General features: G+C 51.9%; 1 protein-coding gene and 1 long non-coding RNA gene across 5 annotated transcripts; one reads left to right on the top strand and one right to left on the bottom strand.

The window, feature by feature from the left end:
* Positions 1 to 28,513: 28,513 nt before the first annotated feature.
* On the bottom strand, positions 28,514 to 39,826 carry LOC112129066 (uncharacterized). Its single transcript, XR_008513686.2, has 4 exons — positions 36,824 to 39,826; positions 36,082 to 36,239; positions 30,614 to 35,490; positions 28,514 to 29,907 (listed from the first exon to the last, which is right to left on the bottom strand). It is a non-coding gene; the product is annotated as an uncharacterized LOC112129066 (long non-coding RNA).
* Positions 39,827 to 51,642: 11,816 nt separating this feature from the next.
* On the top strand, positions 51,643 to 69,578 carry INSYN1 (inhibitory synaptic factor 1). 4 transcript variants are annotated; one of them, XM_024232610.3, is made up of 3 exons: positions 51,643 to 52,890; positions 53,899 to 54,021; positions 64,359 to 69,578. In XM_024232610.3, the coding sequence occupies exons 2-3, from the start codon at positions 53,950 to 53,952 to the stop codon at positions 65,082 to 65,084; spliced, it is 798 nt and encodes a 265-aa protein (XP_024088378.1). In that variant the 5' UTR covers positions 51,643 to 52,890; positions 53,899 to 53,949; the 3' UTR covers positions 65,085 to 69,578. The 4 variants fall into 4 exon arrangements, with proteins under 4 accessions (XP_024088378.1, XP_002825696.1, XP_054387632.1 ...); XM_002825650.5 differs by having other exon boundaries at positions 53,299 to 54,021; positions 64,359 to 69,576; XM_054531657.2 differs by lacking the exon at positions 51,643 to 52,890 and having other exon boundaries at positions 53,883 to 54,021; positions 64,359 to 64,433; positions 64,525 to 65,181.
* Positions 69,579 to 70,301: the final 723 nt, after the last annotated feature.

Below are 70,301 nucleotides of genomic sequence, written 5' to 3'. Positions count from 1 at the left end.
AGCCGTTTAATTTTCCCAGCGAAGCATCCTTTAGCAGATGAGCTAAGGGAACACGGCAGGCCTATTGGAGGAGGGAACCGCCAGAAAATAAACCCTGAGCCTGGCTATTATTACTTTTTGTTGTTGTTAATTTATCCCCTGCTTGGCTTCTGATAGGCTCCAAGATGACTAAATAAACCCAGGAATCAACTCCCCACCCTCCCAAACTCAATCTTCAGCAAGGGAGAGCTCAGTCTGCGGCATAAATTAGCGGAAGCCAGAGTGTAAAAATATGATTCTGTGAACAAACAAAAGCCTCCAGTCATGAGACCAGCAGCCGCTGAGCTGTTCCCACTGCCGTCAGCTCTGTTTCCAAGCAATTAGAAGGCAGAGGGAGAAGAGCCCGGCAGGCCCCCCAGTGGAGCTGGGAGGGAGGCAGGGGGACAGGGGGCAGCCCCCCAGGGCCCTGCTGCAGCCCTCCAGATGCTTGGAGCTGGTGCTGGGGCTTGCCTGGTAGGCAGGAGAACTGTCTGTCTGGCCCCAGGCTGCTGGGGGACCCCCCCCCCACCCCTAAGTACGATTTTTGCCTCTTGGCCTCAGTCTCTTCATCTTTAAAATGAGCATAATAACTCCTGGTGGCTTTTCCACCAATCTGTCATGAGGGTTAGACAAAATAAAAGGTTGGAAACGGTTTGAGGAAAAGCAGAGGGAGGTGAGGGGTGATTGCTGGAACTTGCGGCAAGTCAAGGGGCTGCCAGAAGAGGGGGTCCCACTGGAGAACTCCCTTCCTGCTTGAAATCTCCGCCCACACCCATTCTACAGATGTCAAAAGTGAGGCATAAGAAGATTGGGCTTGGCCTCAGTTGACTCTCCAGAAATGGAGCCTGCCAGACACAGCCAGTGGCTTCCCCACTCCACCTTGGAGTCAGAGTGCCTTTTGGCAAACTGGAACCAGATAACTGAGGCTAGTGTGAGCTGTGGGCTGAGCTGGTGGGCAAGTGTGTTGCTGACCTATGCCTGGTTCATCTGGGCTGAGCTTGGTGACAGATATGGGGCAGCCCACAGCCTGGCACCCGCCAGCATGGCCTAGACTAAAACTACACTCCATCAGTTCTCTGGTCGCTTATAGGAAGAAATTCTGATCCCAAGAGGGCCCATGTGAGCAAGCCCCTTGATAGGCATTGAGGACCCTGGAGTGGCAAGAGACAGTCCCTGTCCCCCAAAGGGTTTGCAGTCTGCTGCTGGGGACAGGCTCATGGGCCACCTTCAGGATTGGCCTTGGATGGACAGTGCTTCCCCTGCCTGCAATGCCAAATCGGAGATTCCAGACATGAAAGGGCACAGAGCCAACATTTACTGGGCCCTGATGTGGAGCCTCGTGCTCTTCATGCGCCATCCATCTGGTCCGCTCCATGGAGCCGCCTCTCTGTGCCAGGTATGCGTCAGGAAGCAACACACAGGCACCCCTGCCCTCTGGGAGTGAGGGCGGACAGGCACTGAACAAAACGAAGCATAGGATGTGAGATGGTGCTAAGTGATGTGGAGAAAAAGAAAACAGGAAAGAAGCTATGGTTTGAAACCCGACCATAATCCTTAAAATACCCCTGGTTTAATTCTCAAAATGCCCCTCATCTGCCAGTTGAGGAAAGCGAGACTCAGAAAGGTTAAGTAGGTTGGTTGCCCAAGGTCATACAGTAGGAACAGAGGAGCTAAAATTTGAACCTGAATGTTCTGATAGGGGAGCTCTGCATTCAAACGCCAGGCAACCATCACTCCAAATGACCCTGGAGCAGACAGAAATCAATCAGAAATCAATCTAGAGGGTCCAGCAAAGAAGCTGACAGATCAAGGAGTTCCATTTACCCTGGGCAATCAGGAAGGCTTCATGAAGGAGGCAGCAGCACTTGAGGCTGGTCTGAGAGAGCTCCCTGCCACCTCCATCAGAGGCTTCACTGGGCCTGGTGAAGTGTGCTGGTGCAGGCTGGGGCTGCCTCCTATTTCCCTGCCGGCCACCTTCTCTCAGCCAACCCCTTGCCTTCCAGAGCCAACTTGGCTCAGAAATCAAGCAGGGACAAGAAGTTCCCTTCCTGTGCCAGGCCTGCAGCCAGTCCAAGGCTTTGGCCTCTCCTGCTTGCCTACAGATGGCAGAGGAAACTCCAGCTCCGATTTCTGGGCATCAGCCTGTTGGCCCAGCAGAAAAGCTGCTGGGGGAAGTTTGGCTGAAAAAATGTAGAGTGAGAGAATTGATTTTTTTTTAATCTACACAGTTGTAAACATAAACTGGAAGATACATCTCTTCCTTTATGGGAGACAATCAAAAACACAATACAAGTTTATGGAGGGAATGTGTCTTTCTTATACAGGATATTTTCCCCAAAACACTTGGCAGCCTGAAACCACTTCATTCCAGAGACAAGTAATCAAGTGGAAAGAGAAGAGAGGGAGCGGGATCCCAGGGCTTTATGAGCCAGAGGCCCTACTCTGTTAATGACAAAAAAAAAAAATGGTGGCCTTCCTCCTCGTTTCCCCTGTCCTGGAGACCCAGGGCCTTGTGAGATGAGCCCAGAGACCCACATTCAACCTTTGGCAGCCAAGAGCCAAGGCTGGGCCATAATCCCACGCTGGATTTTCAGTGCGGCTCCTCTGGGCATCTCAGGGCTAGGCCCTGTGCTGGAGCTGAGCACAAGGATGGATAGCACTCGATTCTTGCCCTTGAGGAAACAGTCAGCCAGCAGGAAGGGGAGAGATTTACGGAACTGATGCTGACGGTATGCAAAATGAATCAGGAGTGTGTAGACATCTTTTTCTTCCCCTTCCCCTAAATCTTTACTTCTCTCTCGACCTGACTCCAGGGCTCCCAGCCAGACACCCACCAGTAACTGCTCGATAAAACTTGTCCACTGGGTCATTGAGGCAGGGCCTTCCATGGTGGCAGCAGAGCCTAAGATGTGGTTGCCCGGAACCAAATGTGCCTAACTCTCTGCCGCAGAAGACACTTCAAGCCCAGCCACACTCTGGGATAGGCAGTTCTGTGCAAGTTCAGCAACCGCTTCAAGCACTTGAGGCCAGGGATTACACTTTCTTCCTGGGGTCCAGAGGAGCCATCACCTCCCTGGAGGAGCCCCACAACCAATGGGTGATGGCAGCCAATATATAACCCGCCCCCCGGCCTTCCATCCTTTAGGCCCTTCAGTCCTGGGAGATGCCAGGGGAGTAGAGCCCTGCCCTCCACAGCGGCTTCTCTGTTAATGCTCCTTTATATCAGCTTTTCCTCCTTCCCTGTCGCACTCCCCAGCTACCCTCTTCCTGAAATCTCCCAATACACTTCCTGTACCCAAGTCCTGGCCTCAGGCTTTATGTTCAAGGGAGCCCAAACTAAGAAAACACCCCACCACTTCCATACTCCCCAACAGACAAGATCTCTGGCCTGCCTAGCACCTCTGGAATGCGCTCAAGATAGGTATATTCTCATGGCAAAGGAGAGAGCCCAGCCTCAGTTGGAGGAGACGGGGAGAGGACAGTGGGCCTTCTCCTCCTGGAAGCCATCCCTCCCTCCTTTCCAACTTGAGCACAGATGCCAGGCTCTGGAGCCCAGTGAATGAGGCAGGGCCCAGCTCCATAACCACCTATGTGACCTGGGCAAGTCACTTAATCTCTCAGAGCCCCATTTTTCTCATCTGTAAAACGAAGATGATGACTCCCATGCTGAAGAGCTGTGAGAACTGGATGAGGTCATGTCTGGGAGTGGATGCACAATCCAAACAGAAATGCATGAACCACTATTTGTATGAATTTCGTCTCCCTAGACAGACTGCCAATTCCTTGAAGGCGAGGCCCTTCTTTATTTTTTCCTGTCTCCCCCACAGCTCCAGCATGGAGCTGGGTACCTAGCTCTCATTGAAAACTCCCTGGATGGAGCGGGGATTGGCCCTGAGCCCTGGGCTCCACTCAGACTGGCAAAGCTCTGCATGGCTGGATGATGAGGGCCATTCTGAGCATGCCCTGGACTGCACGGAGCTGGTCTGGCCCTATGCCTGGTGCCAGTGAGAGGACAAGTTGCCCTCCTAAGTTGGGAATGGACGGTGGGCAGGCCAGAACCTGGGAGAAGTGGTGCTAGCTGACGCAGCCATCCTACCCTCCTGAAAAATCCAGGATGACAGCGTTGGGGGCTTTCATCAGCCCCAAGCTCTTTTTGAGTAAAGGGAAAAAATTGGCTTCCACTCCGAGCCCAACTGCATCCGACATCTGGCAGCTCAAAGTGAAGTGACTCATGCAATCCTTAGATACAAGGAAGTGGGGGGAGGAAAGAGAGAAGAAGAAGAAAATCGCACAGAAGGAGGGAGGGCAGGCAGGCGATGTGGCCCCAGACAAAAGAATTAGCCAGAGTGGAGAGCAAAGGCTGGTCGCATGCCCAGGTGGCCAATGACAACGAGTTGCCCAGCCTTTGTTTTGCTCACCCAGCTTTGGGCCTAATGATAAGACCTCTGGCACCAGGTACTGCTGACCTAAAGAGACACAGGTTTTGACCAGCCCCGGTAGGATAAGAAGTGACCCTGCGGATAGTGAGCAGCATGTCATTAGAGGCATGCAAGAGAAGCTGGATAAGCCCAGGTAGGAGTGTGGTAAAGACTCTGGCTAAATAAGTCTTGGAGAGATCAAAAGATAGAGATGTCCAGTAAGAACCTGAGGGGAAGGGTGGATAAAGTCATGGAGATTACAGAGCCCACAAGCCTGGTTGTCTGACTGCAGGGACAGAAGCCATTTCTCTGTCCATGCAGGTGACAAGGGCAGGCAGTATGAGCTGGAGGGGTCTTCTTCAGCTTCCCCTGGGACCCAGGCCTTGTCGGCCTTCTCTTCTCCAGTATGATTGCTCTGGGAGTTGCAGAGAGGACCCCAGCCTGCAGCAGGGTCACCTCTTCAGGGAGCTCAGAGCATGGCAGGGGAGGAGCAGCAGGCCTGTGGAAGGATGAGGGAAGTTTCACAGCACCCCATTTGTCTCGTCAGAGCCAGTCTCAGGTTCAGGGTCACGCAAGGGAGTGAGAGGTCAGCAGGTAGATGCGATCACGGGAGAGCTCAGCAGGTAGATGCGATCACGGGAAAGCTCAGCAGGTAGATGCAATCACGGGAGAATTCTTGGAGGAACCAGAGCCCTTGGAGCTAGTTTTAAGGGTTGGGCCCAACTATGCATAAAAGTCCAGCCAATATCAAGTGAGTGTTGGAGAGATAGAAAGATAGAAAGTGGGGGCGGTCATCCCTGCTGGGAAGAACTGCCAAGCAAAAGTGCGACAATGGGGAAGAGACTGGCCTGGGCTGGGAAGGGAGGTTGAAGCAGGAAGTCGGGCTGTGAGGTCAGCCTCTCTCTTTTCTAGGTCTTAGTTTATGCCTCTCTCAGGAATGTCTTTTTAGGGTTCCTCCTGCGTGGTTGGAAACCTCAGACAATGTTTCCTGCCTGCTCTTCCCACCCAGGGGGAGGGCCACACACCTGAGCAGGAGGTGGGGAGGGTGCAGGCAAGTCCCTCCTGCCTGGATCTCCCATTTCCCACCTGCACAAGACAGGCTGAGCTGTGCAGTCTGCCAAGGCCCTTCTAGCCCAACTCTAACCAGATTCTTAGGTCTGTGGCCAAAGTCGGGCCAAAGCAGAGGTCACCTCTTGGCCCACTTAGTGCAACATAACTGCCAGCGCCTTTGCCTCAGCCAGATGGGTCCAATTCCACAGTGGCCTGCAGGTCCTCAGCACCCCCTCCCCCACCAAGTCAGGCATTACCTCCTCAGCCTGCTCTCCAGGAAGGCCTTCAGAGTCATCCTCACCTCCAGACCTTAGCTCACTCTGCAGCCCTTCCTGCTAATATCCTTGCTCCTCCTCTCTGAGCAGAGGACACAGCCTCCAAGGGCCAGAGGAAGATCCACACGGTGTTCTTTCGTTCAGCCTTCCTGCCAGGCTGGGAGCGGGTGCCGGGCGGGGTCTGCTCAGGATCTGCCTTGAGGAGCCCCCATACCCCCTCCTGTAGGGCCCTTCGCTGAGTGTTCTGTTTACAGGGGCCTCGTCCCCTCTGAGCACCAACAGGCTGATGTACTTTTGTCCTCACCTGCTGTTAATCATGCTCTGCTGTTAGGTTTGCTTCGTAGGAGGGCACCATATGGACATTAAGAGCGTGGGATCAGCAGTCAGACCCCTGGGTTTGTGTGTGAGGTCCCACTCCCCAGCTGAATGATCATGGGCAAGTGAGAGCCCTCCCTACACCTCAGTGTCCTCGTCTGTAACATAGGGATAGTGATAGTGCCTATTCTGGGGTTACTATGAGCAGTGCATGCGACTATGTATGTAAAGTGCCAAGTGTGGCACCTGCCAGATCACATGGGTTCCATGTCACTTGGGGTCAGTGTTCACATGTTACAGTTGTTAGGACCCAGGCAGGTCCCTCTCCATGTGTCTCCAGGCTCCCCAAGGGCAGGGCTTTGGAGGGGTGTGGAGGTGCAGAATGCATGGTTGAGGGGGTTGTATCATAAATGTACTTTGGGTTATTTCATTGATCCCTTGAGTCCCATTGACTCCCAGGGGGTCTGAAGGAAGGGGTGGCAGGACAGGTGAATTTTGAAGTACGGAAGGCAGAGTTTGCAGCTTCCCAGAGGGGCTCCTGGGGAGCTGGGGTGCCTAGTAAGCCCTGGGATGGGGGCCCCTGCTGAGGATGAGGCGGCTTTGCCCACACTGGGCCTCATTCAGTGCTGGGAAGACTGAGGGAATGACATCGAGGGACAGGCAGGCGCAGGCTCCCTGATCAGGCTCCCCAGGCCCTCAGTCCCTAAGCTCATTAGTCAACAATGTTTCCAAGCATACTCCACGCTGCTCCCTTGGACCAGGTTGGAACCCCAGGACCCTGTGTCTACCTTACTGCAGACCTGGACTGGTGATGGAGAAGGTAGGGGGTCCACCAGGGAGGGGGCCAGGCCAGGAGGGGGCATGAACCACACCCCTGGAGAAACGGTGGCTGCCTGGGACTGGTATTCTGGCTTTAGCCTGTTTTCTTCCTAAGATCCCCCAGGGCCCAGAATGGGGCCTGCAGTTGGCAGCTGCTCAGTAAACCTCTGTTGAGCGAATGAATGAATGAGTGAATGAATGAATGCATAAACGAATGAGTGAGTGAAAGCCAGAGTTGTGTCACTCAGCAGAGCACACCCATGGGATGCTCCCCCAGCTCCCCAGGAAAACCCATCCTCTCCAGATCGTCCCACTCCCTCAGCCCCTGACCTGGCACAGACCCTCTCCCTGCCCCATGAGCAGCCACACTCTCTGCCCCACTCTGACCCTAGCCCTCGCTCCTGCCTGTCCTGCAGCCCTGAGTAGACTTCCAGGCAAGCCAAAGAGGGACGTCAACATGCGGGCTTTCTGTTGTCACTAGCTGGCAGGTCTCAGGTAATAGCGCCTGTGGAGAACCAGCTACCTTAGCCAAAGAATTTGCAAATGCATGCCAGGAGTGGGTGGGTGAGCAGAGGATGGCAGAACGCCTCGGATTGGCTCCTTCCATGGGCGCCCCACTCCCACAGCAGGCTGGCAGCTGGGTGAGATTTCTCCCACACTCTGAGAGCTCCTCCCGCAGGGCAGCCTGCAGAGGCGGATGATGCTGTCCATCTCTGGCCCCTTCCTGTCCTGCAACTCCCAACCACACTACAGGCTACTCCCGAGTAGCACTACCAGGCTACTCCTGAACTAGAGGAAGAGCAAAGGGAGTAACTGAGGCTCAGACCAGGGACGTGTCTTGCTCCAGATCAGATAACAACCCACCTGTGGAGCTGGTAGACAGACAAATCTACCTGTCTGTCTCCCTACCAAGGCGGGAGGTAGAGATGGCTGGGCAGAATGCACAGGCGACTAGCCCAGGAGAGAAGCTGCACCCACAGACCCTGTGGTCGCACAGACCCAATGTTGGCACCTAAGGTCAAGGAACAGCTGTGGGAGGAGGGGAGGGGCAGCTCCCCAGCCATCCAGGAGTGTCTCAGCTGCAGCTCCCCCATTCTCAGAAATAAGGGTGTCAAAGGGGCTAATTGTTTTCCAGCTAGGGTGACCAACTCATCTGTTTGTCTGGAACTTGGCTGGTTTTTGCATGTCCAGACGGGCTCCAGTAGAGGTCCTGATGGGCCACTTGGAGCTTGCCGCATTGTCCTGTCAGGACCCTCAGTGGCCATAATGAGACAGTGACAAATGGGGCGTCTCTGGTAGCCCTCCCCAGAGGACGGGCCAAAGTGCAGGCCTCTGGCCTCTGAGGGAGCAGGCCCAGGGCTGGAGGTACAACTACTCCACCGTGGCATTCCTGGGGCAATTGGCCAGCACGCCCAGCCAGGCTCAGGCTGCCCTCTGGTCCTCTCCTCGGCTGGCTCAGTGCCTGGTCCGACAGGGGCTGAGCATCTCTAACTGGGTCACCCCCACCCCCACCTTCACCATCGCGCCTCCACCAGAGATAGCGTGTCAGCTGCAATTAAGAATTTCAAGTTGCAATTAAAAATTAATTGGAAACCGTAGGTTGTTTATGTCTGTCTGACCTCCGTCACCCTTATGGGGGAAGACAGGTGAGAGGAGGAGGAGGACTTTTTAGAGTGGGTATCTGTGGGAGGAGGGGGGCCTCTGAGCTGGCATAGGTTGCAACGCAGCAGATTTCTCCTCGAGGCTAGAAGGAGTGACATCAACCAGCTGGCCTTGAATGCCACAGTCCCTGAATTCTTTGAGAGCCCCAGAGCATGGAGATCTGTGGGTGGGAGAAGAGAGAGACTAGGAGGAAGGCATAGACGAGAACTGCTGGCAGGGCGAGGCCTGGAGGCAGAGGTCAGGATAAAAGTTAGGTCTGCAGAGGGCCATAGCCAGGAGGTGTTCTGGATCTCGGGAAACAGTGGCCTGCAGGAATGAGAGAGGGCTTCCTGGAGGAGGAAGGAACACTAGACCTGGAAGGGCCAGCGGAGGGCACAAGCGTTGAGAAGAGAGGCAGAGGGGACAGTGAGGCACTGACAGCCAGCAGTGTGGGCAAGGAATTGGGACCACGTAGGGCGGCTTCCTCAGAGCCTCGTGAGCTGCACCTGGCGCAGGGTGGGAAATGTGGGGACCTCCAGCCTCCCAGTCTCTGAAATGGCCCACGTGGTCTCTGGCCCCACGTCCTGCCTGCCAGGCCCAATGTGCAAGGCTCTCCCTCATATTCTTCGGATAAAAAGACTGAGTTCACACTCCTCGGCCTCCCACCAGGCCTTGGTTATGACCACAGTGATCTCTGTGTCTCCAGGTGAAGGCATTTTGCCTGCTCAGTCCCCTATGGACACCGAGGCCAAAGTCCCCTTAGCATTGTCATCTTAGCTGCTGCCTTCAGGTGACCCCTGTCCCCTCTACATCTCTTCTCAAGGCTGACTACTCTCAGCTGGCCCTTCCAGGTCTAGTGTTCCTTCCTCCTCCAGGAAGCCCTCTCTCATTCTTGCAGGCCGCTGTTTCCTGAGATCCAGAGCACCTCCTGGTTATGGCCTTCTGCTGACCTAACTTTTATCCCATCTGTATTGGTAATAAACCAGTCCAGTGTTCCTTCCCGATCCCCACCCAGGACTTGGCAAGAGCAGGTCCTGGGTTATTTTCTACTCCATGATGCAAATACTTGATCTAACAGCAGTAAATGCAAAAGGGCTGTCAATAAAACACATTCTAAATGCCAGGTCATGGGTTTGTACCTCAAAGCCCCAGACACAGTGAGCAGCAAGGACTAAAGCCTGGGTGACAGACTAGAACAATGATTGAGTCTGCTTATTTGGAGAATGTCTATGGCTTTTTCTCCCCCACAAATTGTGTAAAAAATAGAGAAAGAGAGAGACAGAGTGTGTGTGTGTGTACACGTGTGTCCATGTCTCTTACTGTTGTATGCACCTGTGGAGTGAGGTCCCACCTTTTACCACATTCTTAAAGGGGTCAGTGAATCAGGATTTGCTTTCAGCCATTAATAACAGAAACTCAACTATAGTGGCATAAGCAAATTTGCAGTTTACTCTCTGTCAAAAAAGAAGTTTGGAGTTAAGCTGTCCAAGGTTGTATGGCAGCTCCATGATGCTCAGGAATCTACTTTCCTTCTATCTTTTGACCTACCATCCCTTACATATGGCTCTCATCCTTGAGGGCCCAAGATGGCTACTTGATCTCCATTCTTCACATCCACATTCTGGGCAAGAAGCAGAAATAAGGAGGATAGTGAAAAATAAAAGGGCAGATGTTATCTGCCTGTCTTCCCCTGAAGGGATATTCCCGCAAATCCTTCCTACAACATCTGCTTAAAAATCCACCCTACAAAATCACTGGTGACATGTAGCTGCAAGGGAGACTGGGAAATGTAGTCTTTTAGCTGGGCATCTTGCCACCTAGAGGAAAACTGAAGTGTTCTTATTACTCAGAAAAAAGGGAGAGACTAGGTACAGGGAATGCAGTCAGTAGGCTCAGTAGGCTCTGCCATAAGCAGCAACTCCGGCAAGCTGAATAAGCCTTAAGACCTTGAGCTTGACTGGCCTGGGCCAAGATTTTATCTCTTCCAGGGAGGAGAGGGGCTGCCCACAATCCCAGGACCACCCCTGAGCTACACCTCCCTGCTCACAGATGGCAGGAGGCCAAAGGCCACCCGGGCAGGTGCTCAGCAGAGTTGCCACTTGGCTGGAGTCTGTGGCTATGAAGGAGAGAGTTGATGGGAGAAGGAGAGAGTTGATGGGAGAAGGAGAGAGTTGATGGGAGAAGGAGAGGCCAGGTGAGGCCCAGGCCCTGAGATGGGGAGACAGATCAGGGACTTGATTCTTTCGTTGTCATATTTGCTGTTTCATTGTGCATCTAAATTGTGGGCCTCCAGGAGGCAGTCGGCACCATGACCACTCCCTTTCCACAGCTCTGTTTTAATGAAACACCTTTGCCTGCCTCTGGCTCCTGCCGGGAAAGGCAAAGGATGCTGCCCAGAGCCTGCAATCCACCCTGCAGTTTCAATTAGGAAAGATGTGTCTTCTGAGGATGTCCACAGTGAGGCTGGTAATTAGGGAGCAAAGTAACTGCCTGCTCTTTCAAGACTGACTTGGAAATCTTGAAGGGGCTGTCTGGGTGGCTCCTCGGCCCTCCTGGTTCCCTCTTACCCAGCACTGTTTGGATCCTCACCCCCAAAAAAATTTGTTTTGAGCACTTAGGGGGCTAGGTGATGGGGAAGCTAGACCACTTCCCAACAAGTAATTAAACATGTGATGGATATGGTGAAGGAGAATGCCAGATGGGAGGGACCAGCCATTAAATTGGAGAGTTGACCAATGGGAGAGATGGAAGAGGAGAAGCCCCAGCCTCTCTCCTATGGGCCTAGGCCAGGGAGAAACAGGATTCAGCTTCATGGGATAGCAATGGAAACACATTCATTCAACCAATGTTTCCTGAACACCTGCCATGTGTCAGGTTCAGTTCTAGAACCTGGGGATGCTGCAGTTTACAAAGCAAAGGCCTAACCTTATGGAGCTTACAGGTTAGCTGGCAGAGGTGGACAGTTAAAAAAAAAAAAAAAAGAACAATTAAACACAAGGACTATGGAAAAATCAAAGCAGGCTAAGGAAATAAGGAGCAACGGGGGTGGTTTGCTATTTTCTACTGGCTGGTCAGGAAAGATGTCAGCTGAGATGAGATGGAAAAGCCATGGTAGAGTAAACCTTGAGGGTCACCTAGGCTTAGAGGCTGTAACCAGCAGAGGGAACAGCCAGTGCAAAGGCCGAGAGGTGGGGAAGTGCTCAGCATTTGTTGAGACACAGCAAGGAGGCCAGTGTGGCTGGAACAGAATGAGTGAAGAGGAGAGCAACAGGAGGGGAGTCAGGTTGGTAAGTGAAGGTGGTCATCAAGGGCCGAAGAGGCCACAGTGTCAAGTACACTGAGGGTAGGGGGCAAAGGACCAGCCTGCTGCAGTGTAGAGAGTAGTCTGAGGGGCCAGGTGTGGTGGCTCACTCCTGTAATCCCAGCACTTTTGGAGGCTGAGGTGGGAGGATCACTTGAGGTGGGAGGCGGGCGGATCACTTGAGGTCAGGAGTTCGAGACCAGCCTGGCCAACATAGTGAAACCGTGTCTCTACTAAAAATACAAAAATTAACCAGGCATGGTGGTGTGTGCTTGTAGTCCCAGCTACTCGGGAGGCTGAAGCAGGAGAATCACTTGAACCCAGGAGGCGGAGATTGCAGTAAGCCAAGATCACACCACTGCACTCTAGCCTGGGCAACAGAGCAAGACTCCATCTCAAAAAAAAAAAAAAGAGAGAGAGAGAGAAAGAAAAGAGCCATCAATGAGGGCTTCCTAGAAGAGATGGGACCGATTCAGAGGCAGAAGAGGACAGGCACATTTGTGCAGGGAGGGGGCAGACTGATCTGTTGCACTGGGCAGGCACAGAGGCTGGCAGGTTAACTGCAGCAAGACAGTGAGTAACAAGGGTAAGTCTGTGCGCCTACCCCATGCCCTTGGAATATGTCCCACCAACTGCCTCCCTGGCCACCTTTCTATTTGTGGAGCAGTCATCACGCCTCATGTTAGACACGGCTGCTGTTCCAAATGGATGATTGTAAATGATTTAATCACCCACATTAGCACTCCCTGGCTCCCACATGGGGGCCCTGGAGCTTCTCCTCTCACATTGGCCCTGGCAGAAGCTTTTCTGCAATTTACTTAGGCTACCGGGACATGAAGAGGTATCCAAAGTACTGTTCCTGCCTTCAGTGGGGGCATAAGAGGATCCGCTGGGGTATGGGAAGAGGGTATTAGAGCTTCTATTTATATTTTGTTCTTTATCTTATACTTTTAATATGACTATTGCATACATTTTATAACATACAGACTATATTAGCACAGAAATACATGCATATAATCTATGAATTAATTAATATTGAATGTATTAGGGACACGCTTACTTTTTTTTTTTTTTTTGAGACTGAATCTCACTCTGTTGCCAGGCTGGAGTGTAGTGGCACGATCTCAGCTCACTGCAACCTCCGCCTCCTGGGTTCAAGCGATTCGCCTGCCTCAGCCTCCCGAGTAGCTGGGACTACAGGTGCATGCCACCACGCCCGGCTAATTTTTGTATTTTTAGTAGAGATGGGGTTTCACCATGTTGGCCAGGATGGTCTCGATCTCTTGACCTCATGATCTGCCCGCCTCAGCCTCCCAAAGTGTTGGGATTACAGGCGTGAGCCACCGCGCCCAGCCCACACTTACTTTTTTTACTGCTGGGAGTGAGCTGCTGGAAGTGTTTAGGGTCTGCTACTGTAGATAATAATAGCTAACAATTACATGGAACACATGCTCCGTGCTCCTTTACTTCTCACAACAGCCCATTTTACAGATAAGAAGACTGAAGCCCAGAAAGGTTGAGTGACATGCCCAAGGCCACTCAGCCTGGAAGATGCAGGGCTGGGATGGGCCCGCAGCGGTCTGGCTGGGAATCCATAATGCTTCTCTGGTAAGACTGGGGTCCTCAGACAGGAAGCAGGGATTCTAGATTACTCAGTTCATTCTTTGTTTCTGACAAAACGTCCCTAAGCCACTCAAGATTAGTGGCCAGAATCCCAAAAGAGCACCCCATCCCCAGCTCGTGCCTGCCTCCCACAGCTCTCCCACGCCAAGGCAACCTGTCTCAATTCCTGTTGCAATCTCAGCCACTTGTTTTCACTTCTCCTCTGGGAAAACGGAGAACAGATGATCTGTTTTGTTGGATGGGGCAGGAAGGGCTGGCTGGTGGTTAGAATTCTGTCCTCTTAGAAAACATCCAAATGGAAGATGGGTGGGAGACGAAGCCAAAAACAATGAAAGAATCCTGGACTGTTGTGATGGGAGAGGCTAAGAAGTGGGCCATGGAACTGCTGGAGAAGGCAGGAAGAGGCACATAGAGCCTGGACAGCAAAGGGCCCTTGGAGCAGAGTAGGGCAGACAGGAGGGAGTGCTACAAGCTGCATCTAGGAGACTGCGGTCCTCATCCCAAATCTGGGGGCTGAAGGGACCTGGGCTGCAGGGCTCATCTGCCCACGAGAGAGCACAGGCAGCAGCCAGGTAGAGTTCTTGAAGCCTCTGAGAAAAGCTGATGGTCATCAAAGGGGTGAGATCTTGCCCCAAGAGGCTTCCCTATCCCAAGCTTTCCTGACTCCAGGGAAGTTTCCCAGGACACAGTGACTCCCTTGGCCATGGATGAGCAGGGAGACTGGTCCCTTTGACTCTCTGACTCAAACCTGAATCAGGAGGGCAGGACTGGAACCAGGTGTAAAGTGTTTACATCCTGAGCCTCTAGTATAATGGTTATAATGGAGGAAAGCAGAGGTTACCATTTCCTGAGCATTCACTAAGTGCCACATTCAGAGCTAGGTGTTTTTCACCTTGTTAAGCCTTCCCAATCTATGAGACACTGCTATGGTTTGTGTATGTCCCCCAAAAGGTATGTGTTGTAAACTTAATCCCCAATGCAATAATGTTTAGTGGTGGGGTCTAATGAGAGGTGATTAGGCCATAAGGGCTTTGCCCTCTTGAATGGATTAATGTCATTATCATAGGAACGGGTTTGTTATCTTGGGAGTGGGTTCCTTCTAAAAGGACAAGTTTGGCCCCCTTTTACGCTCCACTCACTTTCCCATGTGCACATGCCTTCTCTGGTGGATGACACAGCAAGAAGGCGCTTATTAGATGCTGACACCTTGATCTTGGACTCCCCAGCCTCCAGAATCATGAACCAATAAATACTTCTTCATTTTAAGTTACCCAGTCTCAAGAATTCTGTTACAGCAGCACAGAATGAACTAAGACAGGTACCTCCCCTTGTCCTCATTTACGGGTAAGCAACTCAAGGTTTGCAGGATCAGGATATTTCTCCAGGTGAGTTGGCAAGTGGTAAGCCAGGATTTGAACTCAGCCTGTTTTGCCTTACCTTGCTCTTAGCAGGCAGTCCCTGAGCCTGTAATCTTGCTCTAAAGGAAAGTCAAGGCCTGGAAAAGATTAGTCTCTGACAACAGCTCCAGGCTGAACTCTGATCACATTCATAGACTGAGCCGTGACTCTGTCCATGCAGTGGTTCCTGACCCTGGGCACACACTGAGCCCCAAACCTGGGCACACACTGAGCCCTGACTCTGGTCATAGACCAAGCCCCAACCCTGATTGTACACTGAGCCCTCATCCTGGCCTCACACTGAGCCCCGATGGAAGTCTACATTCAGAATAAAGGCCAGCACCAATATTTGTTGAATAGATAGTTGCTGTTGGACTCCTGAGAGACATGCACAGATCACGACTCCCTCAGTAAGGATCTGGGAAGTTTATGCCACATGAGACGCTGATGAGGGAACATTTGAAGTTTGTTGGAGGCTCAGGGTCCAGATGTGTCTTTTCCAGTGGTCACTCTCTGAGTCTTGGAAGATAGGCCTTGAGAGACACACCAGGCAGGCATCCAGCAGCTAGGACAGCTAGGGTGAGGCAGCTCTGCCTGGAGTCTGAGGCTTCTGGGAAGGCCACGGCTGGCACTACATGGGCCTAGACAGGGACAGCCATGTCTGCCCAACCAGTTCACCAGTCCTGCTACCTGAAGCCTAGGCCACTTGATCAGGGGAGAGAAGGAGCTGTCATAGGGACCCTTCCTCAGGAGCTCTGGGCAAGACTAGCAAGAGAGGTACCCTCCTGTGTGACACCCCCAGAAAGAGACCTATTCCCCTCTAGGCAAAGTCAGGTGCATTTTTCAGGCTTTGTGCTAGCATCCCACAGCAGGATCTAAAGAGGGAAAGCAGCCATCCGCAATCCTTCCACATCTCTCTAGGAAGCCTTCTTGGCACCTCCAGTCCTCTTAGAGCTAGCTCTCCATCCTCCTCCCACCTGGCATCAAGGGCCCAAGGCTTCTCCTTTTACAAGGTCATATTCTGTTTTCACAACCATGCAGGCCCACATGTTGGAGTAAGTGATGGAGTGAATGAATGAATCAACGCATTCGTTAGGGGGTACTGGCTTGTTGTGTCGATAAAGTCTCTGTCAACATCACAGATCCTCTAGAATGGCATTTCCACCCCTCCCCAGTAGCTTGGCCTCAATTCCTCTGTCCCTTCACTGCAGAGGTCTTGCTCATCCAGCTGCGGTGCATGGGGTTGTTAAACGGCTGGGTCATCCTGAGCGAGTCACTTCCCTCCCGGTGTAGTTCCCTCATAGCAACTTCGGATAGCAACAGTGCCAAGCTCCAAGGTCTACTGCAAAGGTTACCTGTGGTGCTGCGTGTAAAGCAGCTTATAAATGAGTGGCGTTCAGCAAAGCACCTACTACCATGCCTGGCACCTAGCAGGTGTCAATGCAGCAGAGTCCCGGTTTCCACTCTCTGCCTGCCACTTTCTCTATACTCCACTTGGCAAGAGGAGGGTGGGGCTGTCCTTGACTGGCCAAGGGATCCCTAACCCCCAACCCCTTATCCCAAATGAGTCTACAGACACGCCCTCCCCTGCCAGCTCATTCTAGCCATTTTTCTGCTCTGCCTCCACCCCCACCCCTTTGCTCTGGTAGCTCTGGTTTTAATGTGCACAATACGATTAAGGCAAAATGGGCTTCCCATCAAACCCCCAACAACTTCTCTTTCCCATCCACACCCCAGCGTCACCAGGCCCCATTCCCTCCCTCCCTTGGGGACCGTGGAGTTTAATTTCAGGACATAATTCCCTGAATAACTCTCTTCTACTGGAGCTTCCTACATACCTCCAGAGAACCCTTGGAAGCCTCAGGAATCAGGGTCAGAGCCCAATGAGAATAAGACACCACAGTCACGAAATTTCCACTGCATAGCTCGCCATCTTGAGGGAGCAGGAGAGCAAACCAGGAAAGAGGGACGGCCAACCTAGGGGGACAGTCTTATGGGTCCCTTAGTGGAGGGTGGGGCCTCTGTCTCCAGAACTCCCCACCTGGAAGGTGGGAGGCTAGAGCAGCTACACACTGGCTCCCATCCCTGCTGTTTGAGGGCTGTCCTGGAGGTATTCTCTCCCCTGCACTTCCAGCCTGCTTTGATCCACCGGTCAAGCTGCGTTTCCTGGCGTTGGTACACTTGAGGGGAACAGGGCCAGCACAGGGTGAGCCCAAGTCCATCCAGAACCATCCACACAGTTATGGTGGAAATCAGAGAAGAGCAGGGGAGATGTGGTGCTGGGCACAGAGAAATCCATGATACTAAGCAGCACCCTCCTGCTTAGGTTTCAGTGGCTCCTTTTGTTGGAGACTCTGCAAGAGTGAAGATCACAGCCTCCTTCATCCTGTAGAGTCACTCATTCATTCTGCAAACATTTCCCGAGCCATGCTGAGTGCCAGGTCCCATGCTGGACACTGGAGTCATGGAGATGAATCAGGCAAGGCCTCTTCCCTCAGGACTTCCCAGCCTAGGGCAGGAGGCAGAGCCGCACCTAAATGATGCCACAGAGGTTGGGGAAGAGAGGAGTATGGAGGTAGGTGTTAGCTTGGGAGAGTCAGGGAAGCCTCCACCGGTGAGCTGGGGTTTGAATTGGGCCTTGAAGTAGGAGTAGGTATTCACCAAGCTGAGAAGTAGGGAAAGATTGTCCAGGTCCAGAGCCTGCCCCCAGCATACCCCATAAGCCATCAGCAGATCACCTTTCTAAATTCCAGGTCAACTCAAGAAAGCCTACCCATCTCCATCTGCTCCTCTATCCCAGCCTGGCCTGGAGGCTGAGAACTCAGACTCAGCACCTGGGGAGACTGTCTGCCTGACCTGAGCCACCAACCGAGTCCTTTTTTGACACGCAGGTCCTGCCTATGCCTGTACTACCTACGGCCTAGACTGCTGCTGTGCCAAACCCCATGCCCCTCACCTCCCAGGCCCCCCTGATGCCACCTTGTGGCTCATGAGGTTTCCAAAGCCACCAGCCCAGGTGTGAGTCCAGTGGCATGCGCACACCTGCACTTGGATCCTGGCACCACAGTTGCGAGGTCTGGGGCAAATTGCCACTCTCTTTGAGCTTCATTTCCATGGGCTGCACAGTGAGGTTTACATGAGATAACTAAGATGCATGGAGCACCTCCCCAAAGCCTGGCACAGGATGGCTGCGGTAAACAGCCGCTAGTATTGTCAAGTGAATTATTATTTGCATGGGGAGAACTGGAAGGGGCAATTGTCCAGCAAATGGACCCTGAGTTGTAGAATCTACCCAGCCTGCCAGGGGACATGCCAGGACTGTTGGGGCATGGGGCTGAAACTCAGCTCTGGGTACTGAGAAGCTACACGGGAAAGGACCCCAGAGGCTCTAGCCCTGTCCCCAGGGCCTCAGGCTTGGCCTGGGTTTCCTACAGTTGGCAATTTCCCCTTCAAGCATCTCCCAAACTCTCTCCGTATTAGCATGAGAATAGGGTGCCGGCTGAGACCGGAGGATCCAAAGGTATTTGTATTCCAAAGAGCTTCCTCTGTTCCCTCAAAGTCCTTGTTGCCAGAGCTGGGAGGCTGGGCTGGATCCAGAGGCCACTGTGGGCCAGCAAGGGAGGAGAGGCACCCACCAGAGGCCACCCTGTGCTCCTGGCCCTCCACCCTGAGGCCTCTCAGAGGGGCCTGCCAGTCCTCCCAGCTCCCGTCCCTGCAGTGAGCCTCAATTGTATATGTGTGTGTAGGGGGTGGGGCGGGGATGCTCTCTCATCTGAAAAAGCATGTTCTATATAATAAGGGCTTTGATTTGTTTTTTGCCTCAACCTTCTATTTCCTTGATGTTTTAAATCCTATACTATTAATGGGAGGAGTATGAGGTTTGTATGCTTATCACAAGTGAGCCTGGAATTTAAAAAGGTTGAGAAACATTGCCCAGCGGGATTAATAATAATAACTGTAATAATAGTTAACAGTGGTGAGCATTTGCCCCATGCCAGGCATTGTGCTGAGCATTTTACATACACTATGTTTTTCAGTCCTCACTACAACCTTGAGATACTGTTACAAACCCCGTTTTACAGATAGGGCAACTAGGTCTTAGAAGAGTAAAGTAACTGGCCCAAGACCCTAAAATCAGTCAATGGCAGCATGGACCACAGTGCCCCCCAGCACCTCCCTGCCCCTCTGACGCCTCTTTGGGAAGATCTAGCACTAATGGGGAGTTCGGGGAACCATGACCGGGGCAGGTGCTAGTCCAGGCAGAAGTACTTTCCTCAGGCCCCTCTCCACCTGTCCTGCTCCAGAGGTGCCCACGCTGAGCGAAGAGAGAAACCCTCTCATATTGTTTTATATTGTTTTATACTCAGTACCTGTTTTAAGAAAAAACAACAAGGAAGTAAAACCAAAGACAGGCAGGCCGGCGCCAGGCCTAAAACCAGGCCTGGGCCTGCCTGGCCTAAACCCAGTAGTTAAAAATCAACTCATAACTTAGAAACCGATGTTATTCATAGATTCCAGAGATTGTATAGAAGAACATTGTGAAACTCCCTGCCCTGTTCTGTTTCTGTCTGACCACCGGTGCATGCAGCCCCTGTTACATACCGCCTGCTTGCTCAAATCAATCACGACCCTTTCATGTGAAATCTTTAGTGTTGTGAGCCCTCATAAGGGACAGAAATTGTGCATTCGGGGAGCTCAGATTTTAAGGCAGTAGCTTGCCAGTGCTTCCAGCTGAATAAAGCCCTTCCTTCTACAACTTGGTGTCTGAGAGGTTTTGTCTGCGGCTCGTCCTGCTACAACGCCAAGGAGGACAGACTGGCATTCAAGCTAAACACCCTGCAAGCCTCGTGTGCAACTGTGGGGCCAGAGCCCTCAGGGTTTCCCTGTTGGGCTGAGCACAGTGGCATTTCCAAGGGATGGCCCAGGAGTTGGGGAACAGGAAGACAAAACACCCTAGTTCTACCCACAGCACCCCATGCCCCCCACAAGAAAGAACCCAGGATCCTGGGCCTGCCCTGCAAGAATGATCTTTACTTGTCTGCCCAACTACTCTCCCTCATCCTTTGTCACTCTTGCCCAGACACACTTGACACCTCCTCTTCCCCTCCTCCCTGCCCACTGAGAGCCAAGAACACACCAAGCCCTTCAGCTGTTCTGCAATGGAGGGAAGAGAGTCTCCAAGGCCAGTCATGTTGTGCCAACCACATATCCGCAGCCAAGCCCCAAGAGGAGGCAGGCCTATGACCCCTTCCACTGGCTTTCTTCTGTGAAATTTGTCCTTTGCTTCCCATTCCATCACAAATTTCAGGTTTCATACAAACCAGAAGCCTTAATGTATGGCTTCCTTATCCAAACTGTCCCAGGATCCCAGTGTGGTACGAAAAATTCTAACCATTCTTTCTATATCGGGTAGGAGTGACCCCAATAGGAAGTGCTAATGAGATTCCAGGCACTGTGGTAGAGAGAATCCAAGGTAATCCCTGTGATCTGTGAATCACACAAGGGCCCTGGGTGCTGGGGCCCTCTGCAGACCAGGGTGCAAGGCCTTAACCTAAGCCCAAAGAGGCTGAAGGTGGGGCTGGGGGCAGCCTGGGTGCTAAGAGGTGTGGGACTCTGGAAGAAGCAGCCTCCCCAGGCTTTTCATCTGCTCCTCATTATCCTCTCCCTCTGCCTGAGGGGGTAATTAAGCCTTCCTCCCATCAAAGGCTGAGGACTGGCTTCACCCCAAGGCCTAGCTGGCAGGGAAGGAAGGTAATGAGAGCTCTCATCAGGCCCGAGGAGGGGGTCGAAGCCCAGCCCAGGGCCGGCCCCCACCCAATCACGCTCACACATCCAGGAGACCAGGTTTGAAAGACACCATTAGTGCTCTCCAGGGCTGAGGAAGAAAGCCTAGCAACTCAGGCTGTCCTGAGATTCAAAAGTGTGAGCACTGTTGTCCTGGGCCCTGGAGTTCAGGGGTTCAGGACCCAGCCATGGAGGAGTCTGAGGGGAGGGGCGCATGCCCACACATTGCTTCTCTAGTTAAATGGAGCACAGGACAGAGACCAAGGGTGCTCTGACAGCTCAGAAGAGGCAGCCACAGAGACCCTCTTATTATCCCCTTATTATTCCACAGAAAGGAGGAGGAAGAGTGGTTGATGATGATGATTGTATTAGTCCATTCTCATGCTGCTGATAAAGACATACCTGAGACTGAGTAATTTATAAAGGAAAGAGGTTTAATTGACTCACAGTTCAGCATGGCTGGGGAGGCCTCAGGAAACTTACAATCATGGCAGAAGGGGAAGCAAACATGTCCTTCTTCACATGGCATCAGGAGAAAGAAGAATCAGTGCCCAGTAAAGGAGGAAGCCTCTTATAAAAACCATCAGATCTTATGAGAACTAACTCACTATCATGAGAACAGGGTGGGGGAAACTGTGCCCCACGATTCAATTATCTCCACCTGGTCCTTCCCACGACACGTGGGGATTATGGGACCTACAATTCACGATGAGATAGCCATAAGATATCAATGATGATAATGATGAAATTGACCCAGCATCCTTTGTTGGAGTCCTCATTGTACAAGAGGTACTGTGATGTGCCCTGGGTATGCATTATTTCATTGGTGACAGCCTCACCACAACCCTTTGGAGGCAGCATCTTGTTATTCCCTCATTTTTTCCCAGAGGTGCCATCTGAAGCTTGGAAAGGTTAAGTAGCTTGCCCCAGTTACGGAGTGGAGACAGGAAGGCTTCCTGGAGAAATGGCTTTTAAGGGATGGGAAGATGGCAGGAAGGCCACGGTGGAGATGGAGGAGAGGGAAGAGGGCAGGTGGGTGCTAAGAGTAGCAGGCAGTCCAGACAGAGTGAGGCTGGTGATGTGGGGAGGGGCCAGCAGGGAATGTTGCAGCAGATCCTGGAGGTGATAGGGAGCCATTGAATATTTCAGAGCACAAAAGTAATGGAAAAATGCCTTAGGGACAGTGTTGTAGGGTGGGGAGAAGAAGCTGGAATATAGCAGTGCCAGGAGGGTGGTCTGGCCCCTGGCTCCAAAAGCCTGCACTCCTGGCTCTGATCCAAGAGGAGAGGAGGTTCCTGGAGCCCAGCAGGAAGGATTCTGGCCCAGAACCATCTTTGGCCATACCACCCAACCTCAGGCAGCAGGCTGCCATGACACTTAACCTGGTAAAATGGGAGTCAGCTACGCCTCTCTGAGCCTCAGTTTCCCCATATGCTCTGGGTTGCTACTGGTTTCTTCCAGCCATAGGAGGGCCTGGATGGGCTCCCTGCCTTTTGAGGAGAGCTCTTGAATCCCAGGGACAAGCACATTTAATGGGAGGGTTTCAGGCCAACCTCCAACTTTCAAGAAGCAACTTCCTCATCCAGAACAGCTGCTCAATCACCTCTTAATCTTCTTGATGGAGTGGAGCCAGCCAACCACTGCAGGTCCACGCCAAGTCCCCAAGCCACATCCACAGATCATACCCTACCCCAGAATTCCCAGATGGCTGAGTGGAGGTATGGATAGCTCAGGACAGCTTTTCCCTCATACCCAAAACTGCTTCCTTGTGCCAGTGGGTCAGACCAGTAGTCTGGAAGAGACAATGTTTTAGCCACAGAGACCTGGTTTGAAATTCCATCAATAGTGTTTCGCTCTAGGCCTGGAAGGCCCTTCCCAACCTATCCATCCACTCTGGGCACCCTTATTAGCCATGAACAGCTGCCTCTAAGAGTGGTTTTATTAGATCCATTTTAACCTCTGGTTTGGAGCAGGTTTGGATGGTGGGATTGGAAGACAGAGGGTATAGATGGGGCAGGAAAGGAAGCCAAGAAAATTCAGCACTGATAACTAACTAGGTTGGGGCGTTCATCTCAAAAGCCAAAAACGAGGGGCCCTGTCCCAGCTAGAGCTTCGGTTGAAACCATTCCATTGCACGAGACTGGCAGGAAGTTCCCCAGGTCCATGACAAAACACACACGGTGTATGTGTACACAGATGTGAGCACACATGTGCACAGACACACACACACAAACACATGACCAAGCAGTAATCTAGGAGAGGCTGTGGACTTACTTTTCCCTTCTGAAGATTTTCTTTTCTCTCTTTCTTTCTTTCTTTTTTTTTTTTTTTTTTGAGACGAGGTCTCGCTCTGTCACCCAGGCTGAAGTGCAGTGGCATGTTCACAGCTCACTGCAGACTCAACCTCTGGGGCTCAGGTGATCCTCCCAAGTAACTAGGACTACAGGCACGTGCCACCATGCCTAGCTAATTTTTAAATTTTTGTAGAGATGGGGTCTCATCTCACCATGTTGTTCAGGCTGGTCTTGAACTCCTGGCCTCAAGCACTCCTCCCATCTTGGCCTCCCAAAGCTTACAGGCATAAGCCACCAATGCCTGGCCTCTGGAGATTTTCTGATGTCATGTGATAAGCACGTGTCCACCACGTCCTCATCCTGGAGCTGATGAAAGTACTAGTACTGTGCAGGACTGAGTTCTGAGACCTGCAACTGGAGACTGGAGGACTGAGCCGCAACTGCTTCCCTAGGAAGTCTTTTCACTGATTCTTTCAGGACGTTGGCCTGGAGAGGCGGGATGGGGAGGTGTGTTGGAAGGCTATGCTTCTGCGGTGATGTGACTCAGACCAGAGCATAGTGGCAGGGGACTAGTGGAAGGGAAATATAGGTTTTTATTTTCATCCAAGCACTTTGGTTTTGGGCAGAAGCTGCCACAAGGTGTCAGTAAAGGCTCAGAGAGGTTGGCTGACTTGCCCAAGGTCACACAGGCCTTCTGATGCCCAGCCCTGGGCATTTCCTACTAGACCCAGAGTGATCTGCTCTGTCTGAAATTGGTTGGTGGAATCATGGGGCAAGCTCAAGAAGGCCTGAGCGACCTTGCTGGGTGGTTACATCAGAAGGTAACTTCCTGGGCTCAGGCCTCCAAGGGGGAAGGCTATGTCAGATTACATCAGTGAAATGGGAGGAGTAGGGGATGGGCCTGGGCTCTGCAACACTGTGTGAGGCTGACATTGATGGCACAGCAGGGACCTCTCCCCACCCCCACACCACCCCAATGCTTCCTGAATGATCGTGGCATAACTCTACTACTCATGCTTATCTGCACGCCTTCCTTCAACCCCCAGAGGAAGCCACTTCATCAGTCAGTCAGATAAAGAGGCCAGGTCCTTTCTGCTGGGGTTTTGAGGCTGGTCCTATTTAATCTCCTTTTCTTCAAAGGCAAGGAAAGGCCTTGGCAGGCTTGGGACCCTCTGATGCTCCCACCCAGGGAAGGGCTCTCTGCTTTGGTGTCTGGCTCTCCTTTCCGCCTGGCCTTGTGTTGAAAGCTCAGTTCCTCTACTGGGCTCCAGGGCCCAAGTTGCTGGGCACAGTGGGGGCAATGGTTAGCATTTGTTGAATGACTGTTGAAGGGAGGCCTTTCTGGAGTGGCCAGCTTCCCTCCTGCCTCTGCTGGCTCCCACAGCTAGGGGGCTGAGGGCTGTGCTTTCTGGGGTGGGTGACCACCTGTAGCAGATGCTCCTGGCTGGTTGACCCAAGCCTCTCCACACCCCTTTATCCCCAGCCACCTTCCAGTGACTGGCCTAGAGATGGCCATGGGACCTACTTCTGGTCAATGAGATAAGAGTGAAGTCACCGGGTAGGGCTTCAGGATATTCTTTCTAGAATGTACAGAACTGGCATTCCCCTCAGCCTTTCCATCTTCTTTCTGCCTGGAAGTTGGACGTAGGTGTGGAGTTGCTGCAGCCATCTTGCAATTATGAGGCAACACGCATGAAGACAAAGGCTTTCACACTAAGGTTGGTGGAAGGGACAATGAGAGGAGCCTGGAGCCTTGACGGCCTGGTGGCCCCAGACTGCCCATCCCTGAATTTCTTTTTATATGGAATAAATACCCTCCCCACCCCCACTGCACCCTAATAAACAGTTAGGACACTATTTATTAGGTTCTCTCTTACTCACTGCCATATGCATCCTTATTTGTTTTATCACCCTCCTCCAGTTAGAAATGCTGAGCTCAGGTGGAAAGGGATCTCTTTCCCCTGACCTTGATATTGGCAGGAAAGGTCAGAACACTGAGCTTCCAAGGCACTGTGAGTCCAGGATCCTTTGGAGCAATAAATGGCCTGGAAATGAGGCTGACTTTTGAGTGACCAGTAGCTTCTCTAATAGACCGAGCTCAGAGACCATGCAGTGTCTTCCCCTTCTGTGGAAGTGCCCTGCTTTTCTTACCCCATGCTCTCTCCTAGTTCCACCAGCCTCCTGACTAACTCCTTGGCGTCTTTTAAGACTCAGCCTGTGTCCCCTCTTCCAAAAAGCCCCTGCCACCCCCATCACCCACCCCCAGGATGGGTCAGACATTTTCCCTTGTACCCCTACAGTACCCTATGCCACCTACAGCACAGCATTTGTCACCAAAGATGTCATGGACCATGTGTCCATGTGTCTGCCTTGCACCAAATGAAGTGTCTTTTTAATCTTTCTAAGCTGGGTACCTAGAGCAGGTGTTCCAGTCATTCAGGAAGTCATTGTTAACTTGCTCATATTCATTCTAGGTTTACAGAGCTTCTCCTAGAGATCCCAATGCCAGGTGGAGCAGCTTTGCTGTGCTAAGCTGTCACAGGGCCCAGTGCACCTTGCACAGTGGATCCTCAGGAACAGTCCCAGAAGGTTGGCCTCAGGGATGGGTCCTCCAGCCACAGGCCTTGCTCCTTACAGTTTACCAGAGCAGGGAGAGATGCAAGCTTGGAGCCAAGATAGCAAAGTCGGATCTCATTCTTGGCATTCTGCCTCCTCCCCCACCCCACTCTGCCCTGCCATTCAATGAGGAGGAGAGTCAAGGCCACAGTGTCCACATGGGGGGTAAATAAAACTGGGGGTACCTTGCAGGGCCTGCAATTATAATCATCTCCTCCAGGACTCAGATATGGGAGCTGAGGATTAAGGAGGAGGCAGGGGCAGAGGAACAGGACTGCTTCTAGAACTCCTAAAGAAATTGAATTTATAGTCAAAACTCTTTTCACAGAGAAAACTCCAGGCCCAGATGATTCTCCTGGTGAATTCTTGTGAATATTTCAGTGTAAATAAACAAACCTTATTATGCAAACTCCTCCAGATAACAGAAAAAGAGGAAATTCTTCCTAAGTCATTTTATGAGGCCAGGGTGATGTTGATATCTCAATTCCCATATCTGTAAAGTGGGGATAATAATAGGTGGTGTCCACCTCTGAGGTAGGCAGCGAGATTGGATTAAGGGAGTTGTATATATGGCCCTTAGCATGATTCCCGACATCTAATATGTCCTCAATGTTAGCTGCCAAGAATTGACGTGGCCAAGCCCTGATTCAGGACAAGGCCTGTGTCTCATCTGCACCATGCTGAGTCTAGAATGGCATTCCTTAGACAAACGGAAGAGAAAAGAGAGTTGGGGAATGATGTTGAAAACAGCCCCTGTCCCGTGATGGCCACTTAGCAAACTTGATCTCGCTGAATCCTCACGAACACTCTTCAAAGTAGGTATATCAATCCCATTTTACAGATAGGAAAACTGAGGTTCAAAGAATCTACAACTAACTGTATAAAGTCAAAGCCAGACCTGTCTTCAAGATAAAGCAAGTTACTAACCAACCAATCCATGGCAACAAAGTTCTCTGACCTTGGGCTGAGGCTATCTAGATTTAAGGGTTTCTTCCTTTCTTTCTTTCTCTTTCTTTCTTTCTTTCTTTCTTTCTTTCTTCTTTCTTTCTTTCTTTCTTCTTTCTTTCTTTCTATTTTTTTTTTTTGAGACAGAGTCTCACTCTGTTCCCCAGGCTACAGTGCAGTGGCGAGATCTCGGCTCACTGCAACCTCTGCCTCCTGGGTTCAAGCGATTCTCTTGCTCAGCCTCCCGAGTAACTGGTATTACACGCATGTGCCACCACGCCCAGGAGAGGCAGAGTTTCACCATGCTGGCCATGCTGGTCTTGAACTCCTGACCTCAAATGATCCACCCACCTCAGCCTCCCAAAATGCTGGGATTACAGGCATGAGCCACTGCGCCCGGCCAAGGGTTCCTCACTATAAAATGACTGAAGGAGTTTCTCTCCAGGCTGTTAAAAGACAAGAAAAGCACACAAAGAGTTCTGACATAAAACTGCCATTCTATCTCCAAAGTTCCCATGAGCCTACATTCCCCTGCAGGTCACCACCTGCCCCAGCCTTTACATGGCTCATGTCATAAGGAGATGGGTCACCCCATCTCCTGCCTTATGGGAGAGGGAGGTTGTTATTGCACAAGTAGTACATAAATACATTCTCATTGTAATAAAAACTTAACCAATTCTGAAATATGTTGAACTCTACCCAGAGGGGAATACCATTCAACCCAGGATAGATCTCCCTCCAGACCTGCTTCTATGCATTTATCTCATTATATAGATGCATCATTTCAAGTAGTTCTTTTACATGTAGGTATTGTTCTGCAACTTGCTTTTTTCACTTCACAATCCCACGTGCTATTTATATCTCCTTTACTTTCCCGATGGATTGAGGAGGTTTACCAGAGATCCAGAGGGTGGGTACAGAGCCCCAGAAAGAACATGGGGCTGGAGTCAAGCTGACCTGGATTGAAATCCTGGTCCTGCCATTGCATCTGGGTGACCTTGGGCCAGTCCCTAAACTCTCTGAGCCCCAGTTTCCTCACCTGCAAAATGGAGATAGCAATAGGGGTCACCTCAGAGGCTCAGTGTGAGACTCCACTATGATATGACAAAGCAGTGTTAATAATTTCAGATCCTCAGCCTGATCCTCAGCTTCCCTAGGGCTTTGAGTACAAGGATTTAAGGGTCTGGAAGTCCCTGGTGGGCAAGATGGTCCTTAGAAATCAGATCCCAGAGCCTTGAGCAAGTCCTTCCTCACCCAAGACAGACAAGACACAGGAAGAGAGAAAGCAGCAGAGCAGCGACACGAGACACCCAGAGTCGCTGCTCCATGGCTGCAGACCACACTGGGCCTCTCCAGCCACATTGGGAGTGCTGGGTGTCCTGCTCCTCCACATCCCATAGAGGTAGCAGTGGTGACATCTGTCTGGCTTCTGCTTTCTCTAAGCTGGGGAAAAGCAAGCTGCTTTTTTCTTTTTTTTTCTTTTCTCTTTTTTTGAACATACAGGGTCTTGCTCTGTCACCCAGGCTGGAGCGCAGTAGTGCAATCATGGCTCACTGGGGTCACTGCACTCTTGACCTCCCAGGCTCAAGCACCCTCCCACCTCAGCCTCCTGAGTAGCTAGGATTACAGGCACATGCCACCACACCCGGCGTTTTGATTTTTTGATTGCTGTTGCCCAGGCTGATCTCGAACTCCAGGGCTCAAGCAATCCTCCCACCTCGGCCTCCCAAAGTGCTTGGATTACAGGCGTGAGTCACTGTGCCCTGTCCCAAGCTGCTCTTAGTAAATATCTGTTGATTCCACGATCTATTCCTTCACTTCTGGAGCCTGTTGGAAGATTCTTCTTCCTATTTCAAAAATGGGGAAACTGAGGACAGGGAATGTCAGAGGCTCTAGACATCATCTGGCCCATCTCCCTCATTTGACAGATGAAGAGACAGAGACCCTGTAGGGAGGAAAGCAAAAGGCATGGGACATCCCCGGCATAGAATGAATACAATAAATGCTGCATGAGGGGCCAGATGTTTTATTTAATCCTCATCCAGGCCCGTGGGGTAGATATTGCCATTTCCCATTTTACACACTAGAGACCTTAGGTGGCTTTCTCCAGGGAGCACCGCCAACAGGAGCCAGAGTTAGAACTCCAGTGCGCGAGTCTCTCACCCATCGGCTCCCAGCGCTGCCCTCTCTTGCCTCCTGCCAGTCGTCCCACACACTGCCTCATCTTCCTAGCCTGCCCCCTGGGCCACAGCTCCCTAGGAGGCCCCTCTGACCCCCCTCCTGTGTCCCACTGCTCTGATACAGACAACCGTCCTGACCTTCAGGACCCCTGAGCTCTCTGACTTGATGAAGAATCTGTCTTCTCTCCCGAGACTGTGGGTCGTCGAGGAGAAAGAGTCTAATTCTGAAACATCTCTGGGTCTTCATATCCAGCATAGAGCCTGGTCCAGAAGAAGCAAATGTGAATGTTTGTGGAAGGAAAGGAGGGACAGAGGGAGGGACTCCAAGGCCATGCTTTTTCCTCTGTCCCACAGCTTAGTTGACACAGCCAAGACTCTAAGATTTTTTTTTTTTTTTTTTTTTTTTTTTGAGGTGGAGTTTCTCTCTTGTTGCCCAGGCTGCAGTGCAATGGCACGATCTCGGCTCACCACAACCTCTGCCTCCCAGGTTCAAGCAATTCTCCTGCCTCAGCCTCCCAAGTAGCTGGGATTACAGGTATGTGCCACCACGCCTGGCTAATTTTTTTATATTTTTAGTAGAGACGGGGTTTCTTCATGTTGGTCTGGCTGGTCTTGAACTCCTGACCTCAGGTGATCCGCCCACCTCAGCCTCCCAAAGTGCTGGGATTACAGGTGTGAGCCACGGCGCCCGGCCAAGTTTCCAAGATTTAATCCCACATTGCACATCCCCTTCCCCCACCTCACTGCCACTGGTCCTCTCCCTACTCCCCAGCCTAACTCTCCCAAGTGCTAGTCCTCCCCACTGGTGAGGGCAGTAACCCCTCCCCCACCTCCCCTGCCACACTGCCCACAGCCCTCAGGGACTGCCCTGCCAACTGAATCCCACCAGGGCCCAGGGCCTCAGTGAGGGCTCTCTCATCAGGCCGCTCCCCTTAAGCAGGTGACAAGGCCTTGACCACAGACCCGCGGGGGAAGGTCTTGAAGGCCTGGCCTTGCCTGGCCCTTCGAAGCAACTGAGAAAGTGGCCACCTCCTCCACAGTGCCGCCCTCCTGCTGGCTGGAGCCTGTGTGGTCCACGCTCCCTCTCCGAGGTGGGTAGGGGGCTGGGGAGACTCCCAGGGTTTGTCAGCAGAGAACCATAGTTGGGGAGGACTGCGTTTCCATGGATACAAGCCATGGGAGCTGCTGGGAGATGGGGCCATGGTGTACACAGACACAGATCCACACGGACCTGCAAGAAAAATAGCAACAGATTTGCTGAGTCATTGGCCCCACATATTTATAGTTTCTGGCAAAGGCAGACCTGCCTATCAGAGGCTAATAATACTGCAGCAGCGTGTTAATTGCAAAGACGGAGCCTTCAAGCATCCATTCAGACACCCGAGACCGCTCCTTGAATAAAGAGTGGGGCCGTCACAATGAGAGCCGGGATGCGCGGAGGCAGCGTGTGTGCTTAGGAGTGTATGTGCATGCAGGTATGTGGAACCCAGCTCTGGCACGTTCGGAAAGCCAGACCAGAACCACCCCGCAGCAGAGTATTAGAATGCGCTCTTCAATCACCTAAGGATATCTAGGATTCAGCCCACTCTACAGATGGGCAGGGTGTGTGGAGATTGACAAGAGGAGAGCAGGCTGGTTGGCTATGTCCCAGGGGTGAGAGGAGGTGGACGGGGTGCTGGTCTGCAGCCGTGAGAGACCTTTGTGGGGACAGCCGCTGTCCTCTAGCTCTGCACAGTTGGGTAGTTAGGAGAAAGAGAGAAACAGGCCTCTATCTTCTGGAAGGTCAGCCCCAGTGGGCCACCTGACACACCTGAGATCCCACAGGGCCCCAATACAGGAGGCAGAGTCAAGGACGTAGGTGCCAGGAGCGTGGGTGAAGTCTTGAATAAATACCCAAGGGCTAAAGTCAATCCTAGAAGACGATCTATATCGCTTACCTCAGGGAGCCAGGAGGCCCATTTAGCTCTGAATCAGGCAAGCCAAGTTCTCACCTCCTAGGACTTCCACCCGACATGGTGGTCCTGCCCTTGGAGCACTGCCTTACAGTAGCATTAGTTATATCTCATTGCCTCTGCCCCTCTGGGGGCTTCATATGTTCCCAGCACCTGGAAGAGCAGGCCCTCAGTGAGGGCTTGTAGATGAAGAACCAAATCCCTCTGGGTTTTGAAAGCAGTTCTCAGTCCCCCAACTCTTCTGAACTCCAAACCAAATCCTCCTCCCCTGGCTTGGGTTCAAGTCTCATTCCTGGCTGTAGTCCTCTCTGGACGTGCTCCTTCCTACACTGAGCCCTTCGCTGGATGCAGAGGGCAGAAGATGGGTCTCTGAAGGGATCCCCGTCTTCTTATTTCAGCACACACACTCCTGCCTTCAGGACAAGGAGGGCAAGGATTGCTGAATGCAGCCTTCCCTTTGCTGCAGCTGAAACAGCCTCCTGGCCTCTAGCCTCCAGCCCAGCCTAGGAGGACAGGGTCATCCTCTTTCCCGGAGGGATCTGACAGCAGATGGGTCGTGGCCTCCAGGGACTCCCGAGGAGCAGCAGAGCAAGGCTCTGCAGGGAGGAGGAGTAACCAGGCTCGCTGCATGAGCTGGGCCTCCATTTCTCCCACTCCTACCCCCAAAACAGCTCAATCATTCGTGACTGAGTTCACAGCATTCCGAAGTAAGGAGGCAGAAAAGGAGGGAGGAGGGGAGAGAAGAGAGGGACATCCTTTCAGTTCTCACTTCTCTTCAGGAGAAGGTTGACTCAAGAGCTATTATTAATAGTAAATTAAATAGTGCAGTTATTCTGAATAATAAAAAGCTCTTCTGTTCCAAGTTTTCACTGTCCTCTCTCGAGGGAAATACCTGCTGTGGCCTGAGATGTGGCATCTAGTGAATAGCATTAATAGGACAAAGCAGATGCTCCCGCTGTGCTCAGTCTCAGGCCACCAAGTCCCCTCCAAAATGCCTCCTCCACCCAAGCATCAAGGTGCTGGGAGAAGACAGGCTTCAGGTGCCCCAGACACCCCAGATCACCCTGCAATGATCACACCGCAGAGCCCAGGCTGTGTTCACCTCAGGGTGGAAACCTTGTCAATGGCATCCCTGCTGGCGAAGAGTGGTCCTCCCACTTGCTAGCCGTGTGACCTTGGGCAAGCCCTTGAACTGTTCCATTCCCTCATCTGTAAAATGGGAATAATGATAGTATCTCTCTCATGGGTTTGCTAGAAGGATCAAGGTTAATATGCATAATATTGTTATTATACGTATAAAGGGCTTATAACTGTGCCTGGCATTTAGTGCAATGTAAAGGTTTGTTAAATAAGAGGCTGCCAGGCTGTGCAGAAGGCAAACCCAAGATCCAAGACTCCATGCGTCAGGCTTGTTGTGATTGAAACCATTACAGCAGAGAGCTCCTCAGTAGGTGTCAGCCCAGGCTGATGAAGGGGATGCAGCGATGTGGTGTCCTGCTCCTCTCTGGGCCTCAGTTTCTCCACCCATGCATGGGGGACAAAGGTGTATGAAGCGACAGCTGTGGCCCAGCCTGCGCTGACCTGTAACTTATAAAACAGCTAATGTCCATTGAACTCCTACTATGTGCCAGGCACTGTGTTAAGTGCTTTATAGTCAGTCAGTCATTTCATGTAATCCTCACAACACCTCCATAGGTAGGTACTCTGTTCCACAGATGAAGAAATTGGGGCTCAGAGAGGCTAAGTAACTTGCCCAAAATCACACAGTTAGCAAGAGGTGGAGCTAGAATTTGAACCCGGGTCTGCCAGACTCCACAACCCAACTTCGATGCCCTTGAAGTCATGTCACCTAACCTCTTATTATATTGTAGCCAGGAATGTGTTGTGTAACTCAGGATTGCTTGGACAAAGGAGACAGCAAAAAAGAAGGGGCAGGTCTGGGCTGCTCCTGTCCCACCCCAGGCTTAGCAGCCAAGCAGCCCTCCATTTGATACAGGTTGAACATCCCTTATCCAAAATGCTTAGGATCATAAGTGTTTCCTATTGGGGATTTTTTTTTCAGATTTTGGAATATTTACAAATAGTTAATGGTTAAGCATCCCAAATCTGCAAATCCCAAATCTGAAATGCTCTGATTAGTGTTTCCTTTGAGCATCATGTCCACGCTCAAAAAGTTTCAAATTCTGGAGTATTGCAGGTTTCAGATTTTCAGACTTGGGATGCTTAACCAGTATCAGCTTATCTGAAGAGGTGAGGACTCTAGCTGGCTGCCTAGTAGTTGGGGGAACACAGAGAGTTGAAAATGGATCCCATGGAGAGTCAGGTGAGAAGACTCTGGGGGAATCAGGGGATGAACCCGAGGCCCGGTGGAGAGCCAGACACAGAGCTATTGCCAGGCCCAGGCCCAGAGCAGGTGCCAGCATCTGGGATGTGCAGGAAACCCCGAGGGATGCAGCCTATCAGAGCCCCTCCTGCTCATTCCCTCCCATCTACCCCGAATCATCTGGTCCCTCCTGGGCCCACTTGGCTTCCTCTCCTGCATCTCCAATGGCAGCAGCTTTTGAGGGGGGAACACTCTCCCCTGGGGCCCAGACGCTGTGCTAAGTCGTTGTTTCTGAGGAGGAAACAAGGCCGACTGCATTTTCTAAAGAGGCTCCAGGGAGCTGCAGCCACCTGTGAGGCCTGCGACTGGGGCCTCTCAGCGCCCACCACTGGGACAGCGAACCCTGCAGGTCACAGGCGGTGGGTCAAGTAGGTGGTCCAAGAGTGTGAACAAAATGTTTGACCTAGGGCTGATTGAGAAACATTTGTGATGGGGCAGACACTGGGCTGGGAGATGAGATAGGGGTGGATCAGGCAGGTCCTCAACCTCCTGGGGCTTCTAGAGATAGAGGTGAACATAGAAACTAACCTCCCCCTGTTAAGTAGCAAAGAGGCGGTAACCGAGCTTTGTGGGGTCAGAGGAGCAGGGACTGATAAGTGCTGCCTGGGAAGGAAGGTGGAAAGGACATTCCGGGCAGGAGAGCAGCCAAGTGAGAGGGCCGGAGGCATAGGAGACGTGGGGGAGCCTCCTTCCAGGAGTTCTGGTCCTATATGGTTCTAGGGGAGAGATTGGAGGTGATAAGTGGGGGGTGTGGACAGAAGCCAGTTGTAAGAGGCCTGGAAAATGCACACAGAAGCTCGAGTTTCCTGCTGAAGGCAATGGGGAGCCACTAAAGGGAGTCATGTGATCAGACTGGCCTTTAGAAAGATCACCCTGGGAAAAGCTGACACCCCATAAAGCTCTCCAGAGCCCCAGCTCAAGCCCTTAGGCATCACAGTGCTCCTGCCTGACAGGCCATCCTGGATTAGGGGGTGACGAGGGAAAAGTTACAAGTTCACATCCATGGGACTCAGCACAATACAGATCCAACCAATACAGATTCTCCCCAGCAATGGATCTCTTCCCCAATTCAAAGATGTCTACATTAGAAGTGATGACATTTACATATCAGAAAATCCACCCCTATAATTAATCATGTCAATTACCAGACAGGAAATAGTTTTGTGATAATCTTAACTGACATCAAAAACTCATTTGATAGAACTGAATATCCATTCTTCTGAAAACCCTTAGTAAAATAAAAATAAAAGAATATTTCCTTGGCATAATAATAATTTTAAAAAACCTACCTGCAACCAACCGTCAACATCATTCTTAGCAATAAAACACCTAGCCAGGGTCATTCATATTTTAGTCAGGGTGGGATGAGAAAGCCTGCTATTATCACAATTATTTTACATTGTTTTGGAAGTTTTAGCCAAGGCAAGAGTACATTAAAAGACAAAAGGAAACACAACATTTGGAAAAGAGGAGAAATTGCCATCATTATTTGTACATGATATTGTTTATCCAGAAAACTAAAGAGAATCAACTGGAAAACTAATAAGAGACTATGAGCGAGGTCAGTAAGATGACCAGTTTTGAAATAAATACACTGGCAAAATCCAGTTAGAAACCTTAAGAAGAAGAAAAGTGAGGAACGGAGTGAGGCAGTAGCTCAAGGTTACTCAACGTTACAGAATAAGCCCAAGCACCTCAAAGGTCTCCTGTTAGGGCCCAGCCTAGCAGGGAGGGGGAGAGAAAGATGGGGTGCACCAGCTGGAGCTGCAGAGGGCAGGGAAGTGGGGAGGAAAGGGGTATCCTGAAACATCTTTCTGGGCTGGTAACAGTTGGGCTTGGACTGGGAGCTGCCCTGTTGGGGGAATATCCAGCCCTGTGGGCCTGGTTACCAGCAGCCCTGGCAGACAGCAGCTCAGGGCAATGGGATGCAGGCAGTTCTGAGAGCCGGTACCTGACTGCTGGGGGCTCCAAGATGCAGCAAATCCAGGGTAGAGGACTACAGACCCTGATGGAGAACTGTCATCCACTGCAGGGCACAGAGTCCAGCAACAAGATTCCAGCTAAGTGTCCCTTAACATTTGATGGGCTGATTACAAATTGCTCCTCTGGATTCATTAAAGTAGATTTCCCAAGAGAAGCTGTCCACCGCAGAGTCACACCCAGCCAACCTTTGAGCTCCATTCTGATGTCAGGGGCTGGCTCCTCAGCTCTCTGCCTCCAGGCTCCTGGCAACTGGGCCCTTTCTTGCTTGGGGTGGCATGATTCCCCTGGAGGCATCCGGCAGGTCTGCAGATGCACAGGCACTAGATGCAGTGGCCCCAGGGCCATTCTTAGAAAGTGAAGCTTGGCTTTTTTTCTCCATCCATGGTGTGAGTATGGCATGAAATGCAGCATGGCTCCTCTCACATGATGAACAATCTCTGGGATTTCCACCCAAACTTCTCCTTTCTCTCTTGTCCTCCTCACTCACGGGCCCCATCTGCATGAGAAGAAGAGAAGAGAAGAGAAGAGAAGAGAAGACAAGAGAAGAGAAGACAAGAGAAGAGAAGACAAGAGAAGAGAAGAGAAGACAAGAGAAGAGAAAAGAAAAGAAGAAAGAAAAAGAAAAAACAAAAATCAAACGAACAAGATATCACTCATTCCCCCCATCTACCCTCTCACTCCACCCCACCCCATTTGCTCCCCATCCACTCATACAACTGCCCCTGTCCAGGGAAAAGACAACTACTTCCAGATAAGATGTTACCATTTACAAGGAGGTTTCATGCAAAGCAATGGTTGGAGCTTCCATGGTAGAATTTTAGGACAATATGTAGAAGTATAAAATTTTAGACATTGAATTATGTGAGGATCGAATAATTGAAAGCTGGAGTTTTTTTTTTTCTTTTTGAGATGGAGTCTCGCTCTGTTGCCCTGGCTGGAGCGCAGTGGCATGTTCTCCACTCACTGCAACATCCACCTCCCAAGTTCAAGCGATTCTCGTGCCTCAGCCTCCCAAGAAGCTGGGATAACAGGTGCCCACCACCATGCCTGCCTAATTTTTGTATTTTTAGTAGAGACGAGGCTTTACCATGTTGGTGAGGCTGGTCACAAACTCCTGATCTCAGGTGATCCGCCCTCCTTGGCCTCCCAAAGTGCTGGAATTACAGTCATGAGCCACCACGCCCGGCCAAAAGCTGGAAATTAATGAGTTCAATGCAGACTTCAAACTTCATGAGGAGGCTGTGGCTGTTGAGTGGTGGAGAGGAGAGGAAGGGAAGGAGGGAGGAAACAAACACATATTGAGCACCTACTCGGTTCTTTCCCTGTGATGTCCCATGTAGGCCACAACCATAGAGTGCAGGCATTATTTACACCTGGTTTCAAACCCTGGTCACTTGGATCCCATGATCCTGTGTTCCCAAGCTCCAGCCCCCAGCTGCTCCTGAGAAAGCCAAGCTTCAGAGAGCAGGGCTCCCACTCCCAACCAGACGCTCATGGCTTTCTCCTTTCACACCCAGGCCTCTGCTCTGCTGCTCACCTACCTTGGTCTTCTCATCTGCCTTGGTGCCTAGAATTACCCGATCACTGCTTCCTACCTTGGGGTCAGAATTGCCCTCCCACGGGTGCTCTGTGACCACACAGACATCCCTGTGGGGGCCACACTCAGCACCAAGCCCTCATGGAAAGGAACTTTTCAGGCAGGACGGGGTGGGGCACAGAAAGTTTCCTTTCTGTGGAAACTTTCTGTGGGGCGGCGGTTTCTGTTGCAGGTCCTGGCCTGGCACGTCCCCAGCCCCCAACCTTCCCTCTTCAGCAAGCTCACTGATTACCTGGAGTCCTCGTCCTCAAGCCCGGAGTCTGGAAGAAGACTCTTGGAGGTGGGTTTGTTTGGCCTAATTCACCAAGTCCCCCTGGCTCCCTTGGTCTTGTCACCATGGAAACCTTGTGAGGTCACCAGCATCATTCAAATAAGAGAAAAAAACGTTTCTCCCTCCCACAAAGTGAGCTCCTAGTTGACTCCAATGACTTCTATGGAGGAACCGGAGGGCGGGGCCCAGTCTGAGGAAAAGACCTGGCCCAGCCCTCAGGGATGGGTTAACCCCTTGATGCCCAGATGATGGCTGCTCAGACACAAGCCTTCTGCCTCCCTGAAGTTTCTCAGGCATCTGTGCCCCGGAAGAGTGAATCCTGCAGCTTTGTATACACACCAAACAGCTTCATGCTATACCTGGAAAGTCGGGGAAGGGGCTCTGAATCCAGGCAATGCTACTGAACAAAAACTGCCTACTGGAGATTCAGGGAGCTGTTGAGAGGCAGGGAGCTGGGGGAGAGAAGGGAGCTGGAGCTCTGGGTCCCTGCTTCAGACCCTTCTCCCTCTCAAGCAAAGGTGAGAGCAGGAGCTGCCAGGTACAGCTGGTACAAGAGCACAGGGTATTTGCCTCTCCCCATGCCCATGCATTCTAAGGTTGGCTCAGCTACTGAAGGCCCTTCACACCCTTTTCCTCCATGCTGCCAGCATGCCTGGGACACTTGCCCACACTGGAGAGGGCCTAGCCTACCTTCTGCCTCCATTTGAGGCCAGCATGAGGGCCAACAGCCAGGTCCTCATCCACCTTTCTTCTCTAGCAGGCCACTCGGCTCTTACCTATCCCTCCCAGGATGCAGAATGCCTCCCCGTGCTGCCCTCCTGGAGTCCACATTCTTCTCACTACTTCCAGGACTCTTCCCAGCACCCACTCCCACTGCACGTCTCCCCCACCATCCCCTCTGGCCAGTGGGTCTCCTCGCTGTTCTAGGTCTAGAACATGCTGCTTCCTTTATTCACATTCCTAAGACAACCTCTCCCTCCCTTTGTATCTATTTTAATCCTGTATTGCATTCCTTCACCATCATCTATGCACTTTCACCTTTCTATTTCCACAACACCCCAGCACTACCATCAGCACCGGGCTTCCCATCAGCACCAACACCACTCACCACTATCGTGAACCACCACCATCCCCCTTCTATCACGCTGCCCCTCACCACTGTTACATCTTCTCACCATTGTCACCACCATCCCACAGTCAATGCCACACCACCGTTTCTACCATCACCAACACTGTCAACACCATTCTCACCACCTTCATAACCACCATCACAACGTGGCTGTGACCACAACCACCATTCCTACCACCCTACTGTCAGTACCACCACCACCATCTCCCTCATCAGTGCTGAACTCACTATTACCACCACAGTTACCATCACCATTCTTACCATCATCATAAGTCATCACCACCAACATTGTCACCACTACCACCACCATAACTGCCATCCTATTGTCAACACCAGCACCACCACCATCTCCATCATTGGCACTGCACTCACCATCAGAACCACTGTTAACCTGTTACCACCATTGTCCATACCCTCATCAATATCACACTGTCACGACCACACATTGGTATCATCATGACCATGCACTCATCACCACCACCATCATTTGGAGGGAAATAATGTGTTCCTTCATAAAATCAATCAAGCAATCAATTTCAAATCCTTCAAGAGAGGCCATAAAAGAACCTAAGTAGAGTGGAGCAGCTGGAACTTACGGCCCCCATTCTTGCTCCCTGGGATTCTGCATCCTTTGGATAATCTCATACTAATTGGCTATTGTTGCCACCAAACTGGCCCTAGGAGCTCTTTCTTTAACACCTCAAGGCACAGCTGAGATAGAGCTAGAGCATTCATAGTAAGTGGGACAATAATATTAAACAACTGATGAGAGTATAAACTGGCACAAACTTCCTGAAGAGTAGCTGAACAATACAAGAAAAATCTTTGAAAAGTGCATTCTCAGAAATCTTACTTCTAAGAAGTTATCATAGGCAATAATTAGATAAATTTGCAAAAATTATGTGTGGATGTATAATAGCAATCATTGGAAACAGCCTAAATGTATAGCAAAAAAAAAGAGATTGTTTAAAGAAACTATACGGATTAATATGCAGCCATTAAAACAGAAAATATAGATTTGCCTATTGACATAAAAATATGCTGACTCTATATTGTTAATAACAAAAGCAGGTTTCATATCAGCATTTATAAAATTATCCTCTAGTTCTAAAAGTGTAAATGTCTTCATGAAACAAGATGAAAATATTTGCACACCTGGCATCAAAATTCTTAGATGGAAAACTGTCTTTGGGAAAAAAAAAAAAAACACTTTGGTCAACTATCTAGACATACGGTGATTGCAAACCACTCAGCATGAGACAAGGAGAGGAATTCCTTTTGCTCCTGAGGAAGGCGGCAGAGAAAGGGGAGATGATCAGAGAAGGAAGAGCCAAAGAAGTTAGCATGGAGGAGATGGTGCAGATGCCAAGAAAAATGCCTAGTGAGGTGGAGAGTGGGGGAAGGCCTTTTAATTTCCCAGATCATTGCTCTTTCTCCGAAGTTGCTTGTGTGGCTGGGCCCCAGGGCTCATGCCTGTAATCTCACCACTTTGGGAGGCCGAGGAGAGAGGATTGCTTTAGACCAAGAGTTCCAGACCAGCCTGGGAAACATAATGAGACCCCCATCTCTACAAAAAATATAAATAAATAATTAAAGTTGTTTGTGTGGCTACAGTATGAACCATTTCTTCTTTTCTCCCATATCAAATTTTCAGTCAAGTCTACTGAATGCTCAGAGTTTCTGAATGAAGGATTTTTCTGTGAGAATTGGAAAAGGGGCCAAGTTTCAGGTCTGATCCACCCCAAAGTGGTTCTTTCTGGTGGAAAAAAAATTAGGGATGACTTATGTATTTGTTAGTTTTATTTGTATCTTCTAATTTTCTAAAAGAGACAGAAAAGAAAAATAGTAAATATCAGGGACCACAAATGGGGAATACATCATAAAGTCAGAGGGAAGTGAAGAATCTGGGTTACAAAATGTGGCCTATGTCCTCTCCCACAGACCCCAGGCTGTTTGCACACTGTGGGCACTGTCTTGATACCCAGCACCCAGAAGCTTCTATCTAGATGTCTCAGCACTTTGAAGCCTGATCCCAAGAGAGCAACGTCCTGAGGAGACACAGGGAATCCCTGCTTGAATGCCTAAATTTAGCCCCATCTTCTCACTCTGATGAGAAGCTCAGAGGACCCATATCTTCCTGCATGGTGAACAACAGGAGGTGATCCCCCTTTTCAGGGGTGTCCTGCCACTCACAGGGACTTAGGCATGTAAGCCTTCACCAGATAGTGTCTTAAGATGACACCGCAGCAATCCTAATAATCATATAAGAGGTACACACACAATCGCAGTGTGGTCATTGGTTTTGGTACACCACCAGCGCCATCATCATCACTATCGCCACCATCGCCATCATAACTTCGAGTGACCTTTTAATTCAAGCAGCGTACATCTGTCCAGTTCTGCCCACCTTCTGGGCCTGAAAGGACACAAAGGAGAGGCAAGTGGGGGAGTGCTGTTTCGTTCCCATCTCCCAACATGTCCCCGATCTGCACAAAGCCCTGTGAAGTTCATTCACTTGGTATTCAATGGAATAATGTAGCTGGTAATGAATTTGTTTTGCATTCAGTTGGATAACACTGTTAGTTATGAATTTATAATTTGCAGAGGGATAAGGCTGTTTTTTCTTCAAGGCGTCAGAGAAGCTGTTGCTTACAAACTTGTAATTCGCCGCTGCAAATCCATCTGTAAATGACACTATTGCAAGCTGAAAATCTCCCAGGCACAAGGAATACAGCCTCAGAATTAAATCGTGTGTTTGACAAGAACCTGCTGTTCTTGTCCAGCCCTGGCCCCCTTGTCCCGCCCTTCCTCCTGAGTTCAACCTCAGTCTTGCCAGCTTCCTTCCCAGTCAGTTCAGCCACCACCACCCTCACTCCCTAACAGTCCAGCCTCAAGCCCTCTGCTCCTCTCCTTCCATATCCAGAGGGGGTGTAAATAGCCCAGTCAAGGTCACATAGCTCTCTGGGGGAAAGTGCAGACAGGCTCAGCCAGCACCAGAATAACCCATGTCTGTGGGATAAACACAGAACTCCATTGTCCATTTCTAACTCTCACTGGGCCTTTGTTTCCCCATCACTGATGTGCTACGGTTTACATGTGTCCCCCAAAAAGCATGTCTTGGAAATTTAGTCCCCAATGCAATAGTGTTGGGAAATGGGGCCTAATGGGAGGTGTTTAGGTCATGAGTGCTCTGCCCTCATTAGTGGATTCATGCTTATTATATAAGGGCTTGAGGCTTCAAGTTCAATCTCTCTTGGCCTCTTTCAACCTCTTGCTTTCCACTATGGGATGAGGCAGCAAGAAGGCCTCAAGAGATACTGGCACCTTGGTATTGGACTTCCCATCCTCCAGAACTGTGAAAAATAAGTTTCTTTTTAAAATAAATTATCCAGTCTGTGGTATTCTGTTACAGCAACACAAAACAGACTAAGACAGACCCCAAGCCTTTTAGAAGTATTTTCCCAGATTTGCCAACTAGGGCATGAATAGGAAGTGAGTTTGCCCAAGGAAGCCTTCCAAAGAGTGGGAAGAATCCCCTAACCGGGACTGAGCCCAGAGAATGGGGTAGGAGAGTTAGGAGTCAGAGGTGGGAGATTGGTTCAAGAACCAAAAGGGTGGAATTGGGTGGGGGACAGTGACTTGTGGACAACTTGGCAAGGATTCTTTTTTTTTTTTTTTTTGATGGAGTCTCGCTCTTGTCACCCAGGCTGGAGTGCAGTGGTGCAATCTCGGCTCACTGCAACTTCCTGCTACCAGGTTCAAGGGTTCTCCTGCCTCAGCCTCCTGAGTAGCTGGGATTACAGGGGCTTGGCTAATTTTTGTATTTTTAGTAGAGATGGGTTTCACCATCTTGGCCAGGCAGGTCTTGAACTCTTGACCTCAGATGATCCACCCGCCTTGGCCTCCCAGAGTGCTGGGATTACAGGCGTGAGCCACTGCACCCAGCCTTGGCACAGATTCTATATAGAGCTGAACTTCTGTGCCTCAACCATTTCTAGCATCTTGTGTTTTACGCTTTTTGTCTTATTTCCTGTGTGCTTCCCTCCATTATTAACTGATTTGTTCTTTTTTTAATAAAAGTTACTTCCAAAGAGTTAACTTTGAATGAAAATTCAAAGGAAACACAATCTATAGCTGGGCTAATGAATAAGATTGGTGCTTGGTAGCAAGTCAGACCTGGAAACAAATCTGGGGGACTCATCACCAGAGAATCCATCAACAAGCATTCATAGTTCTCCATCCCTAGCACACTCCAGATGCACAGCTAAAAGTGAGGGACACAAGAATAAACAAGACAGCATGGCCTCTGCTTTAGAAGCTTACGGCTTAGTGGGGAAGATGGGCCATTGAACACACAGCTACAATAAAGTGTGGTTACTGTTTTGATAAGAATTTGTGTGTGGTGATGCCCCATGGCAGAGGCACGAAAAATAGTCTAAAAGGGTTTAAGATGAGACCTGCTGCTAATGAGCTGTGGGACCTCAAGCAAGTTGTTTAACTACCCTGAACTTCATCAGTTGTATTCATTGAGCAACTGTATTGCAGTCACTTCATATTGTAGTCACTTCAAGGGATATACATTCTAGCAGGGAATGTAAGTGTTACGCTGTGACAAATAACGGGTAGGAGGACATCCCCCTGGGGGATGGCTTTCTGGAGGCTTGAAATTTAAGTCAAGTCTTCCAGGCTGAGTGGAAGTTAGCTAGGTGAAGAAGCAGCAAGAGTGCCCCAGGCAGAGGAAACAGCATGTGAAAAAAAAAAAAAGAGCCCAGAGGCAAAAAAATGTGCACATCCAAGGCACTGAAGGCAGGCTCGAGTGACTGAAGGGCAAAGGGCAATGAAAGTGAGGAAAGAGGGGTGCAGGAGAGAGCCACGGGAGCCAGACCTCAGGGCCTTGTGAACGTGGTGAGAATTTGGGGCTTGGAAGATGTGAAATCGTGAGAGGTTTGGAGCAGGAGAATGATATGTTAGACTGTCACACTCCAAGTTTTTTAAGAATACTGTGCTCCTATGAGAAGAATATATGGAAGAGGACTAGAGAGCACATGGTGGGGGCTGGGGGTTTCATTGTCTGGTTGAGATGCAGGTGCCTCAGACAAAGGTGGTAGCAGCAGAGAATTGAGACAGGAGGGATCTTCAGGAGGAGAATGAGCAAATGGAAGTGGATTTGAGGCATGCAGGAGAGAGGGGAGGAAGATATAAAGGAAGACTCGCAGAGTTCTGGTAAGAGTGGCTGAGGTAGGGAACATGGGGAAGAAGAGTGTCTTAGTCCTTTTCTGTTGCTACAACAAAATACCTTATCCTGGGTAATTTGTAAACAAAAGAAATTCATTGCTCACGGTTCTGGAGGCTGGAAATCCAAGATCAAGATGCCAGCAGTTTCAGTGTCTGGTGAGGGCCTGCTCCCCAGAGATGGTACCTTCTCCATCCTCATGTGGTGAAAGGGGCAAGGCAGCTCCCAAGGGCACTAATCCCATTTGTGAGGGTGGAGCCCTCATGATTTAATCACTTCCCAAAGGCCCCATCTCTTAATACTATTACACTGGGGATTAGGTCCCAACACATGAATATTTGAGAGACACCACATTTAGACCATAGCAAAGAGTTTACCCTGAGGTCAGTTTTGAATCTGAGCTTCTCAGAAGACATGAAGATGGATCCATGAGTCTGGAATTGGAGAATCTGGGCTGGAGATGTGGATTTGGGATTCGTGGCCATATTGGTAGTAACTGCAATCAGCAGAGAAGGATATACAACTGAGGAGGCAGAGAGAGACATGAGAAAGCAAAGGACCCAGAACTGAGCCTTGAGCAACTCCAGCATCCAAAGTCGGGCAGTGTGGAAAGTGGGCAGAGGAAGCTGAGAGCCAGCCGTGAACATGCAGCCTGCAGAAATCCAGGAAGGCTGGGCATCCCTGAGGCCGAGAGAGGACAGGCGGCTGACTTTCCAAATGCAGTGAGAAGACAAGTCAGATCAGGGCTCAAACGTGTCCTGTGGATTGAGCATCTTAGAGGTCACGGGTGTGTTTAGCATTTAAAGGCTTTTCAGGGGAGTGGTGGAGGCGGATGCCAGATTGCAAGGAAGAGGGATGAGTGAGAGCCAGGGGAGGAGAGGCAGGGAATGGGGACAACTCTTGGAGTGAGTTTGGCTGTGGAAAGAGGAAAGACAAGACAGTACTTGGAGAGGGAAGTGGGATCTTACTTGTAAGATGAAAGAATTTAGAGAGCCAGTTTAAATGCTGATGGGAAGGAACCAGGAGAGACAGAGAGAGAGTAAGTGAAAGAGAGATTTTTAAGGATAAAAGAATGGGGAGTAGGGTAATGGGCAGCCTAAATTCCCCAGAAGGCAGGCAGAAATGATAACAGCATACTTCTTCCATGCCGTGGCAGGCTAACTGAAGATTCTTTGAAAGTACTCTGCAGAACATCGTCTTCCCATAATACCCCAACATCCCATTTTCAGAAGAGGAAGTAGAGGCACAGAGAGGGCATATGCTTGGTCTAAGTCACACAGCAGGGCTTTGCATACAGGTCTTTCCTGGGGAAAGTGATGTCTGAGTGTTGGAGTTCTGGGGAAGGCCATTAAGGTTCAGGGTACGTGTTGGGGGGACCCCTGAGTTATGTGCCATGCCCCTTCCTTCCAGTTTTTTTCCATCTTAGGGTCATCTTTAACATAGTGTGTTTAACAAAGACGCAAAATAAATAATTATTTGAGAGAGTCACTCAATATTTACAAAACATACCTTGGGAACTGACTTTGACTGGCTCTACTGGATGTCAAGGGCATGGAGGTGCTCTCCAGCAGCATGTGGTCTGTGAAAGAGAGCTGGATTCACAATGGCAAGGAAGTGTGGCAGACACTGTACTTGCGGTGGACGAGGGCTCTGGGGTGGTGCAGAGGAGGGACCTCACACACTGGAAGAATATTTCAGGAGGGTCTGGGGGTTGGTCTCGAGAAGAGAGAGGAGAGGAGCATTCCAGGCAAAGAGGAGGGCAGGTATAAGGTGGTGGTGAGGAAAAAGCTGAAAGCAGCTCAGCATGGCAGAGGCACAGAGAACAAGAGGCAATAGAGAAAGATGAGGTTGGAGAGCTAGACAAGGGCAGGCTCCTGGAAAGATGTGGACGCCAAACTAGGGAGACCGGACTTCCTCATAGAGACAGGGAGCTGTGGATGGTCATAAGTGGGTAGATCAGAAGGCTGGTACCAGCAACAGCAACAGCAGACTTCATAGGGTAAGTGTGAAGATTGGCAGATCCATCAGGAGGCTGCTGGCTAATACAGGGGCTCATGGGTGCAATCAAGAGCCTGGTTATCGACAGGGAGATAAAGTGGGTGGAAGCAACAGGACTTAGTAACTGAAGAAATGTGGAAGAGCTCTGGCTCTAGGGTGGCTCTAACTCTGGCTCTGGCTCTAGTGTGATCACAAGTTTGTGGCGTGCATGGAGGGGTGGAGGGCATTGACATTCTCTGAAATCAGGAAGACAAAAGGGGATATATTTGGAGGAAAGGTAATGGGTTCCAACTTGGGCATTTGAGTTTTAGGTGCCTGCAAGACAACCTCATGGAACTGTCCAGTAGACAAGTGGCAATATGATCTGAAGCTTTGGAAAGGTCTCCTCTGGAGACAGTGAATTGGAAGTCAAAAACTTTTGGGGAGTGTGAAGAGCTCCCTTAGGGAAGGTGTATAGAGTGAGAAGAGAGTCTAGATGAGAATCCCGAGGACTCAGCTTTTTTTTTTTTTTTGAGACGGAGTCTCACTCTGTCACCAGGCTGGAGTGCAGTGGTGCAATCTTGGCTCACTGCAACCTCCACCTCCTGGGTTCAAGTGATTCTCCTGCCTCAGCCTCCTGAGTAGCTGGGACTACAGGCACGCACCACCACGCCCAGCTAATTTTTTGTATTTTTAGTAGAAATGGGGTTTCACCATGTTGGCCAGGATGGTCTCCATCTCTTGACCTCGTGATCCACCCGTCTCAGCCTCCCAAAGTGCTGGGATTACAGCCATGAGCCACTGTGCCTGGCCCTGAGGACTTAACTTTTAAGGGGCCAGAGAAAGAAGTTGAACACTTGAAGCCAACTGAGAAGCAGCAGCCAGAGAGGCAGGAAGGGAATCAGGAGAGAAAGGAGACATGAGGCCACACAGGAGAGGGGACCCGGAAGTAAGACAAGCTCAGCAGGGTCAGGTCCCCCAAGGTCGCTGCCTTGGATAGGGGAAGAAGAGTGTCTGCTGGTCTTAGCAAGGATAATGTCCTGCACAGTGAGGGTTATTCCAGCAATGCAGTGACAGCAGGCACGGGTTACAAGGTTTGAGGAGTGAGTGGGAAGTGAGGAAGTGGAAGGAGTCAGTGTAGAAAACTCTTGAGAAACCTGACTCAGCTGGGGAGATTATTGTGGGCAGCAAGATGACAGAAATGTCCTCAGACATGGCTTTCCCAGTGTGAACCCGACACTGTCCAGCCACAGAAGGAGATATGTCACCCTGTCATTCTGAAATGGCCTTTCCTTAGCGATTCAGGTATGATTCTCTATAACTCCTTTATTTGGGGACTTTCTCATGAAAAGTTTGCCTCTGATGCTATCCACTCATCCCAACCTTTGTGTTTAGAAAATTTCCCTAAGCCCCCAATATCAATAATAATAGGTAGTATTTATTGAACACCTACTAAGCCCTGTGCTGAACATGATAATGGACTGTTTTATTTAGTCCTCAAGACAGCTACCAGGAAGGTATTTACACAACGGGAAACTTAGGCTTGGGAAGATTAAATGAGTAACATGGTTAATGGAAAAGCAGGCATTGGAGCCTTATCATTCCAACTCTACTGCCTAAGTGTTAGGCAGTGCTTCCATTTCTCTCTGTAGACTCTCTGTACTGTCTCTATTATTTGTTTGAAGCCCTAACATGCCCACTGTCACCCTGGCACTTCTTCCCTGGTGTCAGGATCCATTGCTTCTGAGAATCTAGCTTGCAGACTGAATCCTCGTTCTCTCCTGAGCTGCATGCCAGTCTCAGTCCTGCGCTATTAGAGAGAGTAGACTGCAGACTAAATAAAAACAGTTACCATTTCTTACAATTCTTCCAACTCCTGCTCCCTCACCCCCACACCCCAGGCACTGTGCTTGGTGCTTTTTGCTCCTTATCTCATTCCATCCTCAAAGCAACCCTAGGCAGTCACTAGTACTTTGCCTATTTTATAGACAAAGGATCTCAAGTTCAGAGAGGGCAAGTAACTTGCCTGAGATCACACAGCTAGCAAATGACAAAGCTGGGGCCCAAATCCAAGTTGGCCTGATGCAATAATCTCCCAAATGCCCCCACTTCCCCTCCATGGCCAGAGGGCAGCAGGTCCCAACCCTCTGGCTTCAGGATTTGGAGACATCTTACCCCATCTGGGAACCCAGTTACTCAGTCAATCATTTAGTCAGCTCAGTTAGTATTTCCTGAGTGCATCTGTCAGGCTCCAATTGGTTACACGAGACAGAGACTCCACCAAACGAGCTGGAGCAATATGAGGAATTTATCGGCTCTTATAGGTGAGTAGGATGTTGTTGCAGCTCACCGGACTGAAAGAACTGCAGGAGTGAAGGCCATGAGAACCAAAACTGGGACTCAATGCTGCTAGCATGCTCTCTAAATTCCTCTCCTCTCTGCTGCCTTGCTCAGCTTCCTAGATTGAGTGGGAAAGATGGCTTGTCAGCAGGTTTGGACCATAACATCCAGTTTTGCACCCCACTAGGAAGAGGGGCTCTTCCTCCCAGCATCCACATATCAATCCCAGGGAAAGAATCTGATTGGTCCTGCTTAGGTGATGTGCCCACCCCTTGGACCAATCACTGTTGCTGGAGGATGGGGTTCCATGGTTGGTGCAGTCTGAGTCACATGCCTACTTAGTGGCAGTGGGATAGGGATGGGTGGGAGTAGTGGGCACTTTAACTGACAACCCACTAGGATTATGTGATGACAGCAGGGAGTTTCCCCAAGAAAAGGAATGCTGGAACTGGATGGTGGAAAACAGGCAGAGAGGTAAAAATCACTGTATACTGTCTACTGCCTACTGCAGTGGTCCATGTGAGAGATGGGCAGACACACACAGACCCATCATGAGGAGTTCACAGACTCACAAGGAAATAAGGCTTACAGACATGAAGCCATGAGTAAGAGCTGATAGCAACTACCATTTACGGAGCACCTACCAGGTGCCAGGCACTGGGCCAAGTACTTCCATGTGCATTATCTTATTCCATGCTCACAATTACCCTGGAAAGTAGTCATTATTGTCCTGATTTTTCTGAATCAGAGAGACAGTGAAATACACCCCCCCCTTTTTTGACAAGAGACCCAATTCAAGAAAGAATTAAAATGTTTATAGGCTCCTATCCTTGCTCAGAGAGGTTAAGTGACTTGCTCAAGGTCACACAGCTAGCACATTAAATGAATGCCCTGGGAAGCATTTGGTTAAGGGCAAAAAAAAAGTGCTTCCATTTCTCTCCGTAGACTAAAGCACTAGGGAAGTTTGCCTAGAGGGTGGGGGTTGGGGGTGAATAAGCAGAGATCTAAAGGATGGGACATCTAGACAGGTGGCCAGGGAGGTTGGGTGGAAGAAAGGATGGATCAATACCCAAACACTAAGGAAGGCAGGTCTGAGCACCACCCAGATACTATCTATTCCCTCTCGCCTGTGGCAGCTCTTGGAGATTTACAATCAGAGACCCCTTCTCCTGAGTCTCCTCTTCTCTAGCCTGCTCTGACCAGCCCTACCATCCTTCATAGAACATATACACCAGTTACGTCCCCTATTCTACCTGGCTGTCTTCCTATGGATATACCCAATGAATTGAGATGCTAGGCACGGTTTGATCCACACAAATGACAGAAGAAATGTTACCTCCCTTTTTCAAAACACTGCGCTTCTATTAATGAGACCTGAGATCAATTATGTATTAAGCAGTCACAGTCCACCCTCTCCAGTCAAGCTCACTGCCTCTTAACCTTGCCCGTTCAAACACATCTCCCTCATCCTGGATGAGGGCGGATGATTCCCTGAACCTAAGACTAGAAACTCATTTTTCTCAGGCTTAGCCCATTTTTGGTCTCGGCTGTTCCTTAGCATCACTGCTTCCACAAAAGTGATTGGTGAGACTCTGTGATTCCACTTATATGAGGCACCTAGAGTAGTCAGAGTCACAGAGACAGAGGATAGAATGGTGGTTGCCAGGGGCTGGCGGGGGGAGGGGTGATGGAAAGTCACTGTGAGATGGAATAAGATAATGCATGTGGAAGTACTTGGCCCAGTGCCTGGTGCCTGGTAGGTGCTCCATAGAGAGTGGCTGCTATCAGCTCTTAATCACAGAGTTTCAGTTTGGGATGATGAAAAGGTTCTGGAGATGGGTGGTGGTGATGGTTACATAACAATGTGAATGTACTTAGTGCCACTGAACTATGCACTTACGAATGGTTAAGATGGTAGATTTTAGGCCAGGCACGGTGGCTCACGCCTGTAATCCCAGCACGTTGGGAGGCCGAGACAGGCGGGTCACGAGGTCAGGAGATCGAGACCATCCTGACTAACACCGTGAATAATAAAAACACAAAAAAATTAGCCGGGCATGGTGGTGGGTGCCCGTAGTCCCAGCTACTCGGGAGGCTGAGGCAGGAGAATGGCATGAACCTGGGAGGCGGAGCTTGCAGTGAACTGAGATCGTGCCACTGCACTCCAGCCTGGGTGACAGAGCGAGGCTCCGTCTCAAAAAAAAAAAAAAAAAAGATGGTAGATTTTATGTTACGCGTATTTTGCTACAATTTTTTAAGTGATTGGTGGGCCCTCTGGATCCACCCCCTCAGGAGAACCTCTTCCCAACCCAGGGCAGCCAGATTCCCACCCTCACAGCTTCTGGTTCTCCAAAGGCAACCCCTGAGCTGAATCTCAAGGAAGTAGGAGTCAGTTCCCCCAGCAGCCCTCTGTGAATACACCTCTGAGATAACTTGGAGACCAAGGAACATCATTAGCACCCACAATACCATCACTGTCTCTGAATTCAAGCCCCCCATGGGCCAGCCTCAAACCACCACCTAGCCCCACCTCCCTTGACCCCTCCTCTGCCTCTAGTTCAAGATCTCTGCTTCCCTGCCACTTAAACTTTTGAAAATGTCATCTGTACTCACTCCTGTTCCTCACTGTGTTGGGCACATAGTCCTCGATGCCCAACAGTTTGGTTCCTGTCACCTTCTACCCTCCAAAACCAATTGCCCCTGCCATGTCACCAGTGGCCTCCTGAGTACCAAGACAAATAGACACTTTCTGTTCCTTCTCTCACAGCCACTCCCTGCCGCGTTCGACACTGATGAGCACTTGCTTCTCCCAAACTCCTCCTACTGGGCCTACATAACTCTCCACTTTCTGGTTCTTCTCCTATCTTCCTAACCACTCCTTCTCCCTCTCACTCATGGACTCTTTTCTGAGGTTCCAGCCCAGAGCTACTGCTTTTGTTACTTCTACACAGCGTCCCTGTTCGTCTCACCCCCTCTAATGATGGTTCAAAAAAAAAAAAAAAACAAACAAACAAAGAAAATGTTACTCTCAAGCCCCAGCCTCTCTCATGAGCATAGATTCATAGACTCCACTGTCTTCTGGCCAACCTTGTAACAGCCTCCTAACTGCTCTATCTCGGTGGCACCTCCTCAGACCCACTCACAATGCCCCAGAGGGGTTTCCTGAGAAGGCAAGCAGGCCCAGGTTCCTCCCAATATCATAGCTCCCTCCGCCGCGGGATAAAATCTAAGCTCCTAACCATGGTCTCTGAGTCTCTCTGTGGTCTGCAGTCAAAATGGTATCTAAAAGGCCACAGTTAACTTAAACTCCCCTCCTCCCATTTCGGCTTCTGAGCCTGTGCTCCCACCCTCCTCCCTGCCTGGAATGCTGATCCCCACCCCCCCACACTGACAGTCACTCCTACTCCTCCTTTGAGATTCAGCTCAGGGGTGGCCTACCTAGCAGAAGCTGCCAGGCCCTGGCCTGAACTGCACCCCCCAACCCACACTTCCCTACCCCCTGTTAACATTGCTTCCAGAATTTGCCTCTGTTGTGACTCAGGAGTGTCCCCGAGCCGTGAGCTTTCTGAAATGCTCCGGTGGCCCCAGAGTCTAGCATGGAACCTGATGCACAAAAGGCCTCTAATACATGAGTCAATGGTTGAATAGCTGAAGGAAACGATGGGTGTCCAAGACAGCCTCCAACCCCCAGCCCTGCCGACCCAGAGCTTGGCACACAGTAGGTGCTCAGGAAAGGTTGGCAGTATTCTATTTTCTTAATGAATGTGATTTCAGGCAAGGTCGGGGGTTGGGTTATGTGGGGGGTAGAAGGGAGGGTCTGGATGCGGGAAACGTGGCCAAAAGGGAAGCTTGGGGGCAGTGCAGTAGGGGAAGGGGGCAATGGGGTTGTCTAGAGAGGTGGGAAAGGAACGAAGTCCCCAGAACGCTGTCCCTCCGCGCCCCAGGTCAGCAGCCGTGGGGTCCGGTCAGTCCGCCTCCAGCCCCGCCAGCGAGACCCTTCCCCCTCGCCCGGGTGGCGAGACCCCCCTGGCTCGCGCTCTTGGCCCTCGGGGTTGGGAGCCGTGTGTGTCGCTTTAAAAGCTCCCTCCCGGCGCGGCGGGCCGGCCCCTTCCCTGACAGCGCCGAGGCAAGCGGAGCCGAGCGAGCCGGGCGGCCTTTAAGGGAGCCAGCGCCCGCCCGGGCGGCCAGTCCGGCGGGGGGCGGCGGGGCGGGCCGGGGGCGGCCGGGGCGCGGGCGGCGCGGCGCCGCGGCGCTTGGGGAGCGGGCCCAGGCCCCGGGAGCCCGGCGGGGCAGGGCAGGGCGAGGCGGTGAAGGGAGGCCCAGCCCCGACCCGGCGCCTGTTTGCCCCACCGGCGGCGACCCGGCGCCCGGGGGCTGCTGAGGCGGGGAGCCGAGAGCGAACGGACGGGAGGTAGCGGAGCCGAGCGGAGGCTGCGAGCCTAGTGCGCCCCGGCCCGGCCCGGCCCGGCCCGCCGCTCGCCCCCTCCCCTCCCTTCCCCTCGCCGCGCCTCCTCCCCTCGCCTCTTCTCGCCTCCTCTCCTCTCCTCTGCCCGGCGCTGCTCCCGCCTGCGCCCGGGCCGCCGAACCGAGCCCGGCCGGGGCCCCCGGCTTCGCGCGCTCTCGGCTGGGCCCGGCGGGGACCGGGTCCCCGCGGCTGACATCGCCCCTCCTCGGGGACCCGGCGGATTCCGGACCTTTCGGAACGTGAACTGAGACGTGGGAGCGATCTCGCCCAGGGCCGACCGCGGGGCTGGGCTGAGCAGACCCTCGCGGCCGCTCCGGACGCCGCGGGTGCCGGGGCGCGGACGTTCTGGGTCCGGGCTGAGCGCGTCCAGGGCGCCCGGCGGTGCCAGCTCACTCCGGGCGGGGTAGGGCAGGGCAGACCCCAGCGGAGCCCGGACCCGGCCGATCTGGACTGGACAGAGCGAATCTCGGACGGTGCAGAGCCCGGGGAATGCCGGGCGTGGGCTGAGGGGATCCCGGCGCCCTCCCAGCCCTCCGACTTTGGCTCACGCGCTGGGACCGGCCCGGCGTCTCCTCCGCCTCCCCGCGCCCCGGTCACCTGTGGTCTCGGAGCCCCGAATCTGCCGGACCCTCGCTCATTCCCGACCCCGAGTCTGGAGAGGCTTGAGAAAGATTTTTCCTGCCCCCTTCCCTGGAGCGCGGAGGCCCCGCCCCCTCCCACCGCCCAGATGTCTCCGGTCACGGCTCGGAGGACCTCCCTGAGGCCCGGGGCCGAAGGGTCCAGAGAGAGAAGCCCGCCCTAGGGAGCCTTGGGGGCCCCCCAACCCCGTCTTGGGGCTTGGCCCCCGACGCTGCTTGGAGGGAAGGCCGGTGCCCCCACCCTCGGTGAGTCCAGGAGTGGGGTTTCTGAGGGAAGGCGGGGCTGGGGGAGGGAAGGTCCGCTGGGAACGAGGGCACCCTGGGGGCGCTAGGAGGGAGGATGGGTGACTGGAGAGGCCCTCTGGTGAACCAGCCTGAGCAGGCCTGGCTGGGGGGAAGGTGGGGGGGCGGGAGCTACGGCCAGGGTGCCCCGTAGCAGGCTGAGGACTTCTGCTTCTAAAGCAGGGGCTCCCTCCCTTTCCCTCTAGAGGAGGGGCTGTGCTGTAAACCATCTGCCTCCACCACCCCTCCCCACAAAGAAAAAAAAAATCCCCAGCGAGGAAGGGTGCAGGCTGGCGAGAGGAGGGAGGCAGCGGCATTGCCGGCTGGTGCTGCAGCCTGGGAGGGCTGACGCTAGGCTCGCTCTCTCCGCAGGGGGCTGCCCTCTTCCAATCCAGCTCCCTCCCCAGAGCTGCCCATATCCGGAGCCCCTTCCACATCTGGAAGACCCTGGCCACCATCCCTCTGCAGGTGTCAGTTGCATCCAGAGACCTCTGCCTTTGCAACTGCCTAGGAGTTGTGAGGGGATCCCTGCTGCCTTCCCCCATCCCAAGGGCATCTCTTACCCTTAGTCCCTGCAGAGTCATCCCCCTGCCTCTGTGTTCAAGCTCAGGCAGAGATCAGCTCTGCACACCCACAGGCACTTCAGGACCTGGAGGCCACTCCTGGGACCCAAGGTCCCTCCCCCTGCTCTCCTGTGTCCTCACCTTGACCCCCTCTGCCAGACTCTGTCTCCCTCTGGGTGTCCCACTCCCGACCCAGAGGCAGAGGAGGCTGGGTGGCAGGGGGCAGGGGCTGGTTGAGGGCCGCCCAGGGCCAGGGTGGGCTGGGGGGCCGTTAAGATGTGGAGCTCTGCCCAGCCGAGGGGGGCTCCGTGGAGGCAGACGCAGCGTGTGCCCAGCTGGGGGGAGTATGGGCAGGCCTGCGGCCACGTGGTAAACGATGAACATTCGGGGCGCCCCGGACCTCGGGCAGCCCAGTGACGACCCCAGCAGTGGTGGTGAGCGGGAGCGGATTCGACAGCGCATGAAGATGGTCATCGGGCAGCTTGAGGGCATCCTTCGCGAGCTCAAGGAGGTGGCCAAGGAGCTGAGGGAGGTAAGTGAGGGGTGAGGAGGGACCAGACAGACCATAAGACAGCCTTCTTGGGCTTGACACAAAAACGTACTCATAAATACGTTGGAGTGTGCAAAGCTGCGTGCACATGTGTCACTCTACTGGGGACCTTCTTTCTCCTTGCTCTCCTTTCCCCAAATCTGCTTTGCTAAAAATCTCATCAGACCCCAAGGCTGGAGGGGCCTGGGTGTTGTAGAGGTTACTTGAGCAGCACGTCAGTGGGCCTGGAGCTCTGGGTTAGCACGAAGGGCTGCCAAGATGGCCAGTAAGGACTGAATCCCACCACAGCTTCTTAGTGGAAGACACCCTTCTGGGACCCAAGCTGACCCTTGAACCCACCATCTGTCTCCCAGACTCTGACCTGGTCACAAGGGGCCCTGGGAGAGTACAGATAGTTCTGCTGAGGTAGTTTCCACCGCTTGAGGCCCAGCTCAAAGCTTATCCCTAGAAATCACACAGATACTGAGAACCCTTGATCTTGGAAAAATTTAAGCCAGCTATGTCCTCTTTGTCCAGGGGTAAGAATGGGTTTGGGGGTGCTGTAGTGGGTAACAGAGTTCCTTGCATATTTTGGCAGGGGCAGGAATCCTCCCTAAGGGGATGCGTGTCTCCATCCCACTGCTCTAAATATTTTTGCCAAGGCTGAAAAGCCACTGAGAAATGCTGGGATGTGTGTGTCCCTCTCTCTCTTTCTAAGTGGAGCCCGGTTTAATTACTGCTTCTCACATCGCTGGGGTAATGAGGTACACATGTCCTCAGCCCTGCCCCCTGGGCTGCGTTCGAGTCCAAAATGCATGACCAGTGTTCTGAGCTGCTAGCCTGAATTCGCCCACTGGGTGCCATTATACCAGCCAGGTGGGCTTTAGGCAAATTTCAACTCCTTGTAACCAGGGCCCCTGCAGAGATGGCAGGGAGAGTGATTGAGCTGGAGTTATGGCTTCAAGCTCTCCCTGGCCAGCTGTGCAGGGAGGACAGGGGCTCTAGGAAGGCTGAGGAGGTGGGGTGATGGTACGTACCAACTCCAGGCTGGCAAAGTGGCATTGCAGCCTGGCCTGAGAGCCAAGGAGGAGGGGTTGTTTGAAGGACACTGTGTTCAGAATGGGATAGGGAGTGGGCATAGAGATGCCAGGACAAGAGCTGTCCAGGGTCAGCCTCGTGGATCCTCCCAGGAAATCCCATCTCAGAAGATGGGAATGACTGTTGCTTCAGGCAGACTGAGGTGGTGGTGCTTCTGCCCATGGACTGGGCCAGCCATAGTCTGGGTTGCACATCTTTGGACAGTACAATTTGGAGATCAAACGCCAGATGCCCCTGCGCAACCCTTCCTCCTCCAAACTCTTGGGTCCAAGGCACTACAGTTTTCCCCCTGCCTCCATCTTATTTTAGATCAGGGCCATGGGAACTGTCCAAAGTCTCAGTCTTGGCCAGGGACATGAGACCTATGCCCTGGCAGGTACCCACAAAGAGCCAGGATTGACTCTAAGCCTGGGAGTCAACTCTGATACAACTCCCAGCCTTTTCCCAATTGGGCATCTTCCAGGCATCTGTGTTCCCTCTCCCCACAGCATAGCCACCCAGAGCTCAAAAGGATCTCATAGGTAATCCAGACCAGCCCTGTCCATTTACTATTGAAGAAACTGAGGCCCAGAGAGCAATAGGGGCTTGTCCAAGGTCACACAGCCTACCAGTAGCAGAAGTAAGCCTAGAACTCGGGTTCCTGATGCCTTTTCTGGGGTTTCAGCAGGTGAGCTACTGGGCGATCTCTTTGCATTTTGACAGGGGCCTTCCAGAGATGATCCCTTATGCTCATCTGTGATGCAATAGCTCTAGGATTTATTTGCAGATCTTTCAGATGCCCTCTCCTTCCCTTTCACACTCACCCACTCCCATGTCTCCAATAGCAGAGCTCCAGGTTCACAGGCTATGCAGCCCAGAGGCCTCAGCCAGGACAGAGAAAATGAGTCCCCTCCCCCCACACACCCTGTAGGCCATGTGCCTCCACCCAAGACTTTGGCAGGTTGCTACGGCAACCAGAGCCTACCCCGTATGCCACTGCCTGCCCGCTGCCAATGGCACCCAGCTGGGGGAGTGGGTAAGCCTCAGAACTCTCTCATCCCCCAGGCGGGGTCTAGACACAGGGTGACAGGCAGAGGGGAGTGTGGAGGAAGGCAGGTGAAGCTCTGGGAGGCCCAAGCAGAAGAAGAGATGCCATCACTGTCTTCCTGTGAGATGGGATTTGCCAGGGATGGGGTTACCAAGGTGGGGGGGTGCCACACCCTGGTTTGGAGAAAAGTGTTGGAATCTCTCTGCTCTCTGGAACCTGTGGTCTTGGCTCTTGGCTCTCCAAGGGAGCTGTAAAGCTGAATCTGCCTGGCTCTCCTCAGTCCCTTTGTGTAGCATTTTTTTTATCGGGGGCATGGGTAGGCTCAAGGTTGAGAGGCACTCACTTGTTCCCTCACCTCACCCCATGACCTGGGCAGCACCAGCTTAGAGCCCACCAGCTGGGCTCTTGTCTCAGGCCAAGCACTTAGAAGTGGAGATGAGAGTCACATACAAGACTGTTGGGGGTGGGGGGCTGCACATATGCTTGGTGAAAGAACAAGGCCAGCGGAGTGGAAGGGCTTAGCTTTATTCCCCTCGGCCATCTTCCTCCTCTGCCTGCTGCTCCCCTTCCCTAGCCCCCTGATGCCACTGATTATGGCAGACTCTCCTCATCCTCTTGAGCATATGGCCTGAAATTCACTGAAAGATGAGCCACACCAAAGCACTTCCTCCCCAGGTCCCTCAGCCTCAGTTTGCTCATCTCTGAAATTGAGATGTGGTGATTTGCACTGCACAGTGATCTTACAAGGATTTATTAGGGGCTTGGCATGCAGTGGGCTGGGGGGGGGCGGTGGTCAACACCTACTCACACTCCTAGAGGAGTTGGAGTTCCCTCTCCCACACCTCCCTCGCCCTCGCAAACCCCTGCTACAGCTCTGCCACTGGCTCCCTGGGCGATGAGCAAGTTCTATCCCATTGGTGGAGAAAGTCTTTTAAAGGATTAAGTGAGGTGAGGAATGTAAAAGTGCTTTGAAAGCTAAAATTGTGCTGCAGAGGGATATGACGGTCAATCATTAATTAGCCCTTATCTCTCCCAGGCTCCCCAATACTCCAGGATACCGGGCCAGTCCCAGCAGGTTCTCTAAGCTCCTCAAAGTTCTGTAGATCTTAAGTTAGAGATGCAGAACAGCTCAGGAGCTATGAGCATGGGCTTTGCAGCTAGATGCCTGTAGCTCAAATCTGAGCTCCACCCTCTCCTTAGCTGTGTGAACTTGCAAAAGTTACTTTACCTCTCTGTGCTTCTGTTTTCCCATTGGTAAAAATGGGGAGACTACATTTTAGGCATCCTCCCCTACCCCTGCCCCAGGATTGTTACAAGAATTAAATGAGACATATATAAAGCACTTAGCACTACGAGAGGCACAAAGCTCACTCCGTATCTGTTCGATGTTTTTAATGAATTATTCTAGCGCTGGCCTGCTCCTCAGCTCCACGTACGGCCTTGTTTTCTGGAATCACATCAGCTTCTTAGCCATGACCAGGGAGGTCAGGACCACATCCTGGCCTCCTGGCTGGGGCCCTTTAGTTTCTCCTGCAGTTGGCAGTCTCACTCCCTGCCAGTGGGAAAAGCGGATAGAGAGTGACAGGGATGGGGGCAGGAAGGGGGTCTCCAATAAGGTGGTCTTTGAACAGAGACCCCACAGAAGTGAGGATACAAGTCACATGGCTATCTAGGGGAAGAGCATTCCAGGCTGAGGGTGCAGCCGGTGCCAAGGTCTCGAAGAGGAAGTGTGCTTGGCATATTCAGGTTCAGTAAGGAAGCCAGAGCAGCTGGAGGGCAGTGAACAAGGAGGAGAGCAGAGGAAAGGTCAAAGAGGGAGCAGGGAGTCAGATTCCATCGAGCCATGCACAGCATGCACGGAATTTGGATTCGTTCTCAGTGAGAATCCCACACACTCTCCAGGAATCTGCTGGTCATGTTTCTGGGTGGGAATCTGCCTCCCCACTGCTCCCCCGTTACCCACCCACCAGAAGCTCCCAAAGGCAGGGTTAAGGGCCCCCGTCCTTGGCCCCCAGGTATTGAGCTTACCTTGAGCAGGTACTTGGCCTCCTCATCCTTGGTTTCCCCCTCCCCCAGGCGTCACTCAACATGGGGGCTCAATAGTGATCCTTGCATTAACACCAGTGTCTCCCACATCATCAGTGACTCTTGGGTGGGATATAACTTAAGGGCATAGTTGTTCACTTTGACCCAAACACCTCAGGAAGATGGAGGGGTTGGCACAACGTTTCCCCAGCCTTGGGTGGCAGTGGAGGATCCCCCCACTGGATTTGCCTGGGAAGCAGTCATCCTGGCATTTTGTTTCTCGGCCATTCCATTGTGCAGTCCCATCAGCAAGGGGCTTTGTCTGAGGTGGCAGGGAAAGCCATAGGCCATGCAAGTGTGAGATAAATGTGGCCCAGCCAGGAAGCAGCTGGAGCAGGAGAGGCTGGGGACCACGGAGCTGTGCCAAAGTGGGTCAGCTCCATCACCCGCAGCTCAGCAAGAATTGCGCGGATTTTTTTCTCATTATTTTTGTTCACGCCTTCCTTTCCTCCCTTTTCTCTTTGCCTTCTCGTCCTCCGGACAGATTTACCAAAGCTCCCTGGCCAATTAGGCCAAATTGCAGGATGAGAGCCATGAATCATGGTCAGCTCGCTGCCCCTCCAACTCCACAGCCCCCCAGGAAGATAATAACGTAATCACAGAATTAAAAAATAATCAGTGGTCATAAATAATGCAGAATCCCCAGTTATGTAACCAGCTGCCTTGGGGAGCTGGGAGAGTGGGAAGGAGGTGGCAGCTTGTCAGGGGAGGTGAGGTGGGGCAGGGTGGGGGGTGTGATGGGGGGTCCAGGGGGTACAGGATGCTGGTTCTGGGACTACAGGTCCTCAGTCCTAGCTCTAGGGCCTTAAGGAACACAGCAAAGCTTCCACTGGAGAGGGGGCTCAGCCAGGGCTGGAGAGAGGGTTGGGGTCTGGCAATATAGGATTGTCCAGGACTGTAGAACTCTTCCTCAGAAAAGAAGCCCCTAGCAGGTTTTTTGTTTTGTTTTTTGAAACGGAGTCTCGCTCTGTCGCCTAGGCTGGAGTGCAGTGGCGCGATCTCAGCTCACTGCAAGCTCTGCCTCCCGGGTTCACTCCATTCTCCTGCCTCAGCCTCCTGAGTAGTTTTTATTAAGCCATCTGTCTCAACTCATCACTCATCCAACAGCTGTGTTTGCAGAATATGCCGATCCCTGTGCCAAGCTGGGGATGTAGCGGTGAGCAAGAGACCTAGTCCTGCTCCTCATGGGGTTTACTGTCTAGTGGGGAGACAGACATCAACCACATTATAACATATAGGTGCAAAATTGTAGCAGCGTTAAACATTGTGTAACATTTTAAGGAGAGGTGCAGGATGCTTTGAGAGCCTTTCATAGGGAACCTGACCTCAGCTGGGGATCAGGGAAGGCTTCCTTCTCAAAGTGAAGATGGAGTGAGTAGGAAAGGAGGGAGGGCGCGTCAGGTGAGGCCCAGAGGCAGAAGTGAGCTCGATGGAGTGTGTAGGGGTGGTGAGGAGGCAGACCTGGCAGGGTGGAGGCTGCTTGCTGGAGAGGAAAGGGGGTGGGTAGGGAGTTATGTTTGGGAGGCTTAGGAGTTTGGAGAGTATGGAAGGGCTGGAAGCAGAGGGGCAACGTGGTCCCCTTGGCTGATGAGAAAGTTCCCTAGGTGCAGCATGGAGCAAGAGCTGGGAGGAAGTTGCTATCGGTGGGAAGACTAGATGGGTGCAGTTTTTCAGCGAGGGGCGCTAAGGCTGTGACCAGGACAGAGGCTGGGGACACCTCTGGCACGAGGCTTGCAGGTTGTGTCACAGCCCTCAGTCCTGCCCTTGCTCTCTAGGGCTTCCTCTTGGTCTCTTCAGAGCAAGTCATTCTTGGTCTTAAGGTGCAATACCCAGGAGTCAAGTCTCACCCTCTGGTCCCAGCTCAGCTCCTCCCAGTCTCTGAGCCTCATTGTCCCCCTCAGCAAACACATTGAGACAGGTGGACCCAACAGTGCCTGCAGTCCCTTCTGGCTTGGGGGTTGTCTGATTCTGTAATTTTATGGTTCCATTTCTCTCTCCACTCTCTCTCTCCCCCTCTCTTTCCTTCTGTGTATATAATTATTTCCATGCACTCCAAGACAATCTCAAATTACATGTAGGCAAAATGATTATTAAACCTCAGGGAAAAATCACAGATTTCAAGACATCCAAAGCAGAGAGCAAGACTGGGGTCTGCTCCACACCTGCCCTCACCATTGGCCCAGGAAACGAGGCACCAGGGAAGGGCAGTGGGGATTGTGAACTGACCCAGGCCCCCCACAGAGAAGCTGCATACCCTCGGGCACATGGCTTCCCTTTCACATCCTCACTATGTCATTCATCAAGTGGTGTGACCTGTCTCACCTAATAGGTTGGGCCAGATTTGCCTGTGGGCCTCATAGCCAGTTGGTTTTTAGAACTTCTTCTGGTTCTATTCTTTCTGGAGACAGCCCTAACTTTGCGCAAAATAGGTACTGTCCATGTGCTAGGTTTTGAAAGGCCCGGTATGTCCCATTATTCTGCCACAGGCACTGGAAATTCTGTCACAGTCACTGGACCCACATCAGAGAGTCATTCCTTTGGTGCAGAACTAATTCCCACTGCTCTTAGGCCTGGTGCGGGGGCATGATCACATGTTAGCCCCCAACGGTGCATTGTGGATGTTGGTAGTCTGTCTTGTTCCATATGCTGTCCAAAGCGCATTAAGCCATTAAATCCTCACAACAGCCCTATCAAGTAGGTATTACTAGAATTCTCCTTTGATGATGAAACTTAGGCACAGAGACGTTGAGTAACTTGGCCAAGGTCACACAGCTGGTAAGCAGTGAAGCCAGGGTGGGACTCCACGTCTGGCTCCAGAGCCCAGGTTCTTAAGTGTTTAGCTATCTTGACTCTGCGATGTAAAACACATTCATATCTGTTAAATTTTCTTTTTTTTCTTTTTCTTTCTTTCTTTTTTTTTTTTTTTTTTTTGAGACAGAGTCTCTCTCTGTCACCAGGCTGAAGTGCAGTGGCGCGATCTCAGCTCACTGCAATCTCCGCCTCCTGGGTTCAAGCGATTCCTCTGTCTCAGCCTCCCGAGTAGCCGGGACTACACGCACGCACCACCACACCCAGCTAATTTTTTTTTTTTTTTTTTTTTTTTTTTTAGTAGAGACAGGATTTCACCATGTTGGCCAGGATGGTCTCAATTTCCTGACCTCATGATCTGCCCACCTCGGCCTCCCAAAGTGCTGGGATTACAGGCATGAGCCACCGCACCCGGCCCATATCTGTTAAATTTTCATCACCCTGGGTGAGGAGGGGAGTGTTACTTCCTTTTATAGGACAGGAAATCAAGCCCCGGAGGGGGATAATCATCTGCCTAAGGTCTCTCAGCCAAGAGGTGGCAGACGTGGGACTTGGGAATGCAGGCCTCCCTCTTCCTCTTTCCTCCATGCCGCCAGGTTGGAACCAGAGAGGAGTATACTAATAAAGAAGAGGAAGGGCTTCTTGGGTTGGGGGAGTGTTCCAGCCTGAAGGCTTGGGCTCCTGCCATGTGTACCCTGGATCTTCCCTGCTGCTGGGCCTGAGGCCCAATGGTGCTTGTCCTCACTAAGCATCAGGAGACCCAGCTTCTGAGCCCAGCCTGGCCTCAGCTGACCCTGCGAGGTCACAGCCAAGTCATGCAACTCCAATTCCTACTGGCATTCTGCCCCGCCCTCAGGCAGCAGCAAACTCCACAGCTCTGGCTTGATCAGGGGAGTCTCATTTGAGGGCATAGCTGCCCCAGAGGTGGTGGGGCCTCTCCTGAGGCCATCAATGCCTTGAGTTGCTGGTCTTCACCCAGCTTAAATCTCCCAGTGCCCTAGGCTAGTGGTTTTCAAAGCATGTCTCTGGACCAGCAGCAACAGCACCTGGAGGCACACTAGGTAGGCACCTTCTCCAACACCACCCCAGACCTGCAGAACCAGAAACTCTGGGGAGTGAACTGAGGGACACTCAAGTCTGAGGACCCCTACCCTAGGCCAGTGCTCCCACTAGCCCTTGGGTGGAGCTTAGGTTGAGCAGGGGCTTCTGGGAGATAGGAGTTTCTCTGAGGTTCCTTTGGGGCAGGAAGGCATCATCCTGGGAGAAGCACAAGAAGAAGTAGCCAGATTGGAGGGTACGGCCCTATCCTTAACGCCTGCCCAAGCCCAGCAGTCACAGCAGCACTTCATCATGGTGTGCAGTTTTGCAGGGGGCCAAAGGGGGAGATTCTCAGCTTTCCAGGGACTAGTGCCCAAGACTCCTCATCTGTAGACACAGGAGATAATGATCTCATGGATGGAGGTGAGCACTTGAAAGTATGGTGCATGGTAGGTGCTCAGAGATGGGAGATGGTGTCATTTTCATCCCCAGTGCTTCGCAGAGCCCTTTTGCTGCCCTTCTCACTGTTCTTCATGAAGCTCTCATAAGGTTGGCTGGGATTGTCATACTCACTTGGTGGTTTGGGATTGTCATACCCACTTGGCAGTGAATGAGGCTGAGGTCCAGAGAAGTTCTGTGATCTTCCAAAAGACACACAGAACAATGTCAAAGCTAAGTCTGGAATCCAGATGTCCTGATTCCTCCAGCTCTTCTGGAGGCCTCAGCCAAGTGGTTTCCCCACCCCTGGCCTGGGCAATGGTTGAGGGGCCATCTCTAGGTATCAGCACCCAAGAAGCTTCTCAGAGTCATTCCTATAAACAGAGTCCTAGAATCTCAGACATGGAAGGAACCTTGGAAATAAACTAGTTCACCCACCCTCTTTGCTTACAGACTGGGCAACTGAGACCTACAGAGGGAAAATGGTTGACCAGGTCTCCTGCATCTAGCCCCTGACTCCTGACCAAGTGGTCTTCCCACCGGCCCAAGCCACTCTGGCCATCACTTTTGTCCTTGCTTTCCTCTCACTTTGGGGCACTCACTACCCCCACTCCTTGCCAAATACTAGCACATCCCTGGACAGCAGCAGCCATTAGCAAATGTTTGTTGAATTAAGGACTTCACGAGTTAATTAATTAATTACCTGCTCTGACCCCAGGTTGAAGGGCGCTGGAGAGGTGCTGGGGGCTGGATTCTGATCTGGATGACTCACTGTGGATCTCTTGGTCTCTGTTACTCTGACTCTTGGCCTCTCTGCTTTGTTTCCATTGTTTTTCTGTTTTGTTTTCAGTTGGAATCTTCTCTCTCCCTTCTCTTGCCCTGTCCCGTCCCTGTGTCTCTGACTGGATCTCCGTCTTTCCCTCACTGTCTTCCTCCCTGATTTATGTGCTGACAGTGGCCACCCAGGCAAGGGAGTGTCCCAAGCCAGGGCCGCCTGTATAGAAGCCAAGGGCTTCACTTTATGCGAGGCAGGCCAGGGTGGAGTGACCTCCGCAGCTGAGCTGCCCCCTGAGTGCATTGAACAAGCAGCTCTGGGCCCAGAATAGATGGCTTCTTTATTGCTTATCAAATAATGCTTGCTTTATTCCTTCTCTCAACAAGCCAGGATTGATCTCCACTTGTCAGTGGGCAGGGAAGGGGAAGGAATGAGGAGGCTCCGGGAGATGGAGATGAGGGTGGGGTGACCCAGCCAGTGCTGTACACCTGGTGTTCTTGCCGTGAGGGATGGTGGAGACCCAGGGGCGACAGTCACCAGCCAGCTGCAAGGACTGGTCCAGGATGCTTTAGAAAGCCCACACAGGGTCTTCCTTGTGATCACCCACATCATTTCCTCTCTGAGGGTGCGTGGGCTGCTCAGCTCTTTGTGGAATGGGCTTGCTGGAGGCCCTCAGCCCCTCTGAAATGGCCCCCTCTCAAACTAAGGAAGATTCATCCCTGATCACCAGGGCTGCCCCTAGAGCAGCTGCTGTGTTTGAGAGACAGGGGTGAGTGAATGGATGGTGTGCAGGGCTGGAAAGCAGTTCCCTCTCCCCCAGGGCACTGAACAGTGGTAAACAGACCTTTGGGAAGGGCCGGAACAAGCTCTGTCCAGCCTGATCTGATTTGGGCCCTCCAAGGGGCAAACCAACCTGTGACCTCCAGGCCAGTCACCGTCCTACAGGCTCTCCCCTGTCCGGTACGCTCATCAGCCAGGGGGTCTACAGGGATGGGGTGGAGACACACTCACACCTGGCTGACGCAGGGACCCACCTGGCCCCTCTCATCTCCTCTCCCCTTCCCTGGTCAGGTGGTGAGCCAGATCGATAAGCTAACCTCGGACTTCGACTTTGAACTGGAGCCGGACGACTGGACCACGGCCACTGTGAGCAGCACCTCTAGCAGTGACAAGGCGGGCGTGGGTGGCCCCTTTGACCTGGGCCACCTGGACTTCATGACAGCCGATATCCTCTCAGACAGCTGGGAGTTCTGCTCCTTCCTGGACGTCTCTACCCCCTCGGACTCCGTGGATGGTCCCGAGTCGACTCGGCCAGGGGCTGGCCCTGACTACCGCCTCATGAATGGTGGCACGCCCATCCCCAATGGGCCACGAGTGGAGACCCCAGACTCCTCCAGCGAGGAGGCCTTCGGTGCTGGCCCCACGGTGAAGAGCCAGCTGCCCCAGCGGACCCCAGGGACGCGGGAGAGGGTGCGGTTCAGTGACAAAGTGCTCTACCATGCTCTGTGCTGTGACGATGAGGAGGGGGATGGTGAGCAGGAGGCGGAGGAGGAAGAAGTGGGCTTGCCCCCCGAGCCTGCCCATACAGAGGCCCACGCAGGCCCCCACAAGCCCTCCCCAGCCCCCTACAAGTCACGGCGCTCTCCAATGACCAGCCACCGCTCAGGCTCTACCTTGGCCCCTGAACAGACTCGAAGGATCACAAGGAACAGCAGCACCCAGACAGTGTCAGACAAGAGCACGCAGACGGTTCTGCCCTACACAGCCACTAGACAGAAAGCCAGGGGGAAAAACTAGGGGCCGGGGAGGGGGCCGGGGGCGGTGGGCACATAGAGCTATAAATATATATATATATATATATATTTAAACAAATGAAGTCATAATAAAATTTAAAAATGCTAAGGATCCGGCCCCACAGGCCCCAAAGCTTTCACAGAGCTCCTCTTAGACATGAAGATGCCCACTGGCCTCCTAGGTCCCAGGAGGTGTGGGCAGGACTGCCCTTCCTCCCTTCTCATTGCGGGGCTCCTGAAGGGTGTATCTGAAAGTATGTAAATCTGATGAGAGGTCAGATCCTCCTTTTGCTAGCCCCTGAACTCTGTGGTGGAGTCTGGCTGCTGGCCAGGGCCATGTCCTAGAGGGGACTCCCCTGCAGGAGGCAGGCTCTAAAGGGAGTGATGTCCCTTTAGGCCAGGGTTCACAGTTGGGGTGGTTTGGAGACTGCAGGACTCAGGGCCTGGGGGTGGCATCACTCTGGCCAGGCCCTGCATCACTTGCACCCGCCATCCTTCTACTCCAAGGCAGACTTACTCGGCTATACACAGTCCTGCCTCACCCCCTTCCATCTTAGTTAGGGTTGCCTGGGACATAGGGGAATGGCAAGCTGCTCCCATGGCGCAGGCCTGCGTGCTGGGATGCTGGGCATCCACAGAGCCTGAAGGATCGCCTGGGCTGGGCAGGGGTGTGATTGGAGGGTCTGGACCACCCCCAATCCTTCCAGCTCCCATTCTCAGCCTGATCCTAAGACCAAGACCAAAACCTCAGGGCAAAGCTTCAGCCAGCCCTGGCGTGGCCTTAAGCAGACCTGAGATCTGTGCGAGGAAGTAGGCAGCCACTTCCATGGGGCTAAAAATTAGGACCATAGACAGGCTCCTGGCCACCTTCACCAGGTGGGCAGCCTTGGAAAGGAGCCCAGTGGCCCCCACTCCATCCCGACGTCTCCACACCCAGCCCCTGAGCCCATCTCAGCAGGTCCTGAACAAAGATGAGGTTACAGCCTAGAGGCACCAGGGCTTCATCTGGGGCATGGCCGGCACAGGGACAGCAGCTGAATATCCTTGGGATAATAATAACAATTATATTGCTCACATTTATTGAGCAGGTCTCTATGCTGCTTCAATGCCGAATACTTTTTATAGCAGCATCTCATTTAATCACCACAATAACCTGACGAGGCAGGAAGTATTATTATCCCTATTTTTCTTTTTCTTTCTTTCTTTTTTTATTTTTTTTTATTTTTTTATTTTTATTATTTTTTATTTTTGAGATGGAGTCTCGCTCTGTCACCCAGGCTGGAGTGCAGTGGGGCGATCTTGGCTCACTGCAACCTCCACCTCCCAGGTTAAAGCACTTCTCCCACCTCAGCCTCCAGAGTAACTGGGACTACAGGCATGCGTCACCACACCTAGCTAATTTTTGTATTTTTAGTAGAGACAGGGTTTCACCATGTTAGGCAGGCTGGTCTCGAACTCCTGACCTCAAGTGATTCATCAGCCTTGGCCTCCCAAAGTCCTGGGATTACAGGCATGAGCCACTGTGCCCCCACCTATCCCCATTTTTCAAATGAGATGACTGAGGTTCAAAGTAGTTCAGTACCTGCCCCAAAGCCACAAAGCCTGTGCTACTCTGCCCCCAAGAATTAGTGATTTCCAGGCTGTGCCTGGCTCTGCTAGCTAGCAGCTGTGTGACCTTGGCAAGTCCGTTTGACTCTCTGAGCCTATCTACCTCCTCTATATAATGGGTCTGGTAGTCTTCACCAGCTTCTGTGGAGCTCCGAAGAGATGGTGACTGTGAAAGCACTTGACAAACTGAAGGCACTGGACATGCCTTGTGGTCAGTGTGGCCTCAACCCAGATGTCCAGTGATTTCCAGGGCACAGGGGCTTTGAGTGGGATGGCCAAAGAAGACACCCCCATCCAACTGGGAGCCACCCCTGGGTCACAAACACTCCATTGCTTGGTCCCTCGCAGTAGTTCGAGGTCAGAAGTTGACTGCAGCTTGATTCACAGCCCCTCGCTCAGAGCAGGGAGGTGGGACTGGCAGCAGAGCAAAGACATCGCTCCTTGGGGGCCTCCCTGTTGCACATTTCAATTAAGGCAGGTTTACAGCCCCCCAGCGTCTGTCCGGAGGGGGCCTGAACAGCAGGCCTGGCAGCACCCACTGCTCCTGCCTGAGGAGGTGCTATCCAGCTCCGGCCGTGGACATACAGTGAGATTGTACAGACCGGTCTGGAGCAGTTGCAGGGGATATGATCTGGACAAGACTGAGCAGATCTAGGAGGCTCTGCAATGTAGAGCTTGTTCCTCAAGCTCATGGTGAGATTGGAGCCCTAAAGAGTTAGCCAGGGTGCAGCCACCAGTGTGGAAATCCAGGGATGGCGCAGGCCATGGCCAGCTCTTCCCAGCTCACGTCTGAGACCAGGGGTCTGAGCCCCTCTATCAGCCCCAGGAAATCCTCAGGCATTTGGTGCTGATCAGCAATAGGGCTATGGTTCAGAGGATGAGTGCCAGGGGCTCCTCTGGGGAGAGGGGCCAGCTGCATTCCGCCCCACCCTGAGAGTGAGAAAGGGGCAGTCCCCGACCAGGAATGGGCCTACCTGGTGCTGAGGATGGACATAACAGTTCTCCCTCTGAGGCTTGCATTTCATCTGTCATGGCAAGATCACTTTCAGGCTTACAGTTTCTCATCTTTTCGACAGTCAGGGAAAAGAAACCTACGGAATAGTTCCCATTTCACAGAGGAAGAAACGGAGGGCCAGAGCTAGGGGTCTCTGACACAGCCATGGGATCCTCCACCCCACTCTGGCTCTATGTGACTCTGTGGTAGTGGCTAATGTCCATCAGTCGCCCCCTGCTCCCCTGCCTGGCCATTTGCCCCCAAATGGGGCAGTGGTGGGAGTATGTCCTGGAGGAGGGGAAGTGGGATATAGGTAGTACTTGTCTGACTTCACAATTTTGCTACACCCAGTCTGGACCTCCTGACAGTGGAGTGGGATCCCTGTGGCTTCCTTTTTTTTTTTTTTTTTTTTTTTAGATGGAGTCTTGCTCTATCATCCAGGCTGGAGTGCAATGGTGCGATTTCAGCTCACTGCAACTTCCACCTCCCGGGTTCAAGCGATTCTCCTGTCTCAGCCTCCTGAGTAGCTTGGACTACAGGTGCCCATCACCACCCCAGCTACTAAGTTTTATATTTTTAGTAGCGATTCATTTTCACCATGTTGGCCAGGATGGTCTTGATCTCTTGACCATGTGATCTGCCCGCCTTGGCCTCGCAAAGCACTGGGATTACAGGTGTGGGCCACCACGCCTGGCCAATTTTGTTTTGTTTTGTTTTGTTTTTTGGAGACGGAGTCTTGCTCCGTCTCCCAGGCTGGAGAGCAATGGCGTGATCTCAGCTCACTGCAACCTCTGCCTCCTGGGTTCAAGCAATTCTCCTGCCTCAGCCTCCTAAGTAGCTGGGATTAGAGGCACCCGCCATCATGCCTGGGTAATTTTTGTATTTTCTCAGAGACGGAGTTTCACCATGTTGGCCAGCCTCGTCTTGAACTCCTGACCTCAGGTGATCCACCTGCCTTGGCCTCCCAAAGTGCTGGGATTACAGGCGTGAGCCACCACACCTGGCCCCAGTGGCCTCTTCAGACTTGAAACACAAAATGTGGCCAACTAGGGATAGAGAGAATTCTGACTTTCAACACTGCTGAGCCGTGGCATGGGCTGCTTCTGGGTAGTGAGCTCCCTGTCCTTGGGGTAGACGCAGCCATCCCTTGGGTCCTTCCTCCAGACCTTCCAGGTACAGCCCTTTGCTGCTCTTCCCTGCCTCCAAACCTTTGCCAGTTTCTGAGTTTCGTTACCCAGGATGTTCCATCAGATCTCTCTGCTTCCAGGAAGTCCTGTTCCACTGACCACCTACTGTGTGCACAGGCTTGTGCTGAGTGGTGCTGTGGAGGGGCAGGAGGGAGCTGGAACCTGGTGATGGAGAGGAGTCATAGCATGATGAATAACTCATGTCCACTGGGCATGTGCTAGGCACTGAGCATTGTTCTAAGGGTATGTCTTATCTCATTTACTCCTCACAGCACGTATGAGATAAGCAATGTTACTTATGTCTAAGTAGCTTCCAGATGAGGAAACTGAGGTTCTGGGAAGTGAAGTAATTTGCCTAAGGAAACACAGGATGGGCTATGGAACCAGGATTCGACCCCAAACACAGTGACTTAGCATCATCCACTGCAAACATCCACTGCAGTTAAAATGCCTGGAGTGAGTGGCCTAGTCACTGGAGGTGAGGGTGGGGGCTGGGTAGTCTGAGAGCCAGGCGGGTCTTCAAGGTGAGGGGAGTGTTGGGGTGAGGAAACATGTGAACATGCCTCAGTCTTTGGAGAACTTGGTTACTGTTAACCTGAATGTCACCACCCCTGACTCGGAGACTGGCACCAAATGGATTATGGGTTCAATAAATGTTTGTTGAATGAATAAACGAGCCCCATTTGCAGAAGGGTATCCACTATGCATTCATTCAATCAGCTTTTATTGCAGTCCTCCTGTGTGCCAGGTCTTATGGTGCTTGCACACATAGATACACACAACTCCCCTGTGAGGGTCTGGTCTGGTGTGCCTTGGGGCTGGGGAGAGTCAAAACTGAAGGGTGTGGGGTTTCAGCACGAAGGGAGCCATAACTGCTGCTGGGTCTAGCCTGGGATGCCAGGGAAAGGAACCAGAAGTGGGAGGCAAGTCAGCTTGGTGAGGAGACCACTCTGGGAGATATCCTGGGAAGGGTGGGGGTCCCCAACCTGACACTCCATTAATAGGGTGGGCACATTGCCATGTCTTTGGTGTCTAAAAATGAGGAGGCATCACTGTCTGTATTTTATAGATGAGGGGACGGATGATGTCACCCACAGAAGTGGTCTAATGGGATCAAAGGACAGAAAGGAGGGTGAACTATTCAGAGACCCCAGCACCATCCCCTGTCCTTAATGAGGCCTTGTCAACAAGAAAGGAAAGTGGGGTGTAGTGGGGCTGGGAATTCCAGAGGCAACAGGACCAGCCCTCCACCCCGTCCACTCCTGACTTTCCGTTTCTCTGTCCTGGCCCTTCCCATGCCTACCCATCTCCCATTCCACAGCTGAGACTTGTGTAAGAAAACTGATGTTTATTGACAACCTAGTATATGTATATGTCAGCTACCGTGCTACATCTTTTAACAAACACTAAATGACAGATTTAGTTGTACCTA

This window comes from Pongo abelii, chromosome 16, assembly GCF_028885655.2.
Source record: "Pongo abelii isolate AG06213 chromosome 16, NHGRI_mPonAbe1-v2.0_pri, whole genome shotgun sequence".
In the NCBI taxonomy this organism is placed as follows: domain Eukaryota; kingdom Metazoa; phylum Chordata; class Mammalia; order Primates; family Hominidae; genus Pongo; species Pongo abelii.
Note: the sequence above shows the minus strand (reverse complement) of the source record. Positions and strands in the feature narration are given on the sequence as shown.

Bases quoted from the DNA above. Each gene is read 5' to 3' on its own strand.
- INSYN1 (XM_002825650.5), top strand. From the start codon at position 53,866: ATGAACATTCGGGGCGCCCCGGACCTCGGGCAGCCCAGTGACGACCCC. The intron at 54,022-64,358 runs GTAAGTGAGGGG...TTCCCTGGTCAG, and splicing joins TGGCCAAGGAGCTGAGGGAG to GTGGTGAGCCAGATCGATAA.